Source organism: Podarcis liolepis, assembly GCF_965112155.1.
Source record: "Podarcis liolepis genome assembly, chromosome: 11".
NCBI classification, from domain to species: domain Eukaryota; kingdom Metazoa; phylum Chordata; class Lepidosauria; order Squamata; family Lacertidae; genus Podarcis; species Podarcis liolepis.
In genome coordinates, this window is record NC_139565.1 from 23,833,242 (window position 1) to 23,902,025 (window position 68,784).

The 68,784-nt window shown below is 43.7% G+C and overlaps 1 long non-coding RNA gene across 1 annotated transcript; it reads left to right on the forward strand.

Annotated features, from left to right (window-relative positions):
- The first annotated feature begins 32,684 nt into the window (after positions 1 to 32,684).
- LOC310688355 lies at positions 32,685 to 37,544 on the forward strand. The gene is made up of 2 exons (XR_014516887.1): positions 32,685 to 35,862; positions 36,268 to 37,544. It is a non-coding gene; the product is annotated as an uncharacterized lncRNA (long non-coding RNA).
- The last annotated feature ends 31,240 nt before the right edge of the window (positions 37,545 to 68,784 follow it).

The following is a 68,784-nucleotide window of genomic DNA, read 5'->3' on the forward strand; positions in this document are numbered from 1 at the left end:
TATACTTTGTGCAACTGAAGTACATTGTCAGTTGACAGAAGTTTTCAGAACCTAATGAAGTATTGTATGCTAATGAACTGGATGCCATGGAATGATTCCATAGCAGTCAAAAAGGATGTTGACATTCTCTATTACAGTTTGAGCTAAGACTTGTGATTCCCCCCCCCCCTCAAAATCTCTTTAACTCAGCCTTCCCCCAACCTGGTAAACTCCAGATGTTGTTGGACTACAGCTCCCATCAGCTCCAGTCAGAATAGGCAATGATCAGGGATGATGGGAGTTGTAGTCCATTAACATCTGGTGGTCACCAGATTTGGGAAGCCTGTTTTAACTAACGATGGCAAGGCAATATGCAATTATGTGTGTTAGCAATTGTAGGAAGGGACAGTGTCTCCTATTGATTTGGGTGTTTTAAAAACTCTCTCCACAGCCTCTGCTTTCTTGTAACTTCCTTTGATGTGATGCAAGGCCTGTCAAGAAATTCACTACTAATAGCTGAGTAGTTTTCTTGAAGGCCCTTTGAAATCTGAACTTGGCATGCTTGAGTAATTTAATCTTTACAAATGTCACTGTGAACTAACCTGCTCCACACTTCCTGGACCATGAACCTAGTTGTCCGCAATCTTTTGTATTTCAGAAATGTTCCGGCATGCTTCTCACTTTTAAAATAAGTACCAAAATATCTTTTAAAGTGCAAATTTTGAGAGTGAAAACATTCAGGTTGCAATCCTTTACACAGACTTACCTGTAACTTATTCCCAGGTATAACTGAACATAATAGTACTTACTTCGGAGTAGACATGCCTAAAACTGCATTGCCTAGAAATATGTATTTTGAGAGAAAATGCATTTAAAATTATATATTCAAACATATGTTTGAATGCAGAACATTATGCATTTATTTATTTTTAAATGAAGATTAATTCAGAAATGGGTTGAAATACATTCATGAACTTATGAGCAAAATGGACTAGAAAAAGGCCAACTTGCTTATTTTGTCTAGTGTGTTATTTGTGCATTCAATTCCAGGACCAACATTCTTAAAAATTTAATTGCAATTATGCCCCACCGATTTCACTGCAACTTCTAAATCATTTCGCCTTCTCGGTAGTGGCGCCCGCCCTGTGGAACACCCTCCCATCAGATGTCAAAGCGATAAACAACTACCTGACATTCAGAAGACATCTGAAGGCAGCCCTGTTTAGGGAAGTTTTTAATATGTGACATTTTAGTGTATTTTTCATCTTTGTTGGAAGCCGCCCAGAGTGGCTGGGGAAACCCAGCCAGATGGGCGGGGTACAAATAATAAATTATTATTATTATTATTATTATTATTATTATTATTATTATTATTATTATTATTATTATTATTATTATTTTGGGGGGACATATCACTAAACCTAGTGAAAACAGAAGTGGTTAGCTATATTAGTTTGATTTTTCCAATTCAGAAATGCAGGGTTCTGTGGCTAAGCAGAACATTGCACTGGCCTAGTTTTATTGTGTCTGGTGTGGTAGCACCTTTTTATATTTTATTTCCAATTTTTAAGGAACGCTCTTCACAGAACAATTAATAAAACAATTCCTTAACGAATTCAGATTAGCCACTATACTGCCTTTGTGAATTCATTCCACACTTTCCATGAATGAAGATATGCACCATGTTCATAGAACATTTCTTTTGTATTCCCAAGAGGCAAACGCATCCGGCCACAATAAAACTATCCCATACTAGTCCTGTATGTAGCCGGGTGATAGTAAAAACCTGGTCCTGGTTTGTTAATTCTGAGAAACATGCTACCAGAGAATGAAATTATTCAGGCATCCCAGAATCCAAAAATGATGAGACTCCCTTATTCCATTTATAGCATTATAATGAGTTCTACAGAAGGAATTTTATTGTTTCCCAGTAAAGCAGGCGAGGAGTAGAAATTGCTTCCAGCACTCTTATATTCCTTGGTATAAACCCATAACTCAGATTTAGAAAACTATATTTCAGAGCCATGCTGGAAAAAAATAACATTTGTTTCCTACTCACAAATGATTCCTGAAAACACACACACACACACAGAGAGAAAAAAAATCTTGTAAATTGTCCTTGATATTTCATTTGCTGGGGAGAATTTGTCAAGCTCTCTATAAAACTGCTTCAACGGTTTCATCAGAAAGGCACAAATAAATGATTAAAGTTTATCAGGCTTAAAAATGTGAAGCATGTTTTTTCAATTGAAACACATTTTCTATTAACCATTCTGAATGAAACAAAGTGTTGCATTTTTCTCTGTAACTATTGCTTTTTATGTCAGAGTCTAGCAAAACCCTACAGCAGTGAATATCAGGCTGAAGTAAATGGTCAGCTTGACCCATGATATTATTCCAAAAAAAGCATAGAAAGATATAGTGATAGAACATGGACCTCACCTGATGGTCTAACCCTAAAAGAATCTGGTTGCTAGTGATGAGGAAGACTCTTCCTGAGACCACGGGAGTCTCTACCAATCAAGACAGATAATACTAGGGAAGGTAGACAAATCGTCTGACCTGGTACAATACAACTTCCTGTGTTCATAAGTGGATGGGTAGGTTCAGGTGGGATGAGATGGTTCCTCAGGTAACCTGTGCAGGGCTTTAAAACCACTAGCCCTTTGAGCTGATCAGAAGCAAGTGTAGTTGGTCCGGGGCGGAGGAAGGGGGTGTGGTGGGTGCGGGTCACCCCAGGTGTCACCACTGAGGGGGGTGACAAAATGCCGGGCGGCACTCAATGCAGTTCCTGCAGCGCACCCAAGCCACATGTCTCTCCTGGGAGAGAGACGGTGGCTTGGGCACATACAGGCTCCATGCTGCCCAAACAGTACACCTGCTGCCTCCCCCCCCCCCCAGCTGTAGGACGGCTGAATGGGAGGAGGCGGGCAGACTCAGGAGGCCCCGCCCCTATGGACAGCTTGCCCCGCCCCTTGGTGCGCCAGCCCCGGTGCCCGAGCGGCTTCCTCCGCCGCTGTAGTTGATACAACAACAGAACAACAACACACTCGCCCGAACTCTGTGGTCCGAACTCTGGCTGTGACATTTGGCCTCAGTTGTAGCCCCGGAACACTTTTCAAAGGCAGCTGCACATAGAGCATGTTGCAGTAATCTATACTGATATACCTAAGGCACGCATGACTCTGAATTCCTAATAAATATGTAGTTCTTCTTCTTTTGCCTCATGGTTTCTCTACATTTTGGACACAAGGCCAGCACACTTTCTTCTGCAAGCTGGAAGACTAGAGACTGGCATTTTGTAATGAATCTTTTTCTATTTTTTGTAGTGTGGGGGGGTAAATGGACTGTAACTGTCCATACATGTATTTTTATGTATTCATGTAATAAATTATTATTCCTATTATTATTATTATTATTATTATACCATCACATGCCCTCATTCAACATGCCTTTTGAAGATTTTAAAGAATTGCTATGTAGCAAATTTAATACATATCCATTTGTAATTTCTATGAAATATGTCTGACCCTGACTTAATTTTATTTCTACATGAAGCAACTGATTTTCAGGATTATTTAATCACAACCCAGGACGACAAAATAGTTTTCTCTGTGTGTGTGTGTGTAAATTTTTATTTGTTCAGCAAATGATAGAGGGGAGAATTTAGGATCATAAAATGAATTGTGTGCCAATGTACAACGAAATGTCAAAACTTGAAGTTTTGCATTATAATAAGAAATGCCTTTGTGAGGGTGGGGGGAGAATCAACTTGAAAATCCTCTGAGCATTGCATGTATCATGCAGGATAAGAGGATAAATTCTTCCCTGCTTCATGCATTTTAATAGAAATTGTCATCCCTGTAGTCTGGTCAGACAACACAGAGCAGACTACTTAATATTCTTGCAACTGATTACATTCTCTTGATAGTTTAGCACTGTGCGGTTTGTGCGTGTGTGTCTTTTGACATCGGCCCTACCCACAAACAACCTCACAGTATCCCTTGTTAAAGAATTTCCATAAATAAAAATTATCTGCAAATGCACATACCATTTTTTCTTTACAGAGAAGATTACAGTCATAAATAGGAGAGTCTTCATGTCAGTCAGACATATTAGTTTGAGATTTAATTTTGATTCCACACAGACATTGTAGATCTGTCTCTCTGAAATCAGTATATTTAGTTTTGATTCTTAAAAATACTTACAGCTTCAGTATCATTCCAGAGAATAAGATCAGATTAATATATATCCCTGATGTCAGCGCATTCCTTTAGTCTCTTCTAATTGTAAAAAATGTCAGGATAATCTCAGAGACCTCATGCATGCCAATGGATACATTTTTGGATTTAACAGGAAAGGCCAAGTGTTAAATTCTAGTTCTTTGACAGACTTTGCTAAAGGACTTCTGACTGGCAAATTAAGGCTTATTTCTTGCAGCAGTATACCACTACAACTTTCACCGTGGTTCTCTCTTGTTTTATTAGCAACAACATCTAGCTTTATAATGACCTGCCTTAACATGTTGTTGTGGAAAAGGAGAAGATTGCTGTGATAATAGGTAAAGAGACCCCTGACCATTAGGTCCAGTCGTGGCCAACTCTGGGGTTGCGGCGCTCATCTCACTTTATTGGCCGAGGGAGCCAGTGTACAGCTTCCAGGTCATGTGGCCAGCATGACTAAGCCACTTCTGGCGAACCAGAGCAGCGCACGGAAATGCCGTTTACCTTCCCACCAGAGCGGTACCTATTTATCTACTTGCATTTTGATGTGCTTTCGAACTGCTAGGTTGGCAGGAGCAGGGACCGAGCAATGGGAGCTCACCCCGTCATGGGGATTCGAACCACCGACCTTCTGATCAGCAAGTCCTAGGCTCTGTGGTTTAACCCACAGCGCCACCCGTGGCTGTGATAATAAATACTAGTAAATTCCAGAAAAGTTTATGTCCCTGGCCCAGGAAAGCCAGGCTTAATGAGCCTGCCAACATTTGGAATTGAGGAATTCAGACAAGGTGCTTTTCTAGTTCAAAACTTGTAAAATGCTGAGCATATTTCCAAACCTCTACAAAGAATAGGCTCTGCTCATAAGCTCAACTCCAGTATCAGCATCAACCCACACTGTCAACGCAGTTGCCCCCTTTCCACTCAAATTTCCCACTCAGATTTCCCCGGCAGAGGTTGCCATGATAAGAGAGACTGCTGTTGTGGCCTTCCTTAAGACCAGGAACCCTACAGCAACATAATGGGTGCCAAGACCCTTAGGGAAATGCCATTTACCAGGGATCCCAGAACTCAGTATGATGTTGTTGCAACTGCCCTTGTTATCACTGTTCGTAGGAAAGCTCTAAAGAAATGGAGGGGTTGGAGATGTTGTTTTTCTGATGGCATTGGGAAATTTGGTTTGAAGGTACCTGAAGTGGTTTACCCCAGAGAAGTTTCCCACCACATCTGCTGTTTGAGAAAGCTACGTCTTAGTCATGACTGACTTGTTCCATGTATTTCAATAAGAATTAAATCTAACTTTCTCTGGATTGCCACCTCCTATGGATTCCATTCCTCTACTGAGAAGCCCCCAAACCATGGGCCAGGACTTTTGTTAGGTGGGGGCAGGACTGATGTGATTGGTCAGTTAATTAACTAACTATTTCTATTGTTTTACTTGATCTGGGGGACAGCTGCCTCTCCTGCCTACGACCATGCCCCAAACCCTTCAAGGCATTCTGCTTTGACTCAGAATTTAGCATGCATCGTGATCTGATGGATGCCCCTGATATATTTGTCCCTCATGCTAAGTTGTGAGATGAAACCTTCTGCCCATCTTTACCTTTTGCAGAACCTGGGAGGTGCAAGGGAGTGGCAAGATTCCACTTGACGCTTGACAGAATAAAACAGAACGATTCCAATGTTGTTCTGTAACTAAGGTCAGTGACTTGTATCCAGTACGCCATGGTTTTTCACAAATAAAAGCTTCCTCATGGTAAGAACCATTTGGTTGTGAGTTAAACTAAATGGCAATGCTGTGGGGTGGTAAAGGAAATGCTACAGAGCCAGATTTTACAGGGTGTGACCGGGAGGTTTGGTGAATGGTCACATAAATCAGACAGCGAGAAATATTCAAACATACAATTGACATCGGAAACCCGAGAAATGCTCACAATCCGTGTTCAGAGATGAAGCTGTAACTCGAAAGACAGTGTATGAGTGGTTTAAGTGTTTCTGTGAAGGAAGGCAAACCATTGAAGATGACCTGCGGTCTGGCAGACCGTCGATGAGCAGAACGGCAGTAAATGTCAACAGAGTTCGTGAGTTATTCATGCAGGATCGGCGTTTCTCCATTCGAATGATGGCAGAAGAATTGCATATTCCACATGAAATCATTACTGAGGTTAGCTCCCATATTCTCCCAATTTGGCCCCACCAGATTTCTTTCTTTTTCCAAAACTGAAATCTGCACTGAAAGAGCACAGATTTCCCAACATTTCTCATGGCTAAGCTGCTGTGATGAGGGAACTGAAAGCAGTACGAGAAGAGAACTTCTCCAGAAGTTTGTTGTCAATGGTGCATTGTATCAGAGGGGGCCTACTTTGAAGGCCTGTAAGGTATGTATGTTCAAATATTTCTGGCTGTCCGATTTCTGTGACCATTCACCGAACTTTCTGGTCACACCTTGTATAATTAACCTATAATCCTGGACTTTATAATAAACCATTTTCTTTGGAAGAAACATAGTTCAGTAAGATATCTGATGTCTTTTTATTATGTATATCCATCCACTGCCTTTGAGCACATTTCTCAAAACTGAAACAGGAAGCAATAACACCCATGGTTAGCAATACAGTATTTAAATTGACTAGCCTACTTAACATTCAGAATCAAAGTAAGAGTAAATTGCCCATTGACTGCTTATGTCCACTTAGCTATCTTTATCCGTCAACAAAATCTGAGATTCCTGGGCTGTTAGTGTAGGCATAATACTTTTTACATACTTGTGTAATAACAAGACAGGAGCCAAGGAGCCTCAGGCAAAACTTCCCACAGCATCTCGTGCTCACCATAAGACCGTTTCAGAAAGTCAACTTCCAGAGAGAGATACGTGTTAATCTGTTGGAGCACAAACAACAGAGTCACAAGATTGCACTTGATTAAGCCAGAGGTTTTCAAGCTTTTTGAGTCTATGGCTCCCTTGACCAATTACATTCATTCTGCGGGGCTCAGGAGTCCAGTTATGTCACTGGCAGCCTCTCACCCTTTTTCAAACACCCTCCCTTGGGGAGTGTTCCCTCAGCCTCCTCTCCCCTCTCCTTGGGAGTCCTCTGGGCAGCCACTGCTGCCGCCACTGGTCTCTGAGTTGCCCCCCCGCCCCAAAGAGAGATGCCTCCTCCCATTGCCCCCCCCAGAGGCCTGGGAAGCACCCCCTGGCCAGCCCCAGAGGCACCATTCACCTGCGGAGCTTATAGCCAGGGCTGTTGCAATAAACAGCTGTGCAAGCCTTTGGGAGGCAGAGACACAAGAGGACATCAGAGGATGGAGGGAAGGAAAGAGGGACAGAGGCCAGTGTTGCCTGCGGCACCCCTGACCATCATTCAAGGCACCCCAGGGTGCCATGGCAAACTACTGCTTTGATGGGTTCCCAACTGCTTTACTTGCTGTTTTTGTGTGTGTTGTGGGTTGTATACGTGTGGGAGATTTTCTGTTGTCTACATTTGATCCTATTTATGTGCTGAAGCCTGCAAGTTTGCTCACATGTGAGACTGGCAGATTTACAGGATTAATCCAGAAGCTTCACCCATACTGGTGGTATTCCTTCGAATTATATTTACTCCTCTTTTTAGCAAACACACTAGAAACAGTCTCATTTTCTTGCAGTCACCTGTTTGACACATTGCAATGCTTTCTAAAGTGTATAGCATAAAAATTATGGACACCAGGGGATGGGAGGATGACATTGCACACTGAAATATCTGCTGTATAAAAGGTAAAGGGACCTCTGACCATTAGGTCCAGTCGTGGCCGACTCTGGGGTTGCAGTGCTCATCTCGCTTTATTGGCTGAGGGAGCCGGCGTACAGTTTCCGGGTCATGTGGCCAGCATGACTAAGCCACTTCTGGCAAACCAGAGCAGCGCACGGAAATGCTGTTTACCTCCCTGCCAGAGTGGTACCTATTTATCTACTTGCACTGTGACGTGCTTTCAAACTGCTAGGTTGGCAGGAGCAGGGACCGAGCAATGGGAGCTCACTCCGTCACAGGGATTTGAACCGCCAACCTTCTGATCGGTAAGACCTAGGCTCTGTGGTTTAACCCACAGCGCCACCCGCGTCTCATCTGCTGTATAGACAGGGCTTTTTTTTCATCCGGAACTCATGGAAGTGAGTTCCGGCACCTCTCAGGTGGGCGCCATTGCCATTATAAGAGAACAAGGGAAGCCTTTGTGGCGAGTTCTGGCACCTCATATTATAGAAAAATAGCCTTGCATACAGATGATGCAATTGTGGCGTAAATCTCTCATGCCATAAGGCTGCAGTCATCTTAGGCAAATGCCTTGTTGGTTTAGAGCCATCTACGCAGGTTGCCTTCTGAATCTCCAAGCTCCTTTTTCCTGGCTCCCAGCCCACGGAGATGTTTTGTGCTCTCACATATGACAATAAAACTATCTCACCAAATGTTGCTAGCTCTTCCCTTGAAATGGGACCCCCCCCCCCGGCATTCTTTGCCTTTGTTGCAAATGGCAAGGCCCACATGCCGCTCAGCAGAGGCAGCAAAGTGCTGGCAATGTTTTGCATTCCAATAAACTAATAAAGGCTATATAGATAATTCATCAGTAGTGACTAATGTGGATTAGCCATTGGGCAGAAAGCCACTGCAGTCTATTCTGGGAAATTCCCAAATGTCCCCCTGCTCTTCCAGCATTTATAATGGCTCTGTTTGCTTTCTTTTGCTACTGCCTGACACCCGTGGCACATTTTGACGAGACTGTTTGTAGGTTTTGTCAATTGCACAGTCTCATAACTATCCTTTCAGGAGCTGTTTCATTTGAACATTGTTCCTGCAATCGGCACATGTTGTACGAACGGCGGACTTCCCAAGAACTAAAAATGTAACTTCTTTTAAAATGGCTCAAAAGTCTCCAGAGAGCAGGGGGCAGGGTGGAATCTGTAGTTGTTTTTAAGACTCTGATGGACAGGAAAAACCCACCAGGAAAATGACAAGGGCATTATCCCTCTGGAGTTTTAGTTGTTCAGTGTACAACAGAACGGATGAAACAGCTCAGTGGGGAACTTCCGATTCCACTGGTCTAGTTGGGCCTTCCAAGCACCACCATTTGGCCTGTGAGGCCATTTTGGCCAAGCCATGCTCACCTGCCCTGCACCTGATATTTATGTATTAATTTCTGAAATATACTCGGAGTTGAGAGTGGATTTCATGCTCTTTATTCAGCTCATAGTGGTGAGGAGGAATGGAAATTCCCCCAGAATGTCTGCTTTATATACATTATTTTACACAATGGGCCCCACGTGATTGGCTAATTCCGGGATTCACCTCTAGGCCATTCAGGTTGTGGATTCACTTCCACCTGGAGCTGGATTGGGTGGCTCCTGTGGACCAATCAGACTACTGCATTCTGGACCCTATTGTTCTAGGACCAATCAGACTGCTGCATTCTGAATCCTATTGTTCTAAGACCAGTCATACTGCTGCCTTTTGGATCCTACACAACTCTGTGAGGTAGGTTAGGCAAAGAGACAGTGACAGGCCCAAGGTCACCCAATGAGTTTCATGACTGAGTGGGGATTTGAACCCTGGGCTCTCAAGAACCCCTACACCACATTGCCTCTTGTCATATATGACATATATGACATGGCTGGGCCAAAAGGACGAAAGGTTGCAAATCCGTGTGAAAAGTTGTGTGCCTAGTGATTTGCAAGCCTCAATAATCAGCTGGTCATTGGGGTTTGCAAACTGTTATGCCTTGATTTCAAACTACATGGGCAAAAACAGGCCATTGTGATGTCACGTAGTTTATATGCTGCTCAGTTGTGACAAGAACCTCAAAGCAGTTTACGAAAAAGAATAACACAGTTATAATTAAGTAATAATTATAACCAACCATTAGCACAACACCACTTTAAAATTTAGAAGTGAGTGGCCCTGCCCACATGTCAAACCTGGTGTGTTTTGGAGATAAGGGTCCGGCCCGCTGGTCACATCCAGTCCTCACCCTAGTATAAAGGAGCTGGAGCACAGGGCCACAGTAATAGCCTCCCAGGGGTGGGAGAGGTGAGGTGATGGTACAGGGACATTGGAGGTGCACAGATGCACCAGCAGAACTAATCTGGTGCTTCTGCCAGTGCGCCCACACAGCCCTGGCTCACCACCACCACCTCCCACGACTGAGGGCACTTGCTTATCACTTCTGTTAGAAGGAGAAATTAAAGTTGATCAAGTGGCTGCTTCCAGGAACCAATGGCCTGCTATATAGAAAGAAGACTTTCTTGGAAATCAGAGCAGTTCGTGGAAAGACATCATAACTATATTAGCCTTATCCATAGGCTAAGCTGCTGACATAATTTCTTTTCTATGAATGCATTTATCTGTGTAAACATCTGCAAAGGAGAGAAATAAATGTCTCCTGCAAATTCACAAACCCCAAGACATTTACACCAAAGACGGATGCTTGTGAAATCCAGCAAGAACCAATTCAAGCTTTTTGCCTTCAGTCTGTTTTCTCAGTGCCTGCCCCATCTGTCTATGTTGTCTGGGATTGTGGTGCCAACCTTTTTTCAGCCTATCCTGAGCACCTTAGCTCAGCCCCTCTGTTAATTGCTGCTCCCATGATCCTTTTGGTCATTCCAAATTTGCAATAGACCTACTGCCTCACGTTTTGAACCATTGCTTATTTTATTTTATGATTTCTTTAAAAAGAGTTCTCAGATGCTTTTTGGGGCATACGAAGTGACATTGCCAAAATAAAAAAAAATCATTTCAAAAAAAGACTGCACTCAAGCCAAGTGATCATTGCCACAAATTAATACTAACTTAGAAGCTTATAGTTGTTTAAACTGACCTCTCATTTATTATGACAGGAGAGCACATTTTTATGATTGAATTTATGCAAGTCATTACCATGGCTACTACCTCCATCCATGATATTGTAACCCCCTCAGATTGAATGCTGTAATGTGCTCTGCAATGGGGTTTGCTTTGAAGGCAGTTCAAAAACTGCAGCTGGTACTGAATTTTGCTAGCTGACTGATTATTGGAACACAGACAGAAAATATGTTACTACAGTCTTGACTCATCTACACTGGTTTCCTGTCAGATTCTGGGCTTGTATCGAGATGCTGAACACCATCTCCTTTAAAGTCGTGAGTAGTGCTGGATTTACGTATAAGCTAAACAAGCTATAGCTTAGGGCCCCACTCTCTTGGGGGCCCGAAAAAAAAATTAAAGGAAAAAAAACCTGGATGTACATTTCTAAAATATAGGTTAAAAAAACAAATAAAATAAAACCTACATACAGCAACAGTGTTTTGTGTTGTGTAGGCTCCTATGATGTAAGTAATGGGCCCCGCCTGCTAGCCTGCTCCCTAAAATATCACTGGTTTGCTCCTTTCTATATATAGGGTGCCTACATTCTGCATGGACTGGTTACATGGCAATATGTGCAAATGGCTTTAGATACCTATTAGGTCCATAAATTACCATATAGCATATATTCAACACAAAAAACAGCGACAATTTGTTGTTGACAAAGGACAGCTATACATATAAAGGGCCCCATTACCTTCAGTAGTTTAGGGCCTCATCAAACCTAAATCCAGCCGTGGTCAGGAGTGACCTAGTTCCAATATATTTGAAGGAACATCTGTGTTCATCACCTGCATTCTTAGTTCAACTACTGTGTCCCATGCATTGGTAAGCTCACAACAGGACAACTGAAACACACTTTATGTAGGGTTCCCTCTGGGGACAGTTCAGAATATGCAACTTTTGCAGAATGTGGCAACTCAGGTGTTAGATGGAGTACCCACTTGTGCACTTGTTAGATTAGTGCTAAAAGAACTGTACTGACTGCCTGTTAATTGCGTATAAAGCCTTGAACAAATTGGGACCAGGTTATGCAGCAGATTGCCTTTCCATGCTGGATAGCTCAGTCTGTAGAGCATCAGACTCTAAATCTTAGGGTGACAGGTTTGAGCCCCACATGGGGGAAAAAGGATTCCTGAATTGCAGGAGATTGAACTAAATGACTCTCGTGGTCCCTTCCTATCCCATGATTTAGTATAGACTCATGCATCAGAGAAAGCCCTGTTGGACTGTGGATAACCATCTAACTTCATATGGAAATGGATCTTCTCTATAGCATCCTTCAGAATGCCCCCCCCCCGCCTCCAGGAGGCTTCATTTGTTGTGCATTTTTGAATTCTTAGTGAAAATACGTATTTTATCCAGGCATTCCCTGATAGTTGATCACTGAATTCTACTGCACAGCATGTTTAGCTTCAGGTTTTTTTTGGTCTGAGGATTCTGATTTTGCTCGCTTTCAGCTGCTTGTTACTTGTAATTATTTGCATATGTATATTATTGTATGTTTTAGGAGTCTAACTCCTTACTGTAAAGTGCCTTGTGATATTTTACATAGAGCAAGCAGTCTACGAGCTGACCAAATAAATAACGAGAGAATAAATATAAGTGGGTATATGAGGAGAAATTCACAACAAAATACTGGTGGGTTTTAAGAGGACATTTTATTTTTAGAGAACGCTAACCTGACATGGAAATCTGGAGAACTGAACTTAAGATAAGGAAAAAATGAGAACCTGAGAGAAACCAAAATGAACAGATTAGTCCATCCTTGCATGAGGCCCTCCAATTCTGGTTGCATGGGGGTGCAAAGTGATAAACTCCCTCTTCCATGCATCCTGCCTTCTCTGTAAGCAACCACAGAACACACGCCTACAATTAAAAAAGGAAAAAACTTAGTTATGTAGCTGTATGCTATGTATTAAGCAAATGTCTAGCTTGGCTCTCAGGCTGACATGGTTTCATAAGTTGGGGGGGAGCGGAGCTGGAATGTTATTGCAGCACATACCTGTCTTAATCATCTTTCCTTCCTTTGCAAAGAGTCAGACACGTCGACAACATCTCACCAGGTCTCTTCTGTTCCCTGAAGAATGGGTGTGTGTGAGCCCCACCAGCAGACATTGGGGGGGCCTGTAGAGGTATCATCCCCATGGCGTTGGCGCACCTGAGAACAGGAATGGGGATACGATGGAGCTCTCTTTTTGATTCTAGGGACTCTTCCCAGCCAATACCCCATCTCCCAATCCCTGCTATGCATCTTCCTTGACTATTTTTGCCTGGCTATCATGTGTCATTGAAGTCTTCTAAAGCTTCTGCCTAGATAGAGGATAGGGAAGAACATCGGAATTTATATAGAAGTAAGCCTACTGTAGGGACGCGGGTGGTGCTGTGGGTTGAACCACAGAGCCTAGGACTTGCTGATCAGAAGGTCAGTGGTTCAAATCCCTGCGATGGGGTGAGCTCCCACTGTTTGGTCCCTGCTCCTGCCAACCTAGCAGTTTGAAAGCACGTCAAAGTGCAAGTAGATAAATAGGTACCGCTCCGACGGGAAGGTAAATGGCGTTTCCGTGGGCTGCTCAGGTTTCGCCAGAAGCAGCTTAGTCATGCTGGCCACATGACCCAGAAACTGTACGCCAATAAAGCGAGATGAGCGCCACAACCCCAGAGTCGGCCACGACTGGACCTAATGGTCAGGGGTCCTTTTATCTTTACCTAAGCCTACTGTGCAAAGGTAAAATTGGCATTCATTGCTCTGTTTTGCTTTTTGCCCAACCCACAATTGTCCCACCAGTGCCATTGTCTCCTTACTGGAAAACATCAATTATTCTGCATACATCTATGGGCAGGGAAAAGCTTCCATGCAAAAGAGCCGAAGTATGATTTTCAGGCAGGATTGGCTCTATAGCTCCTATTTAGAAATTAAGCCGTAGCATGTGATGTAAGTTTTTGATCTATTTACACCTACACAGTGATTGCCAACACCTTAAAACACATTGAAATGTGAGGAGCACTTGCTTCTAGTTGCATGCAATCTTCCCTGCAAAAAAAATAAATAAAAAAATATCACTTTAACTTTTCATTATCCAAAACACATCTTTCTCTAAATTGAAAGAGCAAAGGGTTCCCGCCAATAGACAAAAACAATTGTTTCATTTGAGCCAGGGCGTATTGGAGTATATAAGAGCAAATTTACAACATATGGCTTCGTATGAAAATATGAAGTAATAATCTCCACTCATATGCAGAATATATCAAAATGGTGAGTAATGACAATCAGCTTCTGTTATGCTTGGGAGGAATATATTTCAGGTTTGGGGGGAAGGATGAGGAATCAAAGAAGCTTAGATCCAAAACTTCATTTTAGAAAGTTGACAAAAAAGGGCAAAGCAATAAGAATAAGCTACCTAGCCATAATCAGGTACAAAATGGATTAAATTATCCCACTCCGTACCTCATACTACTGACATTACAGTGGTTACCTTGGTTCTTGAACATAATCTGTTCCGGGAGTCCATTCGACTCCTGAAACCGCTCAAAAACAAAGGCGCAGCTTCTGATTGGCTGCAGGCTTCCTGCAGCCAAGCGGAAGCTGCATTGGACGTTCGGCTTCTGAAAAATGTTCAAAAACTGGAACGCTTACTTCTGGGTTTTCGGCGTTCGGGAGCTGATTTGTTTGTCAACTAAGCTGTTCGAGAACCAAGGTTCTATTGTACTCAAATAGTACTGTACACCCTCTTTCTCCTTCCCCCGCAAAGGAATTGAATAGCAGGAGTGTTTTAGCAGTCAAGATGTTCTGAACTTAAACTAGGAGACAGGCTTGTTGGAAGCAGGTATCTATATATGCATACACATACCTTTTCTGAAAATACTCTTTAAAATACTCTGGAATTCCATTCGGCTCAGATCAGTGTTTCCTATTTCACCCAGCAGCTGCTGTAACTTTTCATAAGTGAGCAGAAACGGTTAATACAGGGTGTTGCAACACGACATAAAGCCACCCACCACCAGCTCTTTCTTCACAAAAATAAAAGCAAAAACAATGCTTTGTGAAAAATATTTATTATAGAAAAAGACCTATACACCGCCCATGGTTGCTTGCTTATGCTTTCTTTCTTTAGCAAGGTCACAAAGCAAATTCTAAACAAAACACAAAAGCTCCCCAAAGTACAAAACAATCCTCACTATTTCTCTGCTATTTCCCTCTGGTTATCAACATGAGTTAAGACCTGTGATGAGATTTGGCCTTCAAGGAAACAGCTCTGAGAATGCTCAGAGCACGTATTTTTGTTGTGCTGTGCCTTTATGCTATTTCTGATTCCCAATCGGTTGGACTGGCCTCCAGGAAGATGTCTGGGTGGGAACGCATGAAGCTACTAGGGATAACACTAGTAAAATGCTTTTTTCTTTTTCCCCCCCATTTGGTTCTTCCATCTGGAGATGAATGGGAGAGACTTTCTGACCATAGCAATAGCTTTGGAATGTGATTGGCTGAGTAGTGCAGAGAGGTGATTGGCCAGAGAGTGGGAGAATAACAAAAAGGTCTCCCTAAATTGAAACAGAACGATTATGAGTGCATGGGAGACAGGAAAGATTGTGGCTTTAAGGGTGGTGGTTGTTTTTGCAAATTTGCGATTTCTTGTTTGGCATTCTTCCTGGAAGGGCAATGCCCTAGTTTGACCTAATGGAACAGCTTCTACTGTTATCTACACAGAAGTAAAACCCATTGAGTCCAATATATTACATTGGAGATCCACATTTGGAACTTCTGCTATTTGTTTTCACTCTAATGTAGCCATGAATTTGATAAGGGCACAGGCACTGGAGCAAGTACTTAATATTTGTCCCTCAGGCTGTTTTCCTGATGTAAATTACATGCTTCATGTTCCTGTTAGCCAAACAGGAGAAAAATATTCTGTTCTCCATCATGAGGCTAACAATATTGTGTTTTTAGGGGGCAGGGAGGGTTAATCTAGACTGGGAAAGCAGCCCAAGGGAAATGAAATTAGCACCTTCTTTACCAGCACAATTACTCTAGTCATATGTGCATCCACCACAGCAGTGCTGAAACAAAAACAGGTCCAATCACAAGTCTTCTTCGTAAGATGTAGCTTGGCCCTCACTGCTTCAGCAGAATTTTTGTATAACCAAGACACCTTCTGATGGAATGTCAAATAAATTCAGTCAAACCCAAGGCCTCAATGTGCTCAGCCAATCACATTAAGAAAATAATGAGGAAAGGAAGGAAGCTCCTCTTACGCGTAGGAAGCAAATCAGAGAAGCAAAAGAGAGTAATGGTGGGGTTAAAAAAAAATCCACTTTTCTGTATTTCTTTTGCTTTAGTTTCTGGTTCCCCAGTCATCTGCAACAAAAGTGCAAGCAAAAGCTTCAAGGGGAAGGAAAAAACCTGAATTGCCAACCTCTACTCTTGACCATTGCAAACAAAACACAAAAAATCAATTTGCCTGTCAAACTGCTGTCTGGGTTCTTTACACACTAGATAAGCCAGGCAGGGAAATTTGCAAATTTTTATGTCCAGATTTCCCCACCACTACATCTGCAATTCTGGAGGGCCTTGGGAAAAGCTCACACCCTTGTCCAGTTGAAGTTGAAGTTCATGTCCTCCAACATTTCTCAGATGAAAATAGGTACGTGCCGATTGGAAGGTCAGCGGTTCGAATCCCCGTGACGGGGTGAGCTCCTGTTACTCAGTCCCTGCTCTTGCCAACCTAGCAGTTTGAAAGCACACCAGTGCAAGTAGATAAATAGGTACCGCTCCAGCAGGAAGGTAAACGGCATTTCTCTGCACAGCTCTGGTTCGCCAGAAGCAGCTTAGTCATGCTGGCCACATGACCTGGAAGCTGTACGCTGGCTCCCTCAGCCAATAAAGCGAGGTGAGCGCCCCAACCCCAGAGTCGTCCACGACTAGACCCAACAGTCAGGGTTCCCTTTACCTAAGGAAAAGTGGGACATTCTGGGATCAAATCAGAAACCGGGATGGCTTCTGTAAATCCAGGACTGTCCCTAGGTCTGAAGGATTACACACCACACAATCTATGTTCCACACCATTCACAATGCATAACATAGCTTGCCTTTGCCTAGAGCACCTCATGTATGAAGCCCTGCAAATATGATCTCCAAAGTTCCTTTGAGGTGCACAGTGCTCATTAAACAAACAATTTCTTCTACAAATTTTGCATTTCAGAGATCAAAGGTTCACTCTCTCTTTCTTCGTCTCCTGATCTTAAGACTGCCCAAATCATAAGGCCCATGCTGAGGTCACATTAGGATGGTTCAGTGCTTGTGAAATCCATGTATATTTCACAACAGAGATTAGAGTTCAACCACATTTTCCTGAACTGTCTGGAGAAATGAACACGCATCTAATGAGGTCCATAATTTTAAAAATTTGAACCGCTGAGCCTCCCATTATGCCTTCAGCCCTGAGAACACAAATGCCTGGTGTGCAAAGGCTATTGGGATTGCAAACTGGATAGGCCATTATGGTCAGCACATGTTCAAAGACATTCTCTTCTTTATTTCATATTGCTGCAGGGCTGTGCTTTGACACTGAGGAACTATTTCCAGTGGGTTTGGCTCAATCTGAGCCCAGCATTTAGCTAATCTTAGTCAGGGGTGGATCTACTGTGAAACTAATAAAACTTAAGCTTCAGGGCCCTAATCCTGAAGGGGCCCAAAAACAATTTTTAAAGCATTGCTTTAAAATTTTGGGTCTAGTAGATCCGATTTGAGTCACACTACTCAAATTGAGTAATTTATATATATCGGTGTGTGTGTTTCAACAACCCCTAAGTCAGAGAATCAGTAGCACAGCATACCCTCCAACATTTCTTTTCTCTTTTTTTGTTTCTTTTTTATTAAAGATTTTCTTGATTTACAAAAGTGTGTGCAATGTCTCTCTCTCGTATTCCCCCCCCCCCCATGTAACATTTTTACAAATCAGTTTCATTTGTTGAGACATGAGGGGGAGAAGGGGGAAAGAGGTGGCGGGGGAAGATGGGGGGTGAGGTCGGGTGGCAATGTTTCTATTTTACTTAGTATATGTAGGGTTTGGTTTCAGCGTTGCTTGTGCAGGTTCTTTGTTGTTCACTTGTGTTCCTTTGGTGGTGAGAGAGGTTGGGGTTGGCCTATGGTGTGGTTATTCATTTGTGGTTGGCTGTGGTGGTCTTCGTTTTCATGTGTGAGTGGGGTGGGTAGATGTTTTGGATCAGGTTAGCCATATTGATTCGTATGCAGTTGGTGGATTTTTGTCATCTTGTTGGGCTGTGTATGTGATAAAGGGGAGCCATAAAGGTGTCTTCTTCTATTTGTCCCCGTGTCAGTTTCAGTTTATTGGTTAATTTTTCTAGTAGGGCTGTTTCCCATACTATTTGGTTCCATTGGTCCATGCTTACTCCTGACAGGTCTCTCCAGTGTCTGGCTATAATGCTTCTGGCTGCTGAAAGTAGGTGGGTTATGAGTTCTTTGTTGTGTAAGTGGGTGTTATTGTCTTGGAAGATGTTTAATAAGGCCAGTTCTGGGGTGATTTCTAATACTTGCTGGGTTATTTTACTTATTTCAATTATGGTTGTTGTCGTCCCCCCTCCAACATTTCTCAGGTGAAAATAGGGATGTCCAGTGCTATTTTTCTAGAAAAAGAGGTGCTGGAACTCACCAGGAATACCTCCCTCATTCTCTTAGAATGGCAATGGAGCTCACCTGAGAGGTGCTGGAACTCAGTTCCGGTGAGTACTGGCTGAAAAAAAGCCTTGGGGACATCCTATTCCATGCCCTCCAACATTTTTCTAGTGGAATTAGTGATGTCCTACCATACCCTCCAACATTTTTTCAGTGAAAACAGACACAGCCTAAGGAAAAGTGGGACATTCTGGGATCAAACTGGGATGGCTTCTGTAAATCTGGGACTGTCTCAGGAAAATTAAGGACACTTGGAGAGTCTGCAGATGTTCTTAAGGTGTGCTGATCTGTCATGGAACAACTCCACTGAAGAGAACAACTCCACTGAAGAAGAGAATGGTGGTTACCCAGATCTCATCGCTAGTTGCAAAGGGACCCCCTTAACAGTTCAAGCTTCAAAAACCCCAAAACATAGGTCCACCACTGTACTCACACTGGCTAATTTTCATGAGGATTTTTCTTTTAAAAATTAACAAATTATTGCAGAAAGGTGGAGGACTGAATAAAAGATTGGAAAAATGAGAAACTGCAAAAACTAGAATGGACAGACCCTTCCTTCCTTATTCCCCACTCAGCATAGGGATGGTCAGGAGTAAATGACAAACACACCTTTTGTCTCTTCCACATTCATAATAATAATAATAATAATAATAATAATAATAATAATAATAATAATAAATTTATACACCACCCATCTGGCTAGGTTTCCCCAGCCATTCTGGGTGGCTCCCAACAGAATTAAAAGCACAATAAAACACCAAACATTAAAAACTTCCCTAAACAGAGTTGCCTTCAGATGCTTTCTAAAAGTCAGATAGTTGTTTCTTTCCTTGACATCTGATGGGAGGGTGTTCCACAGGGTGGGCGCCACCACCAAGAAGGCCCTCTGCCTGGTTCCCTGCCAATGATTTTCTTTTCTTACATGTAACTACAGAACACTAGTTTCAGACCTCACCTTATAGGTAAATCTGGCTGCAATCCCATATCCACTGACCTGGAAGCAAGCCCCATTGAACTCAGTGAGATTTGCTTCTGAGTTGATTGTACTGTGCATTGTCCATTCAGGAGCAGTATTTTCTAACCATTAGCTGCCCTTAAAGAAATATCCCCCAATATCCCTATTAGCAAAGCAATCTGTGAGCACACAGCCTAACAAAGGATTGTCACCTAGCAGCTGTAACAAAGTGTTTTTAAAAATGTTTTGCTTCTTAAAGCTCGTTTTCCTCTTTGTAGCTCTTTTATGTAAACGTCTTTATAGATTAAAGTACGAAACGTTCAGCGAAAGAGCCAAGAGTGATGGCTAAAACACAGTGTTAGAAAAATTATGCTGTGTGCAAAGCTAAAAAGAAGGAAAAAAATACAAAGAGAACCCTTGGCTAAATTTTAGACAGAACTATTTTTCTTTCTTATCCCAAGAAAAGCTTCCTTAAAGCCCAGAACGTGCTTGAAGCAAATCTAATGCTTGTATCGCTCTATTTCAACCCAGTATTGGGGGCGGGGGGGGGGGCGGGAAATACTGTCACATAGTTTGGCTTTAGCATTCAAAAAATACCACAGGAAGCAAAACAGGTTTTCCTCTTTTCATACTTCTTTTTTAACAAGTAAAGCAGTGAGCTCCATTTGCCAACTCGTGCACGTTTGGAGCTCATGGGGATGCAGGTAGCCAAAATCTACTTACGTTGCACAAAACAGAGCTGGCCTAAGGCATGGGTAGGCAAACTAAGGCCCGGGGGCCAGATCCGGCCCAATCGCCTTCTCAATCTGGCCCGTGGACAGTCCGGGAATCAGTGTGTTTTTACATGAGTAGAATGTGTCCTTTTATTTAAAATGCATCTCTGGGTTATTTGTGGGGCATAGGAATTCGTTCATTTTTTTCCCTTCAAAATATAGTCTGGCCCCCCAACAAGATCTGAGGGACAGTGGACCGGCCCCCTGCTGAAAAAGTTTGCTGACCTCTGACCTAAGGTATTTCGATACCCACAGTGAAGGACAAGAAAGCGCCCCTCTAACAATAACTGAAAACCATCTCAACAAAATGTATCACTTGTTTGCAAGAATGTATCACTTGTTTGCAAGAATCTGTGCAAATGGGAAAAACATACTAAGCATGTCATCCACACAATATATGAAGAAGAAGAAGAAGAAGAAGAAGAAGAAGAAGAAGAAGAAGAAGAAGAAGAAGAAGAAGAAGAAGAAGAATTGTAGCCCACCTATCTGGCTGCTATTCCCCAGCCACTTGTAGAGTTTTGTTTTAGTAAAGTTTGTGTATGATTTTATGAAATTTGGTCTGGTCTGAGTTCCTGAACCCTTTAATTTTGGCCACACTTTATGGAGCCAGGGTCACCCACCACAGTTCATATTAATACAGCAGATATTCTTCCAAGCTCAAAATGTCTTCCCCCTTAACATTAAAGAAGTAGCTGGTTAATGACAAAACTGGCTTGGAGCGATTTAGCATTTCTGCCTCTAACTGGGAGCCTTGTGCTTTTCATACTTTGCTGCCAAGCATGGGGGCAGGAATGGGAGAGATGCTGCCGTTCTCCCCATCCCAGCACCTGCCATCTGGCTGGCTCACTTTGGCTCATTGAAGAACAAAAAGAGGTAGTGCAGACTGCTCAGAGATTTCTCTTTTGCTTCTCATTTGAACATAACCGGCCAACCATAATGATCACTCCCACGGAATTTGGTGCTAGGGAGAAGATGCTGGAAATGGTCCCACCTTCAAAAGCTGTCCAGATTCTTTGTAGAGTTGCTTTGTAGTTTGGATCCAATAAGCCAGCAAAAAGGCATTCTACGCCATGGTGTGCTAACGGAGATCCCTGTAGTGTGATTTCCCCTTTCCCTCAATTTCTGTGCCAGCATTTTCCCTTGGTCCCACACAGCAAGGCTGTGCTATGCAAAAAGCATTGCTAAGGGTGGGAAGATTTTTGAAGGCATCGTGGCTCCAGAACCTACAGGTCGTCAGAACAGCCATGGATCCTTGGCTTGAGTACAGAGATGGTCAGAAGATAGAAATTTCTCATTACCATATCTGATGTACTATTAGAGATGCTTACAAAAGTCTTGCAACCCAAAATTCTTCCCAGATTTTGGGGTCCCAGATTACTTGGGCTTGGTTGCAGAGTGGCACCAATGCCTGAATAACCCACCATCTTTCCATTTTGATAACAGGACTTTGAAGAGATCACTGCCCATGTGCGCTTTGTGACCGGCTTAACACATGTGTAAAGATATGAATCTTGGTGCACATTCATGTGGTCTTCTTCCTGTTTGCTTCCTATTTGTGTGCATCTGCTTGTACATGCTTTGTTTCATCTGCAGTGTAATGGTAATGTAGTGTCAAAGGGCAGGGTGGGTGGGTGGGTGAGAGAGAGACTGGATGACAATGAAAGCTGTAGCAAATTGCCCTTGTGTCAGTTCCAGAACTGATTGTATCAATTCTCCATGGAAAATTGGAAGGAACCTGGAGGATGCTGAGCCAAACCATCCCACAAAACAACAGTGGGATGGAACTGGGGAAATCAACCAACTCCTAATTTTTAACACAAGTGGGGCAGATGTGCTTGGCTTTGCACCATTTTCCGTGCCACTGATGCTGCTCTGGCTGCAGCAGCACAAATTTCTGAAGCTTAAACCATAGCTGTCAACTTACAGATTTGAAAATAAGGGACCAGCAGACAAAATAAGGGACCTGCAGCCTCACCTGTTCCAGGCACTCCAGTCTTCCTGTCCTCCTGCAATCTGGTCAAACTCAGGCTGGTAGCTTCGAGAACACTGTCCAACCAACTTTGTAACCAGAGGTTCAACTGAATAGAATCTGAATCACATGCACCACAAGGCCTATGCAGCCTCAACTTAAGATGGCTCCCCGGCCTGGCTTTGCACTGCAAAGTTTGCAGCAGCAAGTGCAACAAAATGGCGTCCAGCATTCAAAAAACCCCTCAGCTTGCATTAACTAGCCACACACAAGGCATGCAAGCTCCACCCCCCCAGTCGTTCTTAGACTTCTTATTGGGTGAGCAACACAGCCAAGCAAAACAGTTGGAGCCTCCCTCCTCCCTGGCCGGCAGGGAGAGGAGCTGCTTCCTTTGAAATTTAAGGGACACCATTGAAGGGACATTTAAGGGACATCCATCAATAAGGGACAGCAGCGGGACATGGCGCTGGAATAAGGGACTGTCCCTTCAAATAAGGGACACTTGACAGCTATGGCTTAAACACTCCCTTAGTGACCCTGGTAGATAGTATTTTCCCCCCTAACATAAATAGTCTCCTTCCATGAGTTCATAGTAGATGTTTCTAGCTACTGATCCAACTGATGGGTTTTTTTTGGGGGGGGGGGTTAAACTAGGGCAGTGGCAAGGTCAGAGATGTTTGGATGCACTGGCAGAACCCCTATGTCACTCCCATTGACAGCCACTATTGCATCCAAGTATGGGTTGACTTACAATCTGAACACATTTCGAACCATTGATGATACCAGGAAGCCCATGCACATCTGATAGAATGTTAGTGAGTACTGGAACAAATAATTCCCTTGCTAATTCATCCAATTACTAATATTATGGTGAGTTCTGGCTTTTATCCCCCAACAATGCAATTCTGTACACATTTACTTGGAATTTACTTACAATGGGCCCTACTCCTTAGGAACATGTGCAAGAGATTGTAGCCAGGAGTCAGACAATGTGAATTGCCTTCATTTCCTTTTCATATGGTGCAGTGATGTAGGGAGTGAGAAGGAAAAAGTAACCGCGTTAAATAGAGTATACAGCAAAAGTTTGCCTGGGGAGATTCCAACAGGTGGATTGTAGATGGGTTGGCTAATAAGGCCAAAGGGCATTTTTATTCGATACACGTTCTTAATTGTTTTTTTCTCTGCTCCATTTCCTTTACCCCTTGAAGAGCCACCTTTGCACTCCTGATAGCACTGCCATTCATTAGCAAGTAACCTCACACGGGCTTTAAAACTATTGCTAGTTTAGATCTGTAATGCAAAATACTACCTGTCAAGACATATACTGTAAAAAATGAAGAGTAACCAAGGTTAGCCCACACAACAAAAACAAAATTTCAAAAACATTGCAACAGGAAAAAAACATGTCAAAGGCACTTTTGCTGAGATATATACACAATGTATACACCATTACTTTATGACAAGCCATAATGGAACATGAGTAGTTTGCAATGTCCTTGTTAATTCAGTGTGCCTACATGACCTGAATTTTTAAAGATGAAAAAGCTACTGGCACGTAGTCTGAGCCACAATTTTAACTTTACTGGATTATGGCTCAGGCTGAATCTGCAAGAGCCCAACCTATGTATTTATGCTAAAATGGCCACTGGGCCCATCACCTCCCGGCAAATAGAAGGGGAAGAAATGGAGGCAGTGAGAGATTTTACTTTCTTGGGCTCCATGATCACTGCAGATGGTGACAGCAGCCATGAAATTAAAAGACGCCTGCTCCTTGGGAGAAAAGCAATGACAAACCTAGACAACATCTTAAAAAGCAGAGACATCACCTTGCCAACAAAGGTCCGTATAGTTGAAGCTATGGTTTTCCCAGTAGTGATGTATGGAAGTGAGAGCTGGACCATAAAGAAGGCTGATCGCTGAAGAATTGATGCTTTTGAATTATGGTGCTGGAGGAGACTCTTGAGAGTCCCATGTACTGCAGGAAGATCAAACCTCTCCATTCTTAAGGAAATCAGCCCTGAGTGCTCACTGGAAAGACGGATCGTGAAGCTGAGGCTCCAATACTTTGGCCACCTCATGAGAAGAGAAGACTCGCTGGAAAAGACCCTGATGTTGGTAAAGATTGAGGGCACAAGGAGAAGGGGACGACAGAGGACGAGATGGTTGGGCAGTGTTCTCGAAGCTACCAATGTGAGTTTGACCAAACTGCGGGAGGCAGTGGAATACAGGAGTGCCTGGCGTGCCCTGGTCCATGGGGTCACAAAGAGTCGGATACGACTAAACGACTACACAACAAAGCTCTGAGTTCAATGTGGCTTAAAGGTAAAGGTAAAGGGACCCCTGACCATTAGGTCCATTCGTGACCGACTCTGGGGTTGCGGCGCTCATCTCGCTTTATTGGCTGAGGGAGCCGGCATACAGCTTCCGGGTCATGTGGGCAGCATGACTAAGCTGCTTCTGAAGAACCAGAGCTACTTGCCCTTTGATGTGCTTTCGAACTGCTAGGTTGGCAGGAGCAGGGACAGAGCAACGGGAGCTCATCCCTTCGCGGGGATTCGAACTGCCGACTTTCTGATCGGCAAGTCCTAGGCTGTGTGGTTTAACCCACAGCGCCACCCGCGTCCCTCAATGTGGCTTACTTCTCAGTAACTGTGCATAGGGTTGAATACAGATTTCCCACGCATATACCTCATCCTTATAGGACTTGTAAGAAAAGCAATCCAAAAGACACCCTCAGAAGTGGGCCATTAGGCTGACACCCTCTAAGATGATGCCTCACAATAGGCCCTCCTCCTTCTCACGAGTGTTTCCAGAGTCCTGAGTGTGCAAACAAAATACTTTTGAGGCTTAAAGGTTACTGTACTTAACCTGAGCCCGGTAAATAGTGTTGAGTGGCACTGAAAAAGAATGTGCGTAATTGGCATGAAGTGATCCTTCTGAAGCTTCGACATAATTACACTGTCAAAGTGCAACATACCTGGAGAGACATGGCAGCAACACTCTTCATTAGTGATGGTTCGACACCCCCCCCCCACCTTCCAGCTCAAATATTAATTGGGCTGGCAGTCGTAGGCATCATCTGCAAATGCTTGTCAGTGAGGTTGGGGCAGCTTCCCCCCAAGTGTTCTAAATTGGCTCACATTTTGTATTTGCATGGTTTTGCAATGAAATTCGGTCCGAGGAGGAGATGTTTTCCCTTCTAATGATGCTCTAAAGATATCCTCTGCTAATTTGGGATTATGCTCAATTCCTATTGTTGAAACATGCATAAAATCAGTGTCAGGTTATTTTGGAGAAAGCGATTTACAAGCTTCCAGCAGAGCAGCGATGTAAACAAGATAATAGGCATTTGTATGTAGTGGGTCAATCAGCATTTGGTTGTTCTGAATAATGGTTTTGACTCCATGCTTCGAAATAATTTAATGGAAAATAAATTTGCTTGAAATAAGAACATAAGAATAGATCTGCAGGAGAAGCCCAGATGAATCTATACTGTCCAGCACCCCAACTGTGCTTTGCCAGATGCTCAAAAGAAGCTGGCAAACAAGGCATTAGAAAAACAGCTACTGTACTTCCATGTTATGTGTCACCAGTATCTGTGTGTGTGTTTATTCTACATAACGTTGCTTCCAGATTCTGTCTTAAGCAGTATTCAGGGGCAGATATGGTGGAATTTTCATAGGGATATTTCAAGAGGGTTAGCTTACATTCTGATATCTTTGGAGTCAGACAAATCAATCAATCAGTTTTATTGTTTATAGCCAATGGCCATCATAATATGGGTCAGACAAATCAGATACCTCAGACATGCTACATTGGGGACTTAAAGGGGAGGAGGAGATTTGCAAAAGGTTTTTAGCACACCTCCCACGCTCCCGTTTAAATGGGAACACATGAACTGTCTTAAAGCCATTGCAAAGGCTCTTTGAAGTAGCTCTCATGGGTAAACTGCTCCTAGGTACACACAGGGCTTTAATCCATCTGTGGATTACTCACCTGGGGACCAGGGATTAAATCCTGCTGCCTTGGCTGTGTGATCTTGTTCCCTGGTGGGAACAAGCTGTTGATGCGTAGACTGATTCATAACCCAACTTTATTAGATCATGCAGCAAATGCAGGGTTAAATCCTGCCCTCCCACCCATCAGCTGACATCGCCAGCATTGTCAATTGATGGGCAGATGGATGTGGCTTGGGGAAATGGTCTCATGAACCACATTGTATCCCCAGTGGGACAAAATTGCTGCAGGCCAGAGCTTCTCCACTACAGCAAAGATAGCAAACATGATGCCCTCCAGATGTTGAGGACTACAACTTCCATCAGCCCCAATCAGCACTGTCAGGAATATCTGCAAAGTCTAACCATGAATCTTGGATTTGCATTCTCTCTCTTTCCCTTGGGTGGCTTTTCGCTGACTTAAGGATCATCATGTATGGACCATCACTAAAAGGTTGTATAAAGGCTTTGCTAGATACGCTGACAATAAAACCAGAGCATATAACGCCAAACCTGGCCCAACTGTTTCCCCACCCAAGCTGCACCCAAGCAGGTGAAGTCTTCACCTTCTGTTCTTCCTTCTTCAATTCTCGGCTGGTCCTGGGAAACAGTGGGCCAGGGGAGTTGTGGGCTGGAGAAGGAGGTTGTTTGGGAGCCCTTGACCTATCTCTCCTGCCTCCTGTACCTGTTTTTCACTCTACAATCCTGCACCTTCTCCTGCCTCTGACTCTTGTCTTCTGGCTGTGACAGGCTTCCCCAGATCACTGATCCCATCTTCCAAGCCGGTCTCCAATCCTGCTTCTCCCGTTGCTCACTCATCACTCCTCAGTGCCCAACCAGTCAAGAAGTGCATCTTGACAAGAATCCCAAGGCCCAGACCAGGGCCAGATTTAGGTTTGATGAGGCCTTAAGCTACTGAAGGTAATGGGGCCCTTTGTATGTCCAGCTGTCCTTTGTCAACAACAAATTGTCGCTGTTTTTTGTGTTGAATATATGCTATATGGTAATTTATGGACCTAATAGGTATCTTAAACCTTTTGCACATAACAAATTGTGTATTTTATGAAAGTAATTGATAGAGAAATGAGCAAACCAGTGATATTTTAGGGAGCAGGCTAGCAGGCAGGGCCCATTACTTACATCATAGGAGCCTACACAACACAAAACACTGTTGCTGTATGTAGGTTTTATTTTATTTGGGGTTTTTTGTCTTATATTTTGGAAATGTACATCCAGGTTTTTTCCCCTTTACATTTTTTTGGGGGCCCCAAGAGAGTGGGGCCCTAAGCTATAGTTTGTTTAGCTTATACGTAAATCCAGCACTGTCCCAGACAGAGAGGCTTGGGGCCCCCACTATTTAGGTTCTTATTGCTGTTGTACATGGTCAAAAGAAGAGTTGGTTTCTTTCACAAGTTACAGCTGGTTACTTCTAACTTTGCATCGTGTGTGATGTGATGCTAGCTGCTGGAGCTGATGATGGTCATTGCGCTATACTTGTGGACTCTTCAGTAGCATCGTTCTGGTTGCTGTCAGAAGAGAGAATGTTTGGTGAGCAGGGAATTGGTTTAGTCTGTCCTAGCATCACAACGGTTAAGTATTTGCATTGGGTCACACTTGGAAATCTTAAACCAAATTTCATTTCGGCAACTGGCGGGACAGAGATGTCCCGATTTCTGTCTCCTTACCATCCCCTCCCAATCCTTCTTCTGCGTCTGCTCCAAATTACTGCCTGTTCTGCCTTCCCAATCAAAATAGCACCTAATCAGTGACTCATTCCTTTCCCTGGCTCTGTTTTAAAGCACAACACATCAGTGTGATACCAGCTGATCTTAATCAAAAAGCTTCCTGCTCTCCTCAGCACCAACATCCCATTGTCATTATCCCTCCTATCAGGGCCCTTCATTTCCTGTATTATCTCGCCAGGTGCCTTATGAGAAGACTTCAGCAGCTCTTAGCGATACGAAGTGCAAGAGTCAGGCAATGCAAGGTATCGGAAAAGTCAAATATTTAAAACACCAGGGAAGGATCTCCTTTAATGCAAGACTTCTCTCCCCCCCCCCCCCCTTAGCAACAGTGCATATATTTTGTGTCTCCTGTTTCTCATGCATTTTGCTGATTTGGATAGCTATGGAAACGCTTCCCTGCTTCTACAAGCCAGTCTTTATCCTAAACGCTAGAAGAAGATTCCCCTTCAAACAATTTTTCTTCCACACTTTTCTCCAAAGTGTTATTATACTGATGAGGTGGAGGTCGGAAGTGACATAAAACCCTGTGTTGCAAATTCCCACGGGTTCCTGACAACCGTAGTTCTTGCTTTCCTGGTAGTTAGAATTCAGCAGCTGAAAACGAAATCTGGAAGGAATATGCAGTGTCCTTCATTGGGGGCTTTAGCCAGCATCAACCATGTTAAGCAATGTCCTGGCCCAGTAGAGAGGGGGTTCCCTTTTCCTTTTTCACTGTATTAAGTAGCAGGATACTACACAGCCTCCAAGACGATGCAGCCAAAATCTGGGACGCCATCTTCTGGGTCTGCACTCCATGCAAGTCACATGACCCACATAAGAATTCAGACCCGGAAAGGGTGCTTTTCTCGGGAACAGCATACAAAAATGCATGTTTTGGGGAAGAATGTGAGACCGTGGACATGGAAAAGCATATTTTGTTGCACCACATGAGAGCCCAGACTTGGGGGGGGGGGATGCTTTTTTCAGGATGAGATATTGGCCGAAAACTGTGCAAGAGCAAGGCACCCAAAGTGACTGTCATGTTCTCATGGGATTTCAGGTCAAGATCTCCCCCCCCCCCCAGAATGGGATGTCCTGTTTTTTCCAGTGAACTAATTAGTGAACGAAGGCTAGTGAACGAACACAAATACACATACCCTCTCTTCTCCACATTCATGCTGCCTCTTGTAGGTTGCTCCAGCAATGATGTGATAAAAACAACCTCCAGTGCGAATTAAATACATAATCTTGTTAGAAGAAACAACATCTGGCTTGCCTTGTTCACAGGCCCCAGGAGGTTAATTTGCTTGATTGTCTTCAGTAATAGAAAAGACGTGCATTTGAAAAGGTATCTGGAAAATGAGCTCGATAGTTACAAAGTGTGCAACATGGAGCGGTTGGTCAAAGCGTCAGCGTCTCAAAAGCTTCGCCGTGTTCAGCTATCTCTGTTTGCCAGCGCACAGTGACAGGCTGCAAATGGACTTGGCATACGATTGCCTCTCAGGAGCAGAAGCCCCAGTCAGGCGCTCCCTCCCGTCTCTCAATCTTTACTCCTGAGTCCTTGTCTCATTACACTGACTGTGTACATAACCCCGGCGTAGTCAAGACATGCCCCGGGGGTTCAGTCTGCAGAATAACGAGGCTCTATTTAAAGAAAGAAAAGCTATTTATGTAGATGCAAATGCCAGGCTGTTCCAAAGGCTGGACAGGGATCTTAATTCCAAAGACACAATGGCAAAATGCTAGCTCTGCTGTCGCAGGCCCCCAAAGACCAGAAGCAGTGGGGCCCGATGAAACAGACCACACAGCGGTAAGTAGCATTCTCAAACCAAGCATCCCATTCTTCTTATGTCATTTCAGGAACTGAGGCCCGGGGCAGAGGAAAAATAGCTTCTCTGCCCAGAAAAGTTCTGTCGGCTTGCCGAGACAATTGGCATTCCTGAAGCAAAACAGTGTCACAGCACCTCTGAAAATATTCAGCAAAAGCAAGGCATCCAGATTCACCTCATCAGCCGAGTATTCAATCTGCTATGCATAAAATATGTGTGTGTTTTATCAAATTCTGCTCATGAGTGCAGATCCTAGTAGGGTTAATGGGGTCATCCTAGAATAGCTCTGCTCCCCCCCCCTTTTTTTTTTTTTGGTGACAGGCAGTGGAGTGATTGCTGGAGAAGAAACTCGAGGAAACGGGAGCTGTAGGGAAGAAGATTAAATATGCCAGATCAAGAATTCAGAAGTATCAGGAGGGCACCGCGGTGTCAGTTATATCGAGACGGGGCTGGAAATTTGCACCTTTGATTTCCATGTCATCTATGGTACTTTGGGTGCATCTCTATCCATCCATGGTAATTACAGGCTGGTTCATGCATGCAACCAAAGTTGCAGGAGGGATTTCAATGAATACCCGAAATTTTCGTTTGTGCAATTGAAATGAATGAAAGAACTCTGTTGCCACTATGTAGTGGGGTTCCGTGTTATTCTAGGGCAAGGAAGATAGTGGTTGTGGCCACAACTTAAACTTCTCTTCACAGCACTAGGTTGAATGGGGCCAGCCTAAAACTACGTATAGAATGGTGTTGGTGGCTGGCATTAGCCACAATGGGCTCTTCAGGTCCACAGGGCCATAAGATTTGCCCAACAGTATGAGGTGCTGATTTTGAACCTGACCCTTTAATATTTTGCACTGCCAACCTGGTGGAAGCTGAAGAAGGGTGGTATGCATCAAAAATTCGGAAAATGAGTATAAGATTTCTGACTTGTTTGTATCTGTGATAGGGGAAGGGGGCTGTTGGGTCGAGTTGGCCATATTAATTTGTATGCTATCAGGGAGGGGGGGTTATGTTGTTGTCTTGTTGGGCTGTGTGTGTAATAAAGGGGACCCTCACCAGTGTGAAGGCATCCTCTTTTGTTTGTCCCCGTGCTAACTTCAATGTGTTGGTTAGCTTTTCTAGTAGGGCTGTTTCCCCTATGGTTTGGTACCAGTGGTCCATGTTCACTTGTACCCGGCCTTCCATTGTCTACCAACTGCTCCTTGAGCTCACCAATCTCTTTCACTGCCAATGAAAACACATAGATAGTTGAAGAACCTAGCCACAAGATGCTGACACAAAAACGATACACATACGCTATGTAAAAGAGTGAAAGTTTACTATCCTCCCTCTATTTCTTTCTCTCCCCACCTTTCTTTTCTCCCAACCTTATACCACCTATAACAGTAGTGTCTCACATCGAATGTAATTCATCTCTATAAAGGACTCTGTGTATTGAAAAACAGAGGTACTGTATGTATTTTTGCTACCCAGGAAAATCTTTTAATTAAGCATTTTTCATTTTTTTAAAATCTGGTTTGTTAAACAAGAATATGCAGAACAACATCCATACTTGCCAGCTGGAAGGGGAGAAAAGGTCAGCCTGCCTTTTCTCTTTTGCTGAATAGATAACAAAATAAGAATGGAAGCATTTTGACAGTGTAGTGGGGTGTTGTTGTTTTTTGTACAAACATATAAGTTATAAAAGGCTCTCACACTCACACTCACACTCACACACACACACACACACATTGTGCGCATTGATTCAGAGAATGGTTTCTAAAATTCCTTCCTGCTTGGATGTGTGCCCCTGCTTTTCCTGGCTCTCAGGAACCCTATCATGTGTTGCTAAATTCAAGAGGGGAGCACATAAAGGAGCCAACGCTGAGTGAAATGTGTGCCACAGCTTCAGATGAGAGCGATGAAACTTCTGGTATTGTCAGGCAGAAGTACATAGTTTTTATCAGTGGGATATAGCAAACTGAATAAACAGGATTACTAGGGGTTTTAAATCTTTTTTTATTATTATTAGCAGGGTCACAAAATTCCAAAGGGTAATGGAATAAGTAACATGCATTGAAAGTACGCTCTATGAGTTTTTTTGGGAGGGAATATAATAGATAAAATATAATAATAAAAAAGAAATCCTTCAAAAGGATGACGGGGAGAATTATTCTCAGGTGACCTGAATCTGATGCCCTACTATGTTATGGGAATGCAAGGTCGCATGGATGTATATATATATATATAACCAAAGGCAAATACAGTGGTGCCCCGCAAGACGAATGCCTCGCAAGACGGAAAACCCGCTAGACGAAAGGGTTTTCCATTTTGGAGGTGCTTCGCAAAACAAATTTCCTATGGGCTTGCCTCGCAAGACAAAAATGTCTTGCGAGTTCCTGCGGGGTTTTTTCCTCTCCCCCCCTTTTCCCCAAGCCGCTAAGCCGCTTATCAGCTGATCCGCTAAGCCGCTTATCAGCTGATCCGCTAAGCCGCTAAGCCGCTTATCAGCTGATCCGCTAAGCCGCTTATCAGCTGATCCGCTAAGCCGCTAAACCGCTTATCAGCTGATCCGCTAAGCCCGCTAAGCCGCTAATAGCGCTAATCCGCTAATGGGCTTGCTTCGCAAGACGAAAAAACCGCAAGACAAAGAGACTCGCGGAACGGATTCTTTTCGTCTTGCGAGGCACCACTGTATCAAGATGCTGCAAATGTTAACAGATGAAGAGCTTTTCTACACGTGAGCGCAGGGAACTGCTTTATCCTTGTGGTGCAAACAGCAATTAATAGGGGTGTGGGGTTGAGTGGGAAATGGCTGGAGTGTAAATGGTTAAACATAAGCACCACCCCACCATTCCCCAAGGCTGCTTTTCTTAATAAAAAAAAATACACACAACTGCAATTTATATCTAATATTTGCCTGGAGTTTTTAATACTTTAGTAGTGCAATGTTGTCAATCTCTTCTAAAAAGCAAGCATGGTGTTCAATGAGGTTTATGCCCAGGTAAATGTGTATAGGATTCAACTGCAGTCTCAGTTCAATATATACTTTCAAAGCACATAGATCTTGTATTGCAGCAAAAGTGTGGTGTTCTGTTCTACCATGCAAGTTGGAACCGGAACAGTTTGTTGCGAATAATTATGTGCACACAAGCGACTGCTACAGGCACTGGAAAATTGATGGACTTCTCAAAAAGCAAAGCAGTAGAGCCCTGTTTCCTTCTCTCTCTCTCTCTCTCTCTCTCTCTGTGTTCCCCAACCTGGTGCCCTCCAGATATTTTATACTAGAATTCCTTTCATCCCTAACCACTGCCTAAGCTAGCTGGGACTGATGGGAGCTGTAGCCAAAAACATCTGGAGATCACAGGCTGGGGGAAAGTGAGATAGATGGACCAATGACAAATAAAGCAACTTCTTGTGATTCTGCATAGGGACATGGAAGAAACCTGTCCACCTCCATTCAGAAAAGAGTGGGTCTTTCCAAACCTTTCTTAAAAATTCATAGGAAAACACGAGGCTCATCTGATAAGTGTCTAAAGCAGCCCAATGCAAAGGAGTCACAGGTCCTGAAAATATGTTTTTAGAAACTGCTTATTGGGGGTGGGGGCAGGGGGAAGGGTTGTATTTGCACATCCAGAGGCTCTGGCCCCAAATACAGATCAATACCTATAGTAAACCAGAAGCGACTCAACATAATGCCAACGTCTCCTTGAAAAAAAATCAATTAAAACAAAGCCAGTGCACAAGCCACAGATCCATGAAGGGGAGACATACTCATTGTTCATTACCTTGTAGAGAAAGATCTGACGTGAACGGCATTAACAAAAAAAACAAAAGAAGGGGGGGAGGGAACATAGGCAGAAGTTGCTGGACTGCAAGTTCCATCATTCCTGACCATTGGCTACGCTTGCTGAGGCTGATGGGAGCTGGAGTCTAACAACATTTAAAGGTAAAGGGACCCCTGACCATTAGGTCCAGTCATGGCCGACTCTGGGGTTGCGGCGCGCATCTCGCTTTATTGGCCGAGGGAGCTGGCGTACAGCTTCCGAGTCATGTGGCTAGCATGGCTCAGCCACTTCTGGCGAACCAGACCTGCGCACAGAAATGCCGTTTACCTTCCCGCTGGAGTGGTACCTATTTATCTACTTGCACTTTGACGTCCTTTCGAATTGCTAGGTTGGCAGGAGCAGGGACCGAGCAACGGGAGCTCACCCCGTCGCGGGGATTCGAACCACCAACCTTCTGATCGGCAAGTCCTAGGCTCTGTGGTTTAACCCACAGCGCCACCCGCATCCCTAACAACATTTGGAGGGCACCATAATGGCTGCTTACCGTCTTGCTGGTGAGTGGTGGTTGCAGCCCAACGCAGCACCTCCTCTCTTGCCCAGACACAGGGCACCATTTTAAGATGTTTTCCCTCTCCCTCTGGCCACCGCAGAGGCTCATGGGTTCCCTCCAAACCTGTCCTTCGAATGAGCCAATCCACGGTGGCCCTGGGGGCAGGGCATGGCCATTTACTTAGCCTGGCCGGCTACTCTGCACAGCATAATAACTATCCCTACTCTAAATTCTGGTGCTATTTCATGAGAATGAGAGCAACTGATGCTCAGACACATCTGTGTGACCACAAAAACCATAAATGTATTCCTTTTTCTGTTTCTGGACATACTTCTGAATAGCTGCTGCTTGATGATTCGGTGGTATAAATGTAAATCCAGTTAGTTAAATAGCCCACCCACTTGTTTTTCTTAGTTGCAGCAAATTTAGCAAATGCAGAATGGTTACAGATCTGAATATGTTTTGTTTTGTGTAGCTGCCCCTATCTACTGAGCACTGTCAAGAGAATAACACAAAATGAGATGTTGGACGATGCTCGGTACATTACACATATGTATAGGTTTATGCTTTATTTAGAAAGCTACACCTGACATTTAATGAGCATTCTGTTTGCAAATATGAATTCCAGTAGAATCTGATTTATCTAGATTTTTGATGCTGCTTGCCTTCCCTTGATGCCTACCTGGAGCGTAACAGAAATGTCAACAGACACTGCTCAACTTAAAGGGGGATTCGGGAAAGAACAGCGTCTGCATAAGAAATCAAGCAACAATAAAAGTCTGTGAATCCCCACCCACACTGCAAATGCCCACACTTGCTGCACAACAGCTATAGAAAGCTTTTCAGTAGATGTAAGAAGTTATTATATTTTGAGCCTCTATGTTGCACTCCTTGTATCAGATCTACCTCCCACCAAATAGCCTCTGCTTTGCACTTTCCCCAAAAACCTTCACTAAGATGCTCCTTAGATTTTTTTAAAAAATCTTTCCTGCACGCAGTTTAATATATAATTTTTCCTTATAATAAACCTACAAAACAACAGCAACAACACAAAACTCTCCCTCCAAAATGGTGGGACAATGGCTGCTAGTTGATTTCTCCATTTCCTTGGAGTCTACTGCGGACGAGGAGAAAATGGAGGTGGCTGGGAGCTTGCAAGAGGTACTGCTAATCAATCTTTCTACTTCCTGGGTGCTGGCTGTGGAAAAAGAGGCGTGGGAGGAGAAGGGCTGGCTAGCCGAGCTGCTTCTGATTGACCCCTGGAAGCCTACTGTGGAAGAGGAGGAAATGGAGGTGCCTGAGAACCTGCCAGAGGAACCACCTCTTTCTGGAGGTGCCAGAAGGAAGGGAGCAGATGGGTCCTTCTGATTTGGAAACTGTTCCTGAGGAGCTGGGGGAGCAGTTTCCTGTTCGAGCCCCACATTGGGCAAAAGATTCCTATGTTGCATCTAGACTAGATGACCCTTCTGTTTCCTTCCAACTTTACAATCCTATGATTCCACTATGATTCTATGTGTCATAAAAAAAATTGATGGGCTGTAGGTAACTGGTTGCTGATTGCCGAAGAATGGATGCTTTTGAATTATGATGCTGGAGGAGACTCTTGAGAGTCCCATGGACTGCAAGAAGATCAAACCTCTCCATTCTTAAGGAAATCAGCCCTGAGTGCTCACTGGAACAACAGATCGTGAAGCTGGGGCTCCAATACTTTGGCCACCTCATGAGAAGAGAAGACTCCCTGGAAAAGACCCTGATGTTGGGAAAGATGGAGGGCACAAAGAGAAGGGGACGACAGAGGACGAGATGGTTAGACAGTGTTCTCGAAGCTACAAACATGAGTCTGGCCAAACTGTGGGAGGCTGCGGAAGACAGGAGTGCCTGGCGTGCTCTGGTCCATGGGGTCACGAAGAGTCGGACACGACTAAACGACTAAACAACAACAACAAGGTAACTGGTTGACCCAGTGCTGATTGTGGCTCATTTCTGTTTGCCCCCACATCATTCTTGACCCTTTGACCCAAGGCCTGTTGAGCATGGCTGGCTTTGCATCCTTCATTAGTCTGAGCAGCATCAGTTGCTAGATATGCACCTGAGTGCCATCCCAGGGTGGGAATTAGAAGAATGCTGATGTCACAAAGGTAGTGATATCTTTTTAAAACAGCCTTCCCAACCTGTTGTCCACCATATGTTGTTTCACTGTGATTCCCATAAGACCCAGGCAGCACTGGCTTCCGTCATGGTGTTCGGTTGCGGCAGAAGTGGTTTAGTCATGCTGACCACATGACCTGGAAAGCTATCTGCGGACAAATGCTGGCTCCCTTGGCCTGAAAGCAAGATGAGCACCACAACCCCATAGTCACCTTTGACTGGACTTAACTTTTAGCCAGTGGCCAGGGGTAAAATGCTTCTATTCCTCAATGCAGTTTCCTTGGAGGCAATGGAGTGGAGAAGCACAGGAAGGCCTCTCTCCCAAATAAAAGGTTGCAAAATGTAAAGAAAAAGAAGGTACCTTTTATCATATCACATTACATATCACATACACCTTGGGACTTGCCCCAAGGTGGAAGACTTCTAGGAGAAGATTTATAATGAATTGGAAAAAAATGTTGAAATATACATTTATTAAGAAACCAGAGGCCTTTCTTCTTGGAATTGCCCAAGAAAGATGTTAAATTATTTTTGTATGCCACAACTGCTGTTCGAATTTTATTAGCTAAGAACTGGAAAACACAAGAAATACCAACAGTGGAAGACTGGCAGATGAAAATGATGGACTTTTCGGAGCTAGCCGACCTGACTGGAAGAGTCCGTGATCAGAAGGAGGAGGACTTCCAGGAAGAATGGACGAAATTTAATGAATATCTAGTTAAATATGTTAAGTTAAATTAATTGGAAAAGCTTGCAAATACCAGATAGGCTTAGGATTTAAATATGTAATGTGATAAATTAATATGATGAAATTGAGATTAGGAAAGAAAGAAAGATGTTAAGTGACCAAGTTAATTTTATGAGAATATAGGTTTTGGAAAACTGGTAAAATGATATGCATTGAAATTCAACCAAGGGGATACGAGGAAGTCGCTTAATAAGATTGGTTTTAATAAGGTTAGGAGTTATGTGTGTTTGTTTGTTTATTTGTTTGTGTGTTTAAAATATGTGAAACTAATAAAAAATTGGGGGGGGGGTTGCAAAGGTTGCAATCCCTCCTCCCTTCTCCACCACCAGCTTTGGTGTGGAATATTTCTTGCCAACACTGGCAAAAAGCACTTCAGCCGAAGATGATGCAGGCAGAACTGCAAAGTTACAGAACAATGTTTGCTTTTTTAAAAAAGCACATCAGTGGAGAATTTCTCTTAATCACAGAAACAAAAATCAACTCAAAATGTAACTCTTTTTGTCGATAGCATGTAACTGATTGTAATCACATAATCAAAAGTGTTGTGGCTCTGGCTGGCTAAATCACTGAGAATGAGCAATCCAGGCCGTAACAAAAAGATATTAGTATTTCTTAATGAGTGTGGAATATCGCCTGAATGGCCATTGCATCTACACAGGTAGGGTGTGAAAGAAAATGTATTCTCTGAGTTGTGTTGTCTGTTTTAATGCTGTACATGACCCTAATTTGATACTGCAGAAATGCTTTTTAAAATAAAGAAATAGGATGTACCTTACGCAGCCAAGGACCCTTCGAATGAATAGCATGTGGTGTTAGGTCACCACAGATAGGCAGTTTGTGGATGAGAGCCCCTTAGCGATCGAAGTCAAGTGAATGTCTGTGGCAGGCTAGAGGGGGGCATCATTTCCTACTCCCACCCCATGTATCTTCCTTAGGATATCTGTTGAGAGCCCCTGCGCATAGAGCTGTGCGCCTGGGCAGTGCTCAGTAAGAGCAGAGTTGCCAGTGTGGAGAGCTCCATAGATACATACAAGCACATGCAACGTCTTTAGAGATCGCACACGCGTACTGTCAGGGACTGGGCAGAGGAGGAATGGTGGAGACCTCCTCCCCAGCCTGACCCTTCCAGAGAAGAGGAAGGTGGTATAGATTTCCAACAGGGGTTTGTGGGAGGTCACAGCTCAGAGGCAGATGAGGGGAGAAGTTGGGAAATATTGGGAGAGGAGGAGGAGGAAGAGGCAGAGCCGGAGCAGCTGAGTGACACGTTATCACAGAAAGCATTCCAGACCCACCATCTCTCAGAACCTGGCGAGCATTGAAAGTAAGAGAGCAAAGGACTCAAAGACAAATGGCCCTAAGTGGCCACGGTAAGGTGGATGGTGCTGTTGACGAATGAGGAAATGGGAGAAAAGGGGGGGGTGGAGATTTACTCGGAGCAATGCTCCCAGAGGCTGCATATCGAAGCCTCTCTCTGTGAATATTGAATAAGCAACGCTGGTAAGAACTTTCCTTGTCTTATCCATTCCTGTCAACCTACCAGTGGGGCTTGTTGGATCCCCTGGTGCCTGACACATACACGATTACCTAGATCCATTTCAGTCTGATTTCAGGCCTGGTTTTGGCACCAAAACAGCCTTGGTTGCCCTGATTGATGCCCTCTGTTTGAGAGAGACATGTTTTTAAACCGCTTTTAGTTGTTATCGTTTTTTTATCATTGCTGTGCCTGCTGCCCTGGGCTCTTGCAGGAGGAAGGTTGGGATATAAATCAAACAAACAAACAACATTTTTAAAATTAAACTGTTTTTACTTGTTCTTTTTTTAAAAAAAATGTTTTATCATTGTTGTGTCGCCCCCCCCCCCCGGGTTCTTTCAAGAGGAATAAAGTGAAATCATCATCATCATCATCATCCCCCCAAGTTTACAAGGGGGGTGGGGATACAAGATTACTAGGGGTCCTGCATGGGAATAGCTAAATGCATGGAGACTCTTTCCCATTGTTATAATGGGTATGCGGCAGAGTCTGTCACTGATGACTCTCCCCCCCCCCCAACATGCAGTCATTTTATCATTTTTGAATGAAGAGCTTACAGAGATGAAACGTATTATTATTATTAACGTATTTGTAATTAAAGTTACAGATAGGTAGCCGTGTTGGTCTGCCATAGTCAAAATAAAAAAATTCCTTCCAGTAGCACCTTAAAGACCAACTAAGTTAGTTCTTGGTATGAGCTTTCGTGTGCATGCATCTGAAGAAGTGTGCATGCACACGAAAGCTCATACCAAGAACTAACTTAGTTGGTCTTTAAGGTGCTACTGGAAGGAATTTTTTTATTTTGTAATTAAAGATTTCTTGGTTTACAAGAGTATGTGCAATCTCTCTTTTTTCAAGTTACATTTTCTACAGGTCAGTTTCATTCATTGAGACATTCGTGTTACATTAGGAAGAAAAGGGGGAAAGAGGTGGAGGGGACCATGGTGGGTGGGGGTGGAGTTGGGTGGTGATGTTTCTGTTTTACTTAATGTATGTAAGTAACATACTTACTTACATACATTATTGTGTCAGCATCGTTTGTGCGGGCTCTCTTTATGATTCGCTTGTGTTCCTTTGGTGGTGAGAGAGGTTGGGGTTGGCTTAGGGCAGTGTTTCCCAACCAGTGTTCCGCGGCACACTAGTGTGCCGCGAGATGTTGCTTGGTGTGCCGTGAGATGTTGCCTGGAGGGAGGCGGGCGAGTCCAAAAAAGGTTGGGAAACACTGGTTTCTCTTTCAAAAAGGAAACGTGGGTTAAAGCGGCGACGCCGCCTCCCACTCACTTTCCTGCTCTGGCTTCCCTAACAGTTTTCCGAGTTGCGTCACTGGATCCAGCCCCCTTTTCTACATGTGACACGGGGCTGGAGGGAGGGAAAGAGGGCTTTACGTCGCGCACAAAGGCAGCCTCCTAGAAGCGCTCTGGGCCGGCGCCGTTTCGCCGAAGGTGCCGGAGGACCCCCACCCTCAGCTCCTTCAGAAAGGAAGCCCCGCCCCTCGGCTCCCTACGCCGCCAGGCAGCTCAGCTGACTGACGAGGACGTTCTGCGGCGGCGGCCGCCGCACAACCACCGCAGTTGGTGGCAGCGTCCGCAGCGCAATAAGTAACAGCGCCTGGTGCTGCCAACTCTTTCTCTCTCCCGCCCCGCCCCCAAGCTCTCGCGCGCCCCGCGTCAACATCGCCGCGCGCAGCTTCCCGAGCTCGAGGCCAGCCGCTGCAGGCACGCGCTGGCTCGTCATCGGCTCCGGTTGTTGCCTTTCTCCGCCGAGGTCGGTGGACCCCGAGCCTAGGCTTCCTTCCCGCACCCAGCTTTCCGAAGACCGCACACCAGTTGGGCCAGTACATATTCCCCTCCCGTGACTGGAGCAGAATAGCCCTTTCTCTTCTTCCCCAACCCTTGTCGTTGGAGGAGTCCCTCAGTCCCTCGCTTTGCTGCCTCCTCCCCCCTCACCCCCAAAGCTTGGAGGTTCCCCGGCAAGGGGGAGGGAAAGAAATTGAAAGTTACACTTTCGTGCGTCCCTCCCGGCGTGACGCTGCGCGCTGACGTCACGGGGCTGTAATGGTGGTGTGCCTCGAGATTTTTTTCATCAAACAAGTGTGCCTTTGCCCAAAAAAGGTTGGGAAACACTGGCTTAGGGTGCGGTTGTTTGTTTGTGATTGACTGTGGTGAACTTTGTTTCCATGTGTGAGTGGGGTGGGTATTATTTTAAAAAGCTGGTTTAGAAGAGTGGCAACAAAGCTGAGCTATGAATCAAGAAGTCCCTAGTTTGAATCCCACCCCTGCCACAAACTCATGTGGTGGTCTTAAAGGTAAAGGTAAAGGGACCCCTGACCATTAGGTCCAGTCGTGACCGACTCTGGGGTTGCGGCGCTCACCTCGCTTTATTGGCCGAGGGAGCCGGCTTACAGCTTCCAGGTCATGTGGCCAGCATGACTAAGCCACTTCTGGCGAACCAGAGCATTGCACATAAATGCTGTTTACCTTCCCACCGGAGCGGTACCTATTTATCTACTTGCACTTTGACGTGCTTTCGAACTGCTAAGTTGGCAGGAGCTGGGACCGAGCAACGGGAGCTCACCCCGTTGCGGGGATTCGAACCGCCGACTTTCTGATCAGCAACTCCTAGGCTCTGTGGTTTAACCCACAGCGCCACCCGCATCCCTTAGGAACCCATTATTTCTCTGTCTCCATCTGCTATATGGAAGACAATAGTACTGTCTTGGTTTCCAGAGTTGTTGTAAGTGAACACTTTAAAGTGTTCATGCTAAGTATTCTTCTTATAGATTTTCTCATAGTAATGCTACATAGCCAAAAACACTAGGTACAAAGGTCGAAAATGATGCTATGACTGCAATTGCAGAGCTCTTATTTTAAAACAAATTCTGGTTTCACTTCAGAAACTGTGAAGATGGCACACGAATGAAGATAGTGTGATTATTTAGGGACTGCATATTATTTTGTTCCTTTTGCTACCAATTCCACCCACTCGTCAGATTCCTAATTGTTATTTGACATAGACTGTAACAGGTAACAATTGCTAAACAAGATAATGTTAGTGAAGTGGAATTGATTAAGTATTTGAACAGAGACACCTTAATGAGTTGGTGGATTTGCCTTAGAGTCACATTTCCAAGTGAAAGAAGAGAAAAAAACACAGGCCATCTATATGTAGCATGATGGCCGGGATAGATTTGAGATTTTGGACGATTGCATCACGCGAAAGAAGAGCCGAAAGCACTATCCACAGAACTCTGTGAGGAGAGTCCCAAATGCAGTCTTCTCACAGTATGTTCTAACCTACATTCAGTTGCTCTTCCAGGTTTTCTTTACACATATATACAACCTGAGTCTATGATGGAAAGGTTCAAAGCACTACACTCCAAGAGGGTCCTGCCTTTCCCATTGCTGCAGCCTCAGATTCAAAGCAGGCAGCCCACGTTGTGCTCTGGCTTCCCTCTCCAGCTTGCTTCATTTAACAGACTGGCCTTTCTTAAAAATAAATAAATAAATAAAATCCCCCAACCCAATCCCGAACTCTTCACTCTGCTTTCCAACCCCGGCTTTTGTCTCCAAACCAACTTGAAGTTGAGGGAACATGATGCAGTAACCTTGGAGAGCAGCAGATCTGGGTGTCATCAGTGCTTGTCCCAGTGCCTGGGACATGGGTTAAATCCCATGATGGAAGAAAATCAGATGATAAACAAACAAATTAATTAATTAATTAATTAATTAATTAATAATATTTTTTTTATTTATACTCCACCCTTCCCAGTTCAAAAACTGGGTTCTGGGCAGCTAACAACAAATTTAAAACACTTAATTATAAAAGCAGCATAAAATACAGTATAAAAAACATTAATAACAATAAAATTCAAAAATCAGTTTAGGAGAAATAAGCATTAGATAATCCCCAGGGCTAGCTGGCTGAATTGGTCCTACTTGGGCCCGCGTGGAGGCCAGGGGAGAATTAGCTGTGGGGTCTCAGAGCGGGTGATCTTCATAAAAGGGGAGGGAAAGGGAAGGGAAGGGAAGGGGAAATAAAAGACCAGGGTGAATTCAAATTAAAGGCCAGGCGGAATAGCTCTGTCTTACAGGCCCGACGGAAGGAGGTTAAATCCTGAAGGGCCCTAGTCTCATGGGACAGAGCATTCCACCAGGAATAACCCTACCCCACCCCCACCCCTATTTTATCTTCACAACTACTCCATGAAATAGGTTTCACTAGGGGAGATTGGCTGCTCCAAACTAACCCAGTAAATTTCATAGCTGAACAGGAATTTCGAGTCTGGGATCTCTTAACTTGAGGCTGCACATACACACCATATCTCTAAAGCACATTATCCCCCCCCCCCAAAGAAAAGAAACCTGGGCACTGTAGTTTGTTAAGGGTGCTAGGAATTGTAGCTCTGCAAAGGATAAACGACAGTGCCCAAGAGTATTGGGGATAAATCATGTGCTTTAAATGTCCCGTGTGTAGAAAGCCTTAATCTAGCTCTCCAACCAATCCACCACACTGTCTCTCTCAGATAAATTCTCATGCACCCGTCGTGTGGGCCACACTATGCCTTAGCTATTGCTGTGCCATACCCATCAATATGTTTTCCTATCTCATCAGCCCCAACACAGAGAGACTTATAGATCAGGAACGTTTCAATTTGATTTGGGAATGATTTATGCTTTAGAAGCCTTTTCTGTTTCTATCATTCTTGGAAGCATAGAGTGTTTGGATTATCTGTGTTTACTGGGCTGCAGGTGACTGAGTGGGACAAATAGATGTTTGCACGGCAGTGCGATAAGAGAAGGAAGGAAGAAATAAAAGGACGGATAAGAATGGGAATAAAACAAAATGTTCCAGCTGCACTGGGAATGGGAGCACACACACACACACACATGCACTCAATCTTCATTTTTATCAAGTGTTACTCAGGTGCCCTTGCTCCTGTATGCAGTCTGCTCAACCATACTCATTATATGATACACATCTACCAGATAAGGATGTGTATTAGAATAATATGAAAAAGGAATACCAGGGGCTCTCATTGTCCTAAGCCAAGGGCAAGCAACATGGTGCTTGCCGAACTACAACTCCCATCATCCCTGTCCGTTGACCATGCTGGCTGGTGCTGATGGGAGTTTCAGTCCAACATCTGAAGGGCATGGCATGAGCTGCCCTGTCCTAAACTCAGTGTGGTGTAGTGGTTAAGAGCGATAGACTCGTAATCTGGGGAACTGGGTTCGCGTCTCCGCTCCTCCACATGCAGCTGCTGGGTGACCTTGGGCCAGTCACACTTCTATGAAGTCTCTCAGCCCCACTCACCTCACAGAGTGTTTGTTGTGGGGAGGAAGGGAAAGGAGAATGTTAGCCGCTTTGAGACTCCTTCGGGTAGTGATAAAGCGGGATATCAAATCCAAACTCTTCTTATTATTATTCATAGCACAAAATAAAAGGACTCCCAAAAGGAACTGAAATAAAGGAGAGAGAGTCTTTCTCTCTGAAAATCCTACCATGGTGTCAGGGACTGGACTGAGGAGGAATGGTGGAGACAGCCCTCCCCCTTCCTCCTGAACCTTCCTGAGAAGAGGAGGACAGTATAGATTTACAACAGTGGTTTGCAGAAGGTCATAGTTCAGAAGCTGCAGAGGAGAGAAGCTGGGGAATATTGGGGCAGGAGGAAGAATAAGCACCGGGGGAGAGACAGCTGACAGACTCAGTGTCTTTAGAGAGCATTCCTGACCCCCTCTCTCCCAGGACCAGACGGGCATTGAGAGGAGTAGAACAGAAAGCTCAGAGGCAGAAAGCACAGATGAGCCAGCACAGGGATGACATATGATAGGAGAGATGGAGAGGGTGGGACTTTACTTGGAGCAACGCCATTATCCGAAAGGCGGCATCATACGTCTTGAGAGCCAGCGTGGTGTAGTGGTTAAGAGCAGTGGACTCGTAATCTGGGGAACTGGGTTCGCTTCCCCGCTCCTCCACATGCAGCTGTTGGGTGACCTTGGGCTAGTCACACTTCTCTGAAGTCTCTCAGCCTCACTCACCTCACAGAGTGTTTGTTGTGAGGGAGGAAGGAAAAGGAGAATGTTAGGTGCTTTGAGACTTCTTAGGGTCTTATAAAGCAGGATATCAAATCCAAACTCTCCTCCTCCTCCTCCTCCTCTGTGAATATTGAATAAAATATCATGGTAAGAACTTCTTCTTTTCCCCTTTCTGGCTGCCGGCTGTGAGGGAGGGGGATCAGATTCCTTGAGCCTGACACATACAGGTAGGATTTAGATCTTTGTGGTGGAACATCTTCTCTAATAACCACTGCAATCCGACGTATGCTTCTTAGGTGTAAGCCCCATTAAACTCAAAGGGACTTATTTCTCAGTAAATATGACTGGGATTGCTTCACAAACTTGTATGGATGAGTTGTTGGTGACAGAGGCGCCATCTTGCGAGGGTGATTGGGGAGAGCCAATGTCGTGTATGTGACATCACAGTGTCACGTGTGTGATGTCAAAACATTGGGAGGAGTCAGGGGCAGAGCTGAACCTGGTGGCCATGTGATTTCAATGGCTGGTGGTTCCTCCTCTGTCTCCGCTTGGCGGCAGTGGTGGCAAGTGGCTGTTTTGACCTTCCACAGCAGCAGCAGGAGAAGAAGGAGCTGGCCACTGAAGCCACACTGCGGACAGTTCCACACTTCGCCTCTGCACTTTTTGGACATGGGGGTGACCCCTACCCCCCAAATACAGGGGCCCCCCCAAAAGGGCTCGATCCCCAGGAACTGTCGCCGCTGGTTGGTGTCCATAACAGTTGCATTCAAGGCTTTCAATTTTGTAGTTATGTGAACATATTTTTAAAATATAGATCAACTACTGGTTTAAGAAATTATTTTTTCCTCAAATATTAATTTCTAGATAAAATCTGAAAGGGGAGAGATAGAAAGACCAATTGTAAACTGAGAGTAAAGCCCTGAAGAGGAAGAAAATGTAGTAATAGAAAGAGGAGAGCAAAAACAGATAAAGAAACGAGAATGATGGTTAACGGTATTACGAAAACGACATTTGAGGCCAAGGCGAGTTCTTGCAGCAGAGGAACTTTACTTCACATGAAAAGGGGTAGGAGCAATGGACAAATTAAAAACCTCAAACCAGAAAATATTCCAACACAGATAAGCATCAAGCGCTCTTCGATGTGTTATTGCTAATCCAAGAACAGGCCTTGTTTGCGCAGCATAAATCCATCTATGCTCAGGAAGATTGACCATTTTCCCTGCACTGGAAACTAACTTACCCATGCATCCAGCAGTTCCAGATGTCACGAGAGCAACATCACATGCAATTGGATCTCAAGCACAACAGGTATATTCTAGGGTCGCAAGAGGACTGCAGATCTTCACACTTGATTCTGAGCTACCCTTGAGCTTTTCAGTAGCATCTCTGTCCTTCTCTTACCTGATCTTTCTTCCTGGCTCACCTCTCCTTCCTATTCCTGCTTCCTGCCTTGCCAGCTACTCCTCTAGGAGCAAACTGACAAAATCAGTGTCTCCAAAGCATCCTTTGATCATGAGCAGAATATAGAGATAGTAGTGTTATACTCAAGTGCTATATGCATGCCTATTATTATTAAGTTTGTATTACGTATTAGGTTTTTTTAATTAATTCTATGCTGCTCTGGTCCTGTTTTATGCTGCCTTCCATATCATTTACATTTCGTTTTTTTTAATTGTAATTGTGTATTCTGTTGATTTTTTTTTTGTAACATGCCTGGAGGATTTTGGTAGATATGCTGTCAGGTAACGGAATTGTCAGGGCTGCCGCCCAGTCCCAGCTCACATAGGACCAAGTCAGCCAGCGTTCAGTTTCAAAGAGTCTTTATTGGATTACAGGTTCCATTTCCAAACTGCAACGTGCAGCCCTACTTCTTCTAGGTCAGAACGACGAAGACCCGTCTGAGTCTCCGCCTCTAGCGCACCAGCTTAATACCCTAGCCTTGCTCCACCTCCTGCGCCTTTCCTTCCGTCTCTGGGTCCTCCTGCCCCCCTGGGTCTCTCCTTTCCTACTCTCTTCTGACGCGGACCCCCCTGACCCTTCCGCCTCCTTGCGGCGGGCTTTGGGACCCGGTTCACTCTCTGGGCCGCTGACTGCGCCAGCTTCCGTTACATTTGAACTTGGCGCGCGCGCCCAACTCTCCACTTTCCTCTTGATCGTTTCCTCGCTCCCCGAGGTGGGCGTGACTACTCCTGACTCATGCCCTCCCTCCTTCTGAAAGTCTCCGGAGCCCGATATCTGGTCCCCTTTCTCCCCGCTGCTCCCGGCTGGGAACGTGGGTCCCGATCTCCAACTGCTGCTTTCTGATCCCTCTCTGGACCCTTCTTCCTGGGGTGTCCCCCTGCTCTCCCCCCTTGCTCTGGCTGCTGGCGCTCCCTTCTGGGAATCCTCGGACTCGCTAGACAGGCTCGGTGATCTCGGGTCGTCATCCCCACTCATCCTTCCTTCGTATTCCTCCCCCTCGCTCTCTGTCTCCTCCCTTCTCTGCGTCTCTGCTCCTGAACCCCTGACAGGAATGCATACAAATACATTAATAATAATATGAATAACAGCAATAATAAATCTCTATGACGAAAGTGTCTCCCACTGTGAACTGTAAAAAAGTAGTCTACAAATTGAAAGTGGAGACAATAGATGTATCTTTCCCTCTTTGTCTGTTTCTTTTGTAACACAAAAAACTTTAATACAAACTAATTTTTAAAAAACAACAATAATAAATCATGATTACTGCAGGCAAGTACTATTCCAGAGTCCTGGATTCTCAATCTCCCTCCACATGCATTTGGTAACTACATCCAGAACCTGAGTGCAGCCTTAGCATGCACAATGGCAGGTGTCATCATTGTAAAAGAGGGATAGCTAATGTGGTTCCTTCAGGATATTGCAGGACTACAACTCCCATATCCCTGACTATTAGTCATGTTGGCTGAGGCTGATAGAAGCAGGAGTACAACATCTGAAGGGCAACATGTTGGCTACCTTCACCATAAAACAAATACACTTTTAATTACAGAGAGTGATTAATTTTTTCCCCTGACTGAATTGACCTTCTGGTTGAAAACACAGCCAGCAAGAAAAAAATTGCATAGTTCCTAGGGTGGAAGAGAAAGAAAACGAGCGCTGAAAATGGAGCGTTGCATGTTCGCAACCAAGGAGGTTTTCCTGCTTTCTGCAAAAGAAAACACACACACACACAAAATCGAGTAGGAGAGACAGAAATGGTGGGGAAACGTTTCAGTGTCCTTCTGGGGTTGGTGGTGAACAGAGTCAGTTATATGAGGATGGACGGCAAGAATAGATCTGGATTCAAGCTTGCTCACTGGTGTGGACTTATCTGGCTATGATAGCATTTCTGGTACAGTTCTGAGACTTTGTTTGCTTCATTTGTCTAGGATGGGCATTTCAGAGCACAGCTTGATTTTTTAAAATGAGAGAAGGGAAAGAACCAAGGAGGTCAACTAGTTACACATTATTGCAGGAAGCGCAGCATGAGTTTGGCATATTTTCTCTATGCAGTATAAAGTATAAAACCTGAGGGTGGAAGGAATCTTTTGCAGAGTCCTACCCTTCTCCATTTAGTTATATAATAATATGTATTATTAAGCAGCTAGAATAACTGGGTTCTGTAAAAAGTACACACACACACACTATCAACAAACAAACAAATGCCCAGCCAAATCGGTTCCTACCTGCAAGCAAACGATCTAAAGCACACCATTTTTATCAGATGATGTTTATTTGCTTGTTTTAACTTGGGGAAGCTAAAGGGGAAAAGCTGGAAGGCAAAAATAGTAAAAGTCAGCTAGAAGTCCACCAAAGGCCATTGTTTTCAAAGAGCTGTGATGACATATAGCAGGGACTCTGTTAATGATTGCTCCCACCAATAAATCTCTGTTGCAGTGCCCATTTTTGTATATTTATTGCCTGTGCCAACATTTCCTTGGCCTTCAAAGTGTAGCCTTAACTCTCATTATAGGCCTGGGGCTAGGGAGAAAAACTGTTTCTTCTTTAAAATACAAAAGGTATTTGTCCACACAATCAACATTTGATCAAACAACATTTCTTTTTGCTCAGGGGTGAGAGCCGTAGCATGATGGATATAGATGGGTTGTTTGTTGTGGACAATAAACAGCCCATTCTAATATGAATGGTCCTGAGTTTAAACATTTGAAACTGAGTAATAACTGAATAAGTGACCTCACCCTTCTAGGCTTGTTTTAGAAATCCATTTACATATTCTACACATTTTGGAATCTTGACGAAATTGTTCCAAGCTTGGGTTACAGCTTCTTTCATGCAAGTGCATTCTCTCTCCAGCCCTTAATTTGAGAACTAACTGATCTGTGGAAGGTTTTGCACCTACCAAGGCAATGGCTATGTAAGGTAGCCTAGAACCTGGTCCCCAACATTCTACTTCATACAGAAAATGGCGGCACTCCTGGCCACTTAGACCACCTGAGCCTCAAGCAACAATATTGGATTCATGAGTACAACTAAGCTACAGACCTGCTCCTTCTAGGGGAGTGTAACAGGCCAGCTTTTCCACCTCTCAGGCTCCAGAACATATAATACTTCTGTCTGATCAGAATTCAGCTTGATTTATTGGCCCACATCCAGCCCATCCATGCCTTTGAGCAGCAGTCTAGAACTTCAATCTCCTCTCCTGATTCAGATGGAACAGAGAGGCAGAGCTGGGTACCACCTGCATATCGGTGACATGTCACTCTAGATCTCCTGATGACCACTCCCAGCAGTTTCAGACAGATGTTAAATAGCACAAGGGGGACAAAATGCAACTATGCAGGATGCCATAGAACAACTCCCATGGCACCAAACAACGATCCCCCATAACTACTTTCTGGAAATGGCCCTAGAGGTAGGAGTGGAACTGCTGAAGAACAGTTCCCAACGCCCAGCAGCCAGAACGGCTTCTGAAGGATACTGTGATTAATGTTATCAAAGCCAAGTAGAGTGACCCATCCTTCTGATAAATGTCACCAACCAGGGCAATTGAGGCATTTTCAGTGCTATAACTGGACCTGAAGCTGGATTGAAATGGAGCCACATGCTCAATTTCCTCCAAACATGCCAGAAGCTGGGCTGCTACCACCTTCTCAAGCACTTTGCCCTCAGAAGGAATATTCTGCACTGGATGATATTTGTTAAGAGGATCTCTTTGGACACAGGATCACTTAAGGAGGGGATGTGCCACAACCTCCTTCAAGGCAAGTGGTACCTCTCACTCATCTAATGAAGCATTAATCACTCATTGGACCCACCCAATCAGACTCCTTTGGCTACTTCTAAGAAACCAAGATGGACAATGGTGAACAGGGCAGGGGGTGAGCATAGCTCATAATAAAATAACAACTAAAAATAACAACAGTAGCAGCAGATAAAAAGCAAAAAAGCAAACACAATCTGTTTAAAATGCCTGGGCGAAGAAGGCAATCTTAATCTTGAGCTCAAAGGATCTTACCCTCAAGCCAACTGTTGAAAACAGTTCACTTTTCTAGGAAAGGTATTCGAAAGTGGAGACAATACCACAGAAGAAAAAAACCTCTCCTCATGCTTGCCCTTTGAATGTTTTATTTGAATGCTCTGAACACCTCAAGGGAGAGTTTTGGAACAAATGCTTTTGAGTGTTAGAACAAAAGCTTGAGGAAGCACGATTCCCTCTATTGTCCGCTTCCAAGGGAGCAGGCAATGGAGGCATCTTCCTGATAGATGGGGAAAGCTCACTTCACTTCTCTCTCTCTCTCGCCTTCTGAATGTCCACTGCATGCTTTCTGGGGCAGAGATCTTGTCATTTTGGTATTATACAGCTTCTAGCATTCTGTTAATACTATATAAATGTTCATATTAAATTTCTGAACAATCTAACAAGGAGTGATGTGAGTTTTGCTCCAATCGTTTTTATGTTGCACGGCTCCCTAACAGTAAAAGGTGCATGTGGGTGAAATGTTTTGGGAAGGCTCCATAATGTTTTGATGTCCTTCCATTACTTTCACCACCGCTAACAAGCTTTTCTGAAGTTCCATATCCTCTGGAGAAGTTGTTTTGCTGCTGATGTTTGTTCACTCGGTACCTTATTTATTTAAGAAGCCACAACTTTATTGGCAAGACAGCTGGAACATAGGACAGTGAGGGTTAAGCAAAGGGGCTGTCTAAACAAGGGTGCAGTCCTCGCTGAATTGGAGAAAAAGTTTCCTGACCACAGCTGACATGACACAAGCACAAACCTTGTCAAACGTGACAATAATTCACTTGTCACAGGAGAAAGAGCACGAAATGTTTAATGCAAGCGGAGGTGTTGGTGATTGATATGCAGCCCGGATTGCAGCCAAGAAATACAGTGAATAGGCAAACAATGCGAAGTTTGCTAACTCCGGCGGGGAGAATATGTCTCCTGCTACTATGAATGAGGCAATTTGACTATCTGTTGAGCACACATTGGTGAATAGTGTCCCTTTACATACCCGGGCAAAATTAATGTGGTCTTTAGAATAACAGAGCTATTCCCTCTTGTCAAAGCAGGACAACCAGCATATTTTCAACATTAATTATTTGAACATTTACAGCTGCCTCTTATTTATTGTCAATTGCTTTTCTCTCCAGCTTATTCACAAACAAATAACAAAGAGAACCCCAGAAGATTTATTACGGAGCTGCTCAGCAATATAATGACAAGCAGGTCAAAGAAGCAAACAAAAGGAAAGTGTAGAATACCGGCGAACAGTTTTGCTTCTGGGCTCAGTTGGAAGTGCCAGCGTTGACCTTCAAAGCCTGAATCACATCCCTCTTATGAGCATCCCCAGGACCTTCCGTCAGCTACAGAGGTCCTTCTTCTGATGGGTGGGAAATGGGCTTTTTAGCTATTCTATACTCTCCCTTATAACCCAGCACTCTAAGCTTACCTGTCTTGACTCATCAGTACACTGTCTCCCTCCACATGTCTCTAACATGTCGTATCCTATAGCACAGGGACATCCATCTCCCAATAGACTGATCTACTCACAGTATTAAAAAACTGGCAGTGATCTACCCATTGTCGTTGAGTGGACCAAAGTTGTTGAGCTTTTTTAGGAAGCCAAAGCTGTTGTTTTCCTCTTTTTTGGGTGGGGGAAGGAGATCACTGAGGGGCCATAGATCTACCAGGATCTACCAGGAACACCCTGCGATCTACCAGTAGATCGGGATCTACCTGTTGGACATGCCTGCTAGTACACTCATACCTCTGGTTGTGTTCGCTTCATGTTGCGGATTTTCGGGTTGCCAATGCAGCAAGCTGGAAGTGTATGCTTCCGTGTTTTGCCATGCGCGCATGTGCAGAAACGATCTGCTTCACGCACTCTCAGTAGTGGCACTCTACTTACAGACTTTTCGGGGTGCAAACGGCACCCCGAAACGGATCAGGTTCCTAAGTAGAGGTACCACTCTATAGCACTTTGACATCTTGGGATTGCTGTTCTGTCCCTCTGCATTTTCACTGTGTGGTTCTATCCTTCTCCCATTAGAACAATTCTATTGGAACTCAACCCTTAGGAATTATTTATCCTGAACTGGGAGATTCTCAGGTCCTGCAGGCTTTCTCCCAGAGTTGGAGAGAAAACCCTTCACCCCTTCTCACCACATATGACTATTTTGCAGCTGAGTGCACATCTTGGAGTAGGCTTCCCTCAACTGGTTGAGGAGCATAGGATAAGCCAAAAAAGATATTCCTCAGGCAACTTGACACAGGCTCATAGGGTGCTACCTTATACCATGCCAAACCATTCGTCCATCTAGCAGTGGCTCTCAGACAGGGGCCTCTGCAAAGCCCTACCAGGAAATATTGGGTACTGCACCTGGAACCATCTTCACACAAGGCAGATGCTCTAACACTGAGTGATGGCCCTTCCCTGACAGGCATAGGCTGATAGAAAATGAAACTGTTTCCTGTCTCTATATTCAAGAGAACTTGCTCAGCTGAAAGGTGAAGACCCTTTCCTCCCAGCTGACCATTAAAGCTGGCAGAATATGGCAGAATACAGTAGGTCATTGTCTACTAAAATCTCATAGGATCCTTTGAGACATTTTAAAGGGTGTTTGTTGTATATTTCCTACTTTAATTCTTTCAGTACCAGGTGTTGTTATTGTTGTTTTCTTTTTAGGGAAGATGAGAGTCTAAAGTTTTGGCTAATTTTCTAGACCAAATGGCCCGAATTCTGCAAACCATTATTCTTCAGCGTGAACTCAGTGGTGCAGTTCCATAGACTGTCTAGTTCTACAGGCTGTCTGTACGGTTTCTTGCTTCTGTTCTTCCTTGTCTGCTTTGCTACAATAGTTTACAAATTCTTTGAGTCAGGGACAATGTGTCCTCGCCTGTCTGCAGAGAGCAAGCGCCTGAAATAAATAACATTAATGCCCTTGCCTATTTCATTGTCTTTACAAAAGTGATTAATTCCATTTCCAAAAGCCCAACAGATGCTATACATTAGTCTGGATGATCAATCTGGATGATTTTAGACTAGTAAAAAGATACCCTGCACCTGCCAGCAAACCTCTCAAATATCTCTCACTTTCGCCGGTATGCATCTATTATTTAAGCTGTGCCCTCTGTTGCAAACTCCTACAAATGCTTACATCTTTCCTGTTTTAGATTTCTATTTAACTCTGGGTCATTTTGCAGTTTATGAACACTACTAGATAGATAGATGTATTTTTTGTGTTAATTTTTTTAACCCTATGCATACAAATGTAATATGTAAAGCATATGCTATGAACTCTGTTTTCATACTAATGTCAATATCTAGCATAACAGTGATATAGTAACACTTTACAGCAAAACTGAAAACAGTGCATAATTAAAAGAAGGAATAGAGAGGGTTTGCCTTTCTTATGTCAGGCCTAGTATTTTAGGGCTGCCATACGTTCAGATTATCCTGGACATTAAGGTAAAGGTAAAGGGACCCCTGACCATTAGGTCCAGTCATGGCCGACTCTGGGGTTGCGATGCTCATCTTGCTTTATTGGCCGAGGGAGCCGGCATACAGCTTCCGGGTCATGTGGCCAGCATGACTAAGCCACTTCTGGCAAAACCAGTGCAGCGCACGGAAACACCGTTTACCTTCCCGCCGGAGCCGTACCTATTTATCTACTTGCACTTTGACGTGCTTTCAAACTGCTAGGTTGGCAGGAGCAGGGACCGAGCAACGGACGCTCACCCCGTGGCGGGGATTCAAACTGCCGACCTTCTGATCGGCAAGTCTTAGGCTCTGTGGTTTAACCCACAGCGTCACCCGTGTCCCATCCTGGACATTACTGGGATTTCAAAGGCAGAATTCATGTCGGAGTGGATTTTCTAAAGGCAGTGCTTTGTCCTAAATGTTCAACCTTATTGTACATAGCAGAGGAATATTCATTCGCAATATACAGAGGTAAACTCCCTCAGAACCACATAGTCAAGCAGAGCACATGGTACGTCAAAGAAAACCATGCCACTCTTCTTGGTTGCTAACCTGTCCCTATCTTGGCTATTTGACATTAATCTACATACTGTTGCACACTGAGTGATCCCTGGGTGATTGACACACAGGTGTTGCTGTGGTCTAAGCCACTGAGTCTCTTGGGTTTGCCAATCGTAAGTTCAAATCTGCATGACGGGGTAAGCTCCCATTGCTCTGTCCCAGCTCCTGCCAACCTAGTAGTTTGAAAGCATACCCACACAAGTAGAAAAATAGGTACGGCTGTGATGGGAACATAAACGGCGTTTCCATGAGCTCTCATCATGGTGTCCCATTGTGCCAGAAGTGGTTTAGTCATGCTGGCCACATGACCCAGAAAGCTGTCTGCGGAAAAGCGCCAGCTCCCTCAGCCTGAAAGCAGAGATGAGCGCTGCACCCCATAATCTAATTTGACTGGAGTTAATGGTCCAGGGGTCCTTTCACTTTCGACACATGGAACAGGGCTGGTGGAGGTATTACCTGGAGAGAGGATCATGGCCTGGGGAGAGTCCTAAGGGCAGATAGAGACGTCTGGAGGACCACATGACTCCAGGGCCTGAGGTTCCTCACTCCTCCATTAGCATTATGTAAACATCCCATCAAGAAGAGCCATGTGGGTTGAAATCTTTTCACAAAGTTGGATGGGTGTGAAAGGATGTGGAAGGACAGCAGCAACCATGTCTATGGAAATATGCATGTGTAAGCGGGTCTCTCTCTTTTTAGTTGAAACCAGCATGCAACAACTACAATTAATTATATTTATCTGTATGAAAATACCTGCCTTCCCATAAAGTGATAGTAGCCTATTCCTGAGAGAACATTATTTCCCCACCTTCAGCCTCTATCCATCATTGAAGAAATGGGCTCCATGGTAGAGTGAAGAGGCAATGCTTTTACTTTTTCAGGGGTAAAAGTGTTAAGAGCCAAGCCTTGTCTGTGGTGTGCTGGCATTTTTATAGACAAATTCTTAAGAGCCATCTCTCTCTCTCTCTCTCCCTCCGTCACACACACACACACACACACACACACCGGGGGGGGGGGGATAAAACATTTCTCTCCTTCATACTACTACAGAAACTTGGGGAGGAGGCCACAAGTTAGCTGAAATGCTGTTTGATGTCTAGAGACTGTCAATCCAGTCCATAATGAAACACTTTAGCAAGGTGTTACAAAGGTTTAAATTGCTGCTATTTGTGCTGTATTTCTTTGGAAGAGAGAGAGAGAGAATGCGTCTTTGGTCTTCAGTGGATCGAAGCTTTTTTTTTCTTTTCTTTTTTACAAAAGGTGCATTGATTTTTATTTTTTTAACTTGGCTGAGAGAGCTTGATCATGGAAGAAATCCTTGCAAGGCTAAGAAAATCAAGGAAGCACACAAAAATATAGACATAAAATTAAATCCTAGCGTGCGGTGCGTTTTTCTGCCATTCAACAAAATGAGAACAAGTTTCGTGATACGCAAATATTCGGGTCAGTAGTGTGATTATATCAAGTGATATAATCTGAAACGAAGTAACATTACAAGGGGCTGCCAGAGGAATCCAAACGAGGTGGACAATGATCCAAAACAGGATTATTATTCTTCCTAAAGTGGATTCGCCATGAGATGGCATTTTTCACTTATCTCATTATCTGATTTACAAATAATTAGATGAAGCTAAATGTCCTACAACTATTAGGCTTCTGAGTCACTGTGTATATCAGAGTACTTTAAAAATTGGATTTGCTAGCTGTGGTCTTCTGATGGAACACATGTTGCATCCTTTAAACAATTCACTTTTTTACAAGATCTGATTATGGGAATAGTAGGAATCACCTTGGAGAGAGAAGCAGTCCTATGAATTCCACTGCATGTGCCAAGAAACACTTTGTCTTAGCTCCATCAAATTACGGTGCTTGAGATAATCCACATCACACAGAGCATCAGCATGATCTCTCAAATTACCATTAAGATAAAATTCCAGATGTTGGCCATCTTCCTGATTCTTTAGATGACAAGGAAGTGGCCTGGCAGGATGGGCAGTAGAATCGTAAAAGACATAGATGGCCTGGGGAAAAAATAAATTTCATTTTCCCTTTCTGGTACATTCTCCGCATAATGTCAAAACTCTGAGAATGGCTAAACATAAACGATGCCTTCTCGCTCAATAGATTTCACCCCAGAGTACAGGTTAATTACTGCTTCCTAAAAACAGCACTTTTAAATCCCAGCTTCCATACAGACTGGAACAATGGATCTGATTCCATTCTGCGTTTCCTCTTTTGAAATGCCCACTCCAGAAAAGGCCACAGGTGTTACTGGGTCTGCATGAATGTCATTGAGCATAGTCCTGGTGGACAATGAGCTGCTGCGAATATAATTTGCCCTGTAAGATGTGTATATTGCTGGTGATAATGGGTAAGAAATCCATCCACAATTTCCAACACCAAGATGAATGTTCAGACTTGTCAGTAGGGGGAAAAGAGATATAATTTAGGTTTAGACATTACCGCAACACAAACATGAAGTCCTGCGGTGACATTTTTACAGTCACTTTTCAGCTCAGAACGACACTTCAATATATGAATTATGTATGCAATTTTACTACACAATCCTTGTGCCACCAACTTAAAATTCACATTATAAACTAGATCCTGTCCCCGTAAAACATGATGCCATATTAAATGTTATGCTCTCCACCTCTTATAGAACTAAGAGCTGAATATTCATCATGTCAGACATTTCATGTATCGGGGGGGAGGGGGGCGGAAACACCTCAGCCTGTTGTTATTCCTGATGAGTGTGGCATCTCCCATCTGCTCTGTGCTGTTCCCTGCCCCCTCTTTTAATTTAGGTACTTGCTCTAAAGATGCAGAAGGTTTCAAAACAGGGTGAACTTTTAAAGTGTGAGCACTAAATATCAAATCAGTCACCCTTTTCTGAATTACTGTATATGCCCTAGTTACTGAATCAAAGTTATCACCTTTTAAATCATATCGGTATCAAGTCAATGTCAGGTACAGAGCACGCTTGAATAGATATATCACCTGGTAAATTAAAAGACTGATACAGTACAGCTGCTAACATTTATAAAAGCAATTACACCCGGAACTAAACTCGATAGCACGACTTGAGATATTCTTGATATATTAACTTCATAAGAGGTCTTATGACCATAGAAGTGATGGTGAGAGTAGTCAGCTGTTCATGTATGCAGATAGATTTTTGCTTAGCTTTAAAAACAATTCTTGATAACTAAATCTGAGTGACTTTTGCTTCCTCAGTAAGTTTCTTCCCAGAAGCTGGCATTCAGTTGCTGTAGGTTATAACACTTAGGTTCCGAATGGCATGGGTTTTCTAGAATCATATCTCTCCAGTGTCGAATGGACTGCTGTAGCAACATAGGCACAGTTCTAGGCTGTAGCGACTGGCTGGTGTCAAAGCAGGTTGTGGGAAACCTGTGGCCCATCAGATCTTGTTGGACTCCAACACCCATCACCTGCAGTCAGTATGGCCTAATCAGGGACTTTGAAATAAATGGGTAGTTTAAAAAGAAATGGAAATCTAGGATATGGTTTGGCCTGGCAATAATGGGGTTAATTTGCTTTCTGGAGCCAACCCTTTCTCTCAGGTAAACACTTCAGTGGGTGCTATAAATGAATGTGGGTGGCGCTGCAGTCTAAACCACTGAGCCTCTTGGGCTTGCTGATCAGAAGGTCAGTGGTTTGAATCCCCGCAACGGGGTGAGCTCCCGTTGCTCTGTCCCAGCTCCTGCCAACCTAGCAGTATGAAAGGACACCTGTGCAAGTAGATAAACAGTTACCGCTGTGGCGGGAAGGTAAACAGCATTTCCGTGCACTCTGGTTTCCGTCACAGTGTCCCGATCCACCAGAAGCGGTTTAGTCTTGCTGGCCACATGACCCGGAAAGCTGTGGTGGACAAACGCCAGCTCTCTTGGCTTGAAAGTGAGATGTGTGCTACAACCCCATAGTCGCCTTTGACTAGACTTAACCATCCAGGGGTCCTTTACCTGTTTACCTATAAATGAATGAGAAAAGACAGGGCTGGGCAGAAAGTAATCTGCAGATGGGATCAAGGCGATAGATGGGCTGGTTTGTTTGTGGGTTGTTAATTATGATTGAAGGTAGCTAAAGGGTATAATTGGGCCACTACCAGCAATAGAAAGTCTTCAGAGGTCCAAGGGAAGAATTAAAGATGAAGATTCACTAGCCAGAGGAGCTGCTACCTAATAAAAGAGCTCAAGGATTTTGCCCATAAAACTTTTGCCCAACAGAATCTTAGGGTAAGAGACAGTTTAATTAGGGTTAGCTGGGTTCATTTATCCTGTTTTGTTTTATGAGCCCCATTGAATTGACCCTCAATCCAGTGATTTTGTGTGCGTTTCTTGTGGTTTTAATTCATAGTTTTAATGAACTGTATATTGTTTTAAATTGTGATGTTGTATGTAATCTGCCCTGGAAGCTCTCAGTAAAGAATAGTCTCTAGGTAAAAAAATAAATGAATTAACGAACAGGATAATCCAATGCATGTTTACTTTGAAGTAAGACCAGCTGGTATTCTTCTGTTGGGCTTAGTCCCTAGGAAATATACTTAGAATTTTACCCCAGATCAACCTAACAGTTGAATGTTTTTTGGTTGTTGTTGTACAAAAAAGAAAGAAAGAAAATTAATGACAGGTGAAACTAGGTACTTAAATTACTCAACAGTATGTTAGTTGTATAAAATGTGGGGTAATTTGTTTGTGCTGTAGTTTATTTCTGGGATTTGGTGCATTTTTCGCTTAAATGGAATGATTAACTGTCTTTGTATTTTGAGTGTGTGCTTGATTACTTTTTTCTGTGAGCACTCTGGGTAAGTGCAGCAAAAGTTATTCTTTGCTAATAGCAATAAAGTTAAACAAATAGACTGATGTAAGAACTTCATGAGGACACAAAACGGGAATATTCTGTGTCCTATCATCCATTACCAGCAGTTAAGATTTATGAGTGCTTCAAGCACAAAGTGTACTTTAAAGTTTTGAATATTCATATTAACAGCTCTTTATTAGTGACCATAACTAATAAAAGTCTCTTTTACCTATGAATGGTTCAGTGCACCTTTCATGGAAGTGAGTAAGGATTATCAGAGTTTTCCAAGTAACAGAGCAACCAAAGGTGCCATAACTGATTTAATGAGCCATCTTCAGTTGCATTGCAATGCATGGCTGTGCATAGCCATGCAGGGCTTAATCTCTGAGACAAGCATATGCTTCCGGATGCAGCTGCCTCAGGCAACGGAAACCCAGGAGCAGGCACCGCCTGCCCTGCCACCTCCGCTTCACAAGACATCGCCGAAATCTCATGAGATCGCATGGAGCACACAAGTTCTCGTGAGATCTCACCAGAATGCATCGTCGCTTCATGGGCGCTGCCATGCAACCCAGGTAAGGGAGGCTTTCAGTGATGTGGCGCTGCAATGGTGCAGCACATTCTTATTATGCCTCAGACCGCAAGAAGAAGAAAATAAAAAAAGGATGTGTTGCACCTGCTGGCAGGATCTGTCAGACAGCTGCGCCAAAGGTGAGTGGCAAAACCAGCATTGCTGGCCTCAGAATCCTGGCCTCAATTTCCATGGAGACAGAGTTGTCCCAACAGCTTAGGGAAGTTTTAGATGTTTGATGTTTTGCCGTGTTTTTAATACAGTGGTACCTTGGGTTAGGGACGCGGGTGGTGCTGTGAGTTAAACCACAGAGCCTAGGACTTGCCGGTCAGAAGGTTGGCAGTTTGAATCCTTGTGACGGGGTGAGCGCCCATTGCTCGGTCCCTGCTTCTGCCAACCTAGCAGTTTGAAAGCACAAAGTGCAAGTAGATAAATAGGTACCACTCCAGCAGGAAGGTAAACAGCATTTCCATGCGCTGCTCTGGTTCCCCAGAAGTGGCTTAGTCATGCTGGCCACATGACCCGGCAGCTGTACGCCGGCTCCCTCGGCCAATAAAGTGAGATGAGCGCCGCAACCCCAGAGTCAGCCACGACTGGACCTAATGGTCAGGGGTCCCTTTACCTTTTTACCTTGGGTTAAGAACTTAATTCGTTCTGGAGGTCCGTTTTTAACCTGAAACTGTTCTTTACCTGAAGCACCACTTTAGCTAATGGGGCCTCCCGCTGCTGCTGCACTGCCACCGCACGATTTCTGTTCTCAAAATGAAGCAAAGTTCTTAACCTGAGGTACTATTTCTGGGTTAGCGGAGTCTGTAACCTGAAGCATCTGTAACCTGAAGCGTCTGTAACCCGAGGTACCACTGTATTCTGTTGGGAGCCAACCAGAGTGGCTAAGGAAACCCAGCCAGATGGGCAGGGTATTAATATGTTGTTGTTGTTGTTGTTGTTGTTGATGATGATGATGATGATTATTAACTCTTTGCGCCAGAAGGATGGGGCTCATGTTATAGCAGTGCTGGGCGCTGGGCTGTTCCAGGTGAGAAGGAGCTCAAACTCAGAAGCTAAGAAGGAAGCACTCATGAACTACCCACATTCTGAGACAAGAATAATCTCTTTATGCCAAGGAAATACCCAACATGAAAGGCAGAAGCAGAACCTACGTTTCTTCTGAAATCTGTAGCCATTCACTCTAGGATTCAATTAACATGCCCCTGCCCCGCAAAAACAATCAAACTATTTGTGAGTAGGTGGATATGGAGTCAAGAGGGTCATCTTCCTGGCTCAGATTATTAAATCTCCAAATAAAGCTTTAGAATATTAAGTCCACATTTGTGCTTTAAAATGACCTAATGTAGACAGAGTATCTTTTCCCTCCAGGGAGAGTTTGTACATTAGTTTATACATTAGTACAAATTTTCTGGAAGTCTGTTCGTAAATTGAAATATTAAAGTTTAATAAGCTTTGAGAAACCTAGACTATTTTTATCTAAGGCCTGGATAAAACCAACCTTCTCCCTGCCCTTCCACCCTTAAAATTTGTTGTATAGCCCCTAAATGGAAAGGTGCAAACGTCTGGAAATTGAGTTTACTAACATACGTTGGTAACTTATTTTTCAACCCATCTGTTGAGAAAAGGCAGCAGGCACAGTAAAAACTATTTCTCTGGAAGTAATCCAAACATTAGTGTGGTGGGGCAGAGCCACAGAGCCGCCCTCCTGAGAGGCACTACCTGGAGACATTTTCCATTAGTGCACAAAATACAGTGCCACAAATGACCATTATAAGGGGCCAGTTTGCACCTATTCCTAGACTCACTGTTGCATAAATGAAATTGCCTTTTAATTAAAATATTATTTTACAAAAGAGAAATGGAAGCATAATATGCCTTGATTATTTCCGTTTTTGTATTTAAAAAGCAAAACAAATAGAAAACATATAAACATATGTTTGGATATTAGTTTTTGTTCCATGAACAGAATTCATGGGATTTCTGGGAACAAGTTGTGTTGTTTTTTAATGGAACAAAATCTACAGTAAGATGGAAAACAATGTTCCTTTTGGTATATTTCCATTTTATTTATATTGGGGGGGGGGATTCTCCTACTTTTTCTAATTGAAAAGTCCTTGATCAGATTGTCAAAACTAATATTTTAGTTACACATCTGATTCTTTTCCAAGTACGTTTCCGAACACAATTCAAAGCGTCTCCACCCCCATCATTCAGCCTGAGGTCCAGCTTCTGGCGGTTCCCTCGCTGCGAGAAGTGAGGTTACAGGGAACCATGCAGAGAGCCTTCTTGGTAGTGACGCCTGCCCTGTGGAATGCCTTCCCATCAGATGTCAAGGAAATAAACAACTATTGGACTTTTAGAAGACATCTGAAGGCAGCCCTGTTTAGGGAAGTTTTTAATGACTGATGTTTAATCTTTTGTTGGCAGCTGCCCAGAGTGGCTGGGGAAACCCAGTCAGATGGGCAGGGTATAATAATAATAATAATAATTATTATTATTATTATTATTATTATTATTATTATTATTATTATATACTTAGTAGAGATAAGGCATCCAGCCTGCCTTGTTGCATAGTTGTTCTGTTGGGATTTTTTAATATACTTCAACTGAGAAAATGAATGCTCAGCTGAGGAATTTGTGAACACTAATGTTAAAAATCTGGCAATGGAAAATTTCTGTGGTGCCTCCCTTCCCTTGATGTCCTAAAGGTAAAGGTAAAGGACCCCTGACAGTTAAGTCCAGTCGCAGACGACTCTGGGGTTGTGGCGTTCATCTTACTTTACAGTCCAAGGGAGCCGGCATTTGTCTGCAGACAGTTTTTCCAGGTCATGTGGCCAGCATGACTAAACCGATTCTGGTGAAACCAGAGCAGCACACGGAAACGCTGTTTACCTTCCCGCTAGAGCAGTACCTATTTATCTACTTGCACTGGCGTGCTTTCGAACTGTTAGGTTGGCAGGAACTGGGACTGAACAACGGGAGTTCACCCCATCGCGGGGATTTGAACTGCTTACCTTCCGATCGGCAAGCCCAAGGGGCTCAGTGGTTTAGACCACAGTGCCACCCATGTCCCATTGATGGCCTAGGAACATGCTTATTTTGCTTAATGGCTAATACAGCCCTGCTCAGCACTATCTATGTAGGTAAGCTGCAGTGATGTCCCATCACACTGGCTGCAACAAATCAAAACCTTGTTTTTCAGGAATACTAAGTTTCTCAGTGTTCCCCGAGATAAATAAATGTGGTGTAAGCGAGGGAATTATTTCTACATCAAAAGATGTAATGCACATGCTAAATGCACTGATCAAGAAATCTGTGAGAACCTATCTGTCGTTTTATGATGGTGCAAACTGACAGACCCGAAGCCACGAGAGCAGTAACTCCCTGATCTAATGGTTAATATTCTGAGAACCGGCTGAGGAATCTTTTAGATCTGAAGCACCATTTATATGATTTAATAAAAAGGCTTTTTTTAAAAAAAAAAAAGAAAGAAAAAGAATTCTGACGTGCTAATGTTGATAAAAGGGTTCTGGCAAACCAGGATCGTAATTGTAGAATTAAGACAGAAATATTGAGCCAAGAAATGAGGCAGAACTTTTCAAACAAAAAGGCTGCAAGAAAAGGTTCCCTGTAATTGGATTTTAAGCTGCAACACTAAGCAATTTTGGAGCAAACAGTAATAAAGGGCAATATAGTGAGAAAGCATGAAAGTAGGTTTGAGATCAATCACCCAGGATGGCATGCGGGCCCAAATTTCTTCCTCATGCATTTTTTATGCTCATATATATTATAAATACACAAGGATCACAGCCCATATGCTCCACATCATAAACAATACGAAAATAACATGGTTAGGGTTCTGTATATTTTCTGAACAATTTCATTTGGAGGAATGCGTTTGAGTGTACAATTCAGCACCTGTAAGATCCAGATGCTAAATTATTTATTTCAAGTCCAAGCAAGTTTGTGATTCTTTTTCGGAAAAAAATAAGCTAAAAACAAGCATCTGACTCTTGAAATGAAATGAAATTTAGTATATAAATATCTATATCTATGTTATTGTAGGCTATACTGCAAATACTCTTTTAGGATTGTGTAACCCTGGATCAAGTTGAACGGAAGTCTGTCTTCTGTTTGGTTCTTTCGTGTTTTTCCTTTCTTTTGTTTTTTCTTTTCTTTCTTTCTTGTTTCCCTTTTCTTTTTTTCTTTCTTTCTTCTTTGCGGATTCGCAATCTCGTAAATTGTTTATTTTCTTTCCCTTTTTGTATACCTTTTAATGACATGCATATATGCTCTGGGAGTCTGATATGTAATGCGAATCTTTTTTCTAATAAAGCTATATAAAAAAAAATATCTATATCTGTTTGTGTGGTGTGTGTGTGTGTGTGTGTGTAGAGGAGGGGAGTTTGAGAGGAGATGCAAGCAAGGAATTGCTTGCTGAATCAGACTGATATAATGACCAATTTGTTGCAAGCTATTAAGACCTGTTTCAGACTCTCCAAGTTCCCCTATTTTCCAGGAACAGTTGTGGATTTACAGAAGCTCTCCTGGTTTCCGATTTGATCTTGGAACATCCCCCTTTCCCTTAAAGGTAAAGGTAAAGGTAAAGGGACCCCTGAGCATTAGGTCCAGTCGTGACCGACTCTGGGGCTGCGGCGCTCATCTCGCTTTATTGGCCAAGGGAGCCGGCGTACAGCTTCCGGGCCATGTGGCCAGCATGACTAAGCCGCTTCTAGCAAACCAGAGCAGCACACGGAAACGCCGTTTACCTTCCCGCTGGTAAGCGGTCCCTATTTATCTACTTGCACCCAGGGGTGCTTTCGAACTGCTAGGTTGGCAGGCGCTGGGACCAAACGACGGGAGCGCACCCCGCCGCGGGGATTCGAACCGCCGACCATGCGATCGGCAAGTCCTAGGGGCTGAGGTTTTACCCACAGCACCACCTGCGTCCCACCCCATTTTTGTATGGGAAATTAATTTTTTATAGTATTTGTACACAGCCTGCTTAATGATATATTCTGGGTGGTTAACGTATTAAAATTAATAAAATACAATTGACACTTAACTGAAAGAATCAATATAGAAGCCACACAATCAATAGTGAAATGTTGTGACAAATCTTTCTCCTTTCAAATGGAAAGTACTTTCTACATCATTATTACTTTCCAGTACCTCATGGCCGACGTGGGAGAAGGATAGGCTGAGTTAGGATACACCGATATCAATAACAGCAATTTTCTTGGATGACTGTTTAATCGAGAAGAGTAAAATAGAACATAACAATGCTCCAAGGTGATTTGCTTTAAGGTCCTCTTCCTCTCCCCACCCCACCCCAAAAACACCCTTCAGGAAATGGGTAAATGTCCAGGGAAATTTGGACATACAGTATGAGAGCCCATGGAGGCAGTGCCGATTTTGCTGTTCTACCATAAAAATAACTCAAAAACTTTGCGCAAAACTAAAAAGAGCTCAACAACTTTTCTGTCCAGAATTTCACTGTTTGAAATATGGCAACCCTAATAGTACTAAAGTGTTATTATTAAGGATCTCAGTTCTTTGTTCATATCAAAGCAGAACAGCTGTTCTCTCACATCCAGTTTTGAATAGAATACTCCCTTGCTAAATTTCGGTGAATATATGGAATAGGAGATTTGTCTTTCACTAGCAAGTAGGCTCATTTGGCAATTAATTCAGTTCATTTCCCGGTATATTTGTTTCAGTAAATGTTATATTAACTATGACATGTGCACATTTGATCTATCAGGTGATAAAGTTGTTCTAATATCAATTTCATTTTATACTGAATATTGCTATGATTTAGTAGGCACTATTTTGTATTGGGGGAGCCACAAAAGTGTTCTTTGCAGACATAAAACGACTCTAATTTATTGCTTTTATACACTCTTATTTCACTATTGTGGGTTCTTTTTTCAACTTTTCTGCCATAAAGTTGGCAATTCACCACCAGATTCTCAACTTAACTTCTTTGTACAGCTGGTCTGCACACATTTCTTTACCTATAAGAGAGAAGAGGAGAATCTAACTGCAGCTGTTCCACCTGTATTTTAGCAACATACTTTCTTTACTTGGGCAAAAATGTACAAGTCCACAAACCAGCCATTTTTTTCTGTTAAAGTGCAATCATAGGCACCAGGTCATAAAGGTTGGCATTGTCATTTCTGCCCCCTATTATATCACAGCCTGCCATAGCCAGGTTTCGTAACTAAACATTTTGGTGGTTCCTCCTCCTGCCCCACTCCCAAGAAAAAAAAACAAAGGAAGCTGTTTCAGTTGTTCCATGCAGAAACACACAAAATGGCAGCCACCGATAATAAAGAACTGTGGCAAAGAACAACACAACAGAGAGAATGAGCAGTTGCGGAACTTACAACGTGGGAGTGAAAAAAACACATGGCCTGATGGATGGAGGTGGCAAATGAGGCAGATTTGAGATGGAGAGAATGAAACAGAACCAGAATGGAAAGGAAGTGGACTGAAGTCTAAGAGAGAGGAATGAAGGAGGTGCAGGCACCAGCCCAGAGATGGAAAGAAGAAAGAGTCCCTACCAGAAAGGAATGGCAAACTAAGCTGTTAGAATATGCTGAAATAGCAAAACTGACTGGAAAACTCAGAGACCAAGAAGACAAGAAATTCAAGAAAGAATGGGAAAAGTTCATAATTTATTTAGGAGACCCCTGTAAGCAGTTTAAAACATTAGCAGGATTTTAATCTCACTTGTAATGTACAAATACTATGGACACTATGGATAGATACAAAACATTGACTAGGAAATAATATGCAGTTGGAAATGTTGACAATAGGATCCATGGAGGGAATGGGGAGCGAGGAGTCTCAAGATTCAGAGATATCTCATTTTATGGCTATGTATTTGGTATTGTGATTAATTTACATTTGTAAAATCAAATAAAAATTATTATTTTTTTAAAAAAGGAGGAGGTACAGGCACTGATGTGGAGAGAGATGGACCACGCTCTGTGCAGGGGTACTCAAATTGGATGGAAGACCCAAAAGAAATAGAAAGGACTGAGGGACACAGAGAGGAAGCCAACCGTAGGTGCCAACTCTAAGGGGCCCAGGCCCCTTCATCCCCCTTCATGAAATATTTGGGGCAGCCAATATTGAGAACAATAAATTGTGGAGGAGGCTGATTGCAGAGCCGAGCGTGGCATGCTGTAGCTTCAGTGGCTGGCGGCTCCTTCTCCTGTTGCTGCTGCTGTGGACAGGAAGGAGGGAAGTAGCCCCCAGCCAGTGGAGGAGGAGGAGAATTAGGAGACTGAACGCCAGAGAGGAGGAGCCATCAGCCATGAAACTGCACTGCTGCTGCACATTCAGCTCCACCCCCTGGCTACTCCCACCATCCTGGCATCATGCACACCTAATGTGCACATCATTCCGCCCACATTCTGCTCAAGTTGGTACCTCAGAATCCAACCCTCCATTGGGTATATAAATATCATTGGCTAGGCCCGCCAACCAAGAAGTCGTGATTAAAGGTCTCCCCCTGCCCCAAAGTAATAGGATTCCTCATGGGGTTCTAGATGCTGGGGGGGGTGTTCTTGAATCAGGCCTCTGGACTAAATCTAACCTCCCAACGGAATTGGGAAAGAATGGATACTTTATAGCCAATAGCAACCCAGTACAGTGGTACCTCGGGTTACATACGCTTCAGGTTACATATGCTTCAGGTTACAGACTCCGCTAACCCAGAAATAGTGCTTCAGGTTAAGAACTTTGCTTCAGGATAAGAACAGAAATCGTGCTCCAGTGGCGCGGCAGCAGCAGGAGGCCCCATTAGCTAAAGTGGTGCTTCAGGTTAAGAACAGGTTCAGGTTAAGAACGGACCTCCGGAACGAATTAAGTACTTAACCCGAGGTACCACTGCATCTCAATTTGTTTTGTTTTGTTTTTTAAAAAAATTATCTTCATAATTTTTAGTTATTTGAACATCTGTAAAAAGTGAATTGAAAGAATAAAATTATAAGATACCTGTAAATTAAGCAGCTAATTAGAAAACAAAGCTAGTTGGAGATGTTAAATATAAATCAGCGTCCGTAGCCTTTTTTAAAAAACTGTCCTTTAGAAATATTATAATTTTACACTGAACATATGTTTTTAATGAGCATTAAAACTGGCATCTTCTTCAGCCTACCCATCATTTTTTTCAGCTCCAGCAACTGCCTGATTCTCGAAGGTGGTATACTAACTTTACCAGTCTCTGAAGTTAAGTATTGACAAAGCTTTTTATGGCCCATACTTAAGTGCCATGAGGCAGTGGGACTGCAGGCCGTCAAGGTGACACAGATATCTTTGAAAACAGTCACAACGAAGCACATTTTTTGTTAGTCTGAGGAGCTGATGTCATCTTTAGGAGGTGCTATGCTTGCAAATTCAGCTCTTTTGACACCTGCAGCAACATGATCCCAGCGCTGATGTCTGCTAATCTGAATAGCAGGCCAGAGACTTGCAATATTAGCCTCCATGGTCTATTCTAAAAGTGAGAATGCTGCAAAACTGCTCTTCTATGTCCTTCTTCTTACATGTGTGAATTTAGTGTTAAGCCAGCCATGGGGAAAACAGGTATATGGGGAAACGGGAAAAATGTTGCCGCAAGTGATAACACAAACACCTTCAAGTCTGAGATGTATAATTTCCATAGCTGATACAGTATAGAAAGCAGAAGGGGGAACATTTGAAATCAGTGTACATAAGAAATGCAAGAATTAAAATTAAGGAGCACCTCACCTTTGTAATTCTTAGCAAAATACCGTATTTTTCGCCCTATAGGACACACTTTTTCTCCTCCAAAAATGAAGGGGAAATGTGTGTGCGTCCTATGGGGCGAATGCAGGCTTTCGCTGAAGCCTGGAGAGCGAGGGCGGTCGGTGCACACCGACCCCTCTCGCTCTCCAGGCTTCGCGGACCTCTCCGCAAGCAGCAGGAGCGCTCCCGCTGCTTGGGGAGAGTTGCCGGCATCCCGAAGCCTGCGCGCGCTGAGATCAGCGCGTCCAGGCTTCGCGGACCTCTCCGCAAGCAGCGGGAGCGCTCCCGCTGCTTGGGGAGAGTTGCCGGCATCC